At 49.9% G+C, this 61,924-nt stretch overlaps 1 protein-coding gene across 1 annotated transcript; it reads left to right on the plus strand.

Moving 5' to 3' along the window:
• Positions 1-17,093: 17,093 nt before the first annotated feature.
• Positions 17,094-60,726, plus strand: METTL24 (methyltransferase like 24). Its single transcript, XM_073220764.1, is given in 9 exon segments — positions 17,094-17,203; positions 18,381-18,438; positions 39,754-39,836; positions 39,838-39,911; positions 39,914-39,957; positions 56,513-56,592; positions 56,594-56,649; positions 56,652-59,464; positions 59,584-60,726. Coding segments are annotated over 8 exon segments (945 nt in total). The 3' UTR covers positions 57,092-59,464; positions 59,584-60,726.
• Positions 60,727-61,924: the final 1,198 nt, after the last annotated feature.

Here is a 61,924-nt window from a genome sequence, read left to right on the forward strand (position 1 = left end):
CACCCATGACCAGGGCCAGGTCAGCTGCAGGCAGACCGTGCAGCACCCTCGTCGAGGGATTTCGGGGCATGCCCTCTTTCCCTGAGTTTACTGCCCTCAAAGCTCATCTGAAATCCCACGGTTAGGGTTTAATTTCTTTAATTCAAGGCCCTTTTCCCTCCTCCAAATGGTTCCTCTGTGCATCACACCCTGTTGGACCATCTTTTATTACCTATCATGATTTTTAACATCCGTAGAAGCCTTCCTCTGCCCGGCTCACGAGGGATGGGTGCGGAGAGAACAGACGTGAGGGGGGAGAGAAGGCGCACGAAGGAAAAGCGTTCGGGAAGGTGCAGCTCGGTAAGCAGATGCGAGCCACCCACAACTTACCGTGACTGTGCTGCGGGTCTCAGCTGAGGGCTGGTTGTGACTGTGGAACTGGGGTGGGGAGGGGCGTGGAGTCAAAGGTGGAAATGTTTGGGGGATGCACCCGTCTTGGGCCTGTGCTGAGCTGGAAATGCCTGCTGCCGCGGGCGTGCTGTGCAGGGCATGGAGGTGCTGAAATGCGGTTGCCGAGGTGGGCCGCGCTTCCCCAGTTAGGGCTTCAGCGAAAGAACGGAATGTGCCCGCGTGCACGGGTGTGACAGGCTGTGTGAGCGGTGGGCGGTGCCCTCGCTGCTCTTGTGCGTGGAAGGAGCCGCAGCGAGTGGGTTTGAGGACAGGAAAAGGAGAAGCAGTGTTTCTCTCCTGGGCACGCTGGACTTTCTCCCGACTAAGCCGACGAGGGTTTGTCACTCGTAAGCTAAATACTTTTGGGCTTAAGTGGAATGATTTTAAAGAGCTGTTCAGAGACCAGGGATCTGACTGCGTGGTCAGCAGAACCCTGGACTTTAATGGGGAAGGCGGTGAGATGCCATCATGAGCATGATTTTAAAGTTCCAGGGAACAAGTTTGTCCACAAAGCATTTCTCCAGGCTTTCCTAGGAGAATCAGAAACACTTTCACAGCTGTCTAATTTTAATCTTTTCACATCCTCATGAGGTAAGTAAGAAGAAATATTCTTACACTTCTTTTTTTTTTAACAGATCGTAACATTTCATGACAAACAGTTTGCAAAGAGCCCACGTGGGGCTGCAGTGTGAAGCCGGTCAGAGCGGCCTGTCCTCCGTGAGCGGAGCTGGCGCTCTTACTGTGGACGCATCCGGTTTAGGCTGCGCTTTCTTTCTCCTGTTCTCACCTTGTGGCTCTTGGTGGCCGTCAGTGTGCTAACCCAGGGCTTAGCACTGACCTCCGCCGCACTCGGTGTTAACTGGGAAGGCTTCCCACGCCCCGAAGAGTGGACTGTGCATACGATACGTGTTTTGTTGGGCATTCAGAGAAGTTTCAGAGTTGCAGAAAATTTCTCTGGTGCATGAAGCTGTTAAACCTTAGGAACTATCTTTTGTTCAATGACTCAACAAGCTTTTTCTGGAGCACGAACTGCTAATGAAAAGCAGATTTAAAAAAAAAAAGACATGTTAAATCATTCTCTTCTTACCTGCTACTGTCTGAGGAGAGAAATAATTCTATCGATCTGCCCAGCTAGGTTTTACCCGTCAGTAACAAAGACTTAATTTCTAAATGGCAGGTGAATAATAGATGAACAGCCAATGTATCCTGGGATGTCAAAGCCTGAAAGACAATGGAACTTCTCCCCTCTGTTTAACAGGATTTGAAATAGGTTATATCATGTCATTATTGTGGTCAACAAGATAAAGACCTTTGTGTTAAAGAGGGTTTCTGTCTTAAAGAAATGTGATTGTGACATTGTGGATTTAGTTTTGACTTTTATTTCTTACAATGAGACCTCAGGGTAGCTCTTTGTCATATTTAATTTAATTGTTGAAAAAAAGATTTGGTCTGGAGGGCACTTGTGAAAGCAACTCCCTGTTGCTTTCACACCAGAATTAGGCGACACCAAGGCTCTGGTTGGTCGTATGGACCGCCCGGTGCTGGCCCGATTCCCCTGTGCTGAGGCAGAGCTGGGACACATCTCTGTGGCCTGCGGACTGTTTTCATTATTAGAAGGCTCTGATCTGTGTACTGAACATACAGGCTATGCTGATGACACTGTAGTTCAAGGGCTTCAAGAAAGACACTTCAGATGCTCTGTAGCAGCAGCTCGATCGCAGTGCGTTCTGCAGGCAAAGGCGCACCACCCGAAAGTAGATTCTTTCTGAAACATCATCTAATTTTGTGTGAAAAAAATGCATAGTTGGGCAAGCTATTTTGTTAGATCTCTGTGTTCAAGCCATATGACAGTCGATGCATTTCTAGGAGAATGGTCCACCATAAAGAAAGGGACCCATTTCGGCCATGGGTGGTGACGGGAAACAGAGAAAGGCCTGGAAAAGGGCTCTCCTTCTTCACCCAGGACTTGACACTCGGATGTGGAACCAAGCTGCTCTCAATGCCAGTGTACCCGCTGTCTGTGTTCTACCTCCTGGAGCTGTTTCTACTCTCAAGTCTACAAGTTGGGGGTTTGGGAGTGCCGTGATCTGTGTTCTTTGGGTTTACAAAGGTCTTGATAAAGTTCTACCTTGAATCTATGCTTTTGTTCAAAAACCATAATTGGCTCCCCAGTGCCTCCTAAACAAAGGTCAGATGCTAAGCCTGCTCTTTTCCAAACCTGCTCAGGACCGTCCCATCTCCGGGGCAGGGCGATAGTGTTTGTTCCTGGCAGGGGGAGAAGCGTGAGCCCAGGTCCAGAGGCAGGGAGGCGCCGCGGAGTTTGGGGTACAGCCAGTCGGGCTGCCTGGCTGCAAGGTGGGGTTCCTGGAGATTGGGTCTGCCTGTGCCAAGCCCAGGAAGGGTTTTTGAAATCCTTGGTTGCACACGTTTTATTGAGCTCCTGTTTGTGGGAGGCAGAAATGAGCAACTCATCCCCTGCTTCCCTGCCGTGTGCCCACTGTGGGACGCATGTGGGCTGCCCAGCCACCGCCGCAGTGCTGGGCTGCTGAACTGCTGCAGGTCCTGGGCGGCCAGCATTGTGGCCACGATGGGCACTTGTTTCCTCAGTTTTACATACAATCTCCCCACATTAAAGGCTGAATAAAAAAACCACAGAGACCTTAGAATGAGAGCTGCAGCTGTTACAAACCTATTTCCGTGATCTCACTGTGGGCGAAGCAGCTCAGGGGGGCTGCGCATCGGCAATGCCAGCCGACCCCCGTCCGCGGGCCGTCAGCTCAGAGCGGCTCTTCTCCCAGCAGCAGCTCTCTGAGCACCAGCTAAGTCAGTGGGGACTCAGGCGGGGGGTGTGGAGGAGGGGGAGTGGCCCCAGGCCTTCTGCTGCCCCCAAGGAGGGGCTGCCCTCTGGACATTCTCAGCGCAGAATGCCCCCGACCATGTGGAGGTGCCGGGGCTGCGTGCTCTGGTGGGTTTGTGTCTGATGCCGATGGCACAGGCTCAGGGCCGCGTGGCCAGTGTGCCGTACTTGCCTGTGAGAAGGAGCCAGGGGTGAGGGGTCGGCACAGCTCGAAGGGCATACTTTAAGGAGAAGGTGCAGAGGTGGGGGGAGCAAAGTGGTGTAAGTCACATGGTGCACAAACCGTGGGAGGTCAGGGCGAGGGGGGAACTGTCCTTTCTTATCCCCTTCACTGTCCTGTCGGGTGTCATGGCGAAGAAGGGCGCTGCTGAGGGGCCTGAAGTTTTGATATGAGGACCTCTTGTTAATGCCTAAAGCTTGGCCTGTAGTCTCACTTAGAGGGAGGCGCCTGCACCCATGGGTGCCTGGACACCGTGTCATAACTACCTCCTCTCTTCTGCCCCTGACCCTCCACCCTTACCACGGCTGGGAAGCCTGTGCGCAGAGGCCTCCAGAAGTTTGATCACGGACCACCTGGAACATGATTCTGGGGACCCAGCTCTGACTGAATCTCTGTAGGTGGGGCTTCTGAACCTACATTTAAACAGCTCCCCAGGTAATTCTCCTGCACAGTAAGTTTGAGAGCCACTGCAGTAGGGTCTGAAAATAATGTCATTCTCATGCTTTCCCTAGAACTAGAGCAGTCGTGTGATGAGTAAGTAAGATGGCTTTTGACCTCTTAAGTTTGAATGCGTGTCCAAGCTAAGCTGGGCGCATCCGGGAGCCTTGCCCTTGGGTGGGCCGCGCCCACCTTCTCCTGTCAGTGCCCTGGTGATCTTTTCTGACCTTAAAAGGTTTGTCAAGCCCTTGACTTTGGGTAGGTTTCAACCAGGAGTATTTTTTCTATCATGGCAATCTGTAGTTGGGAGATGATTTCTGGCGTGTGTCATGATGACAAGATGAGTGGAGGGTGGGAGGGGAGCTGGTCCGTCAGCGGTCCTGTGAAACAGGTGATGCTTTGATCATTCTTCACCTGAGCTGCTTTACTGTGATAAAATCCAGGAGTGTCTCATTGTGGGAGTTAGTTGTCTGTCAATATGCTGGGGTAACAGTGCCTCGGATGTGCTCAGAATCCAGGACATCGGAGTCCGGCTCGGTCCCCACCAGCCGCCAGCCCCGCGGCCCCCACCCTGTCTGTGGCCGCTCTCCCCGCGTCAGCACCTCGCACAGTGGTTCTCTCTCCCCCGTGGCCTGTGTGAAGCAGTCCCGGATTCTTCCCAGGTTCTTTGAGGTAAACAAGTCCTAGGTTGGAGATGTTACCTGTGAACCACCCGGGTAGACGGCTGAGTATGACTGTCTGTCGGTCAGGATGGGTGACTACAGATCCGACAGGATCCGCTGGAAGGCAGGTGCCATCGCGGGCTGGGCTTCCACAGGGCTGGGTGAGGTCTGCTGCTTGTCATCAGTCCCAGGGACGTGACTGAAGCCCTTTCCGCCAGGCAACACAGGGGGCCCGGAGGCAAGACCCCATCCCTGTGTCTGAGAAGCAGCCTGTGCAGAGGGAGGACAGAGCGAGCCCACGAATCCTAGGGTGCAATGACCCCAAGAGTGGGAGAACGCAGAGACAGGGGACTCAAAAGAGGCAGGAAGGGTCCATGCTCTCTCTGCTGGGGAGGTCAGCACAGAGGCCATTCCCTGGGCATTTCCATAGGACCAGCGCAGAGCCAGCTTTATTAAGGTGTGGACTAGGCAGTAGTGTGATTTTGGCAGGGATCCCAGCCCCCCATGGCAGTTCCAGGGTCTGTCATCTATTATAATTTTGTTCTTCTGGGTCTTGAAAGAGTTGGTTGTGGTCGGTTCCTCTTCCCATGCACACACCTTCATGGATGCTTCTGCTGAGCTAGTACCAGCACTTGGCTCCACCTTTAGGATGTGCAGGTGGAGACCGGCAGCCCAGGGAACACGACCCGTCGAGAATGTGGCTCAGGATGGACATGGAGGGCAATCGAGGGCAGGGGTAGAAGTGGGAGGGACTAAAAGCGAACCGCTGGGTGCATCTGTGTCGGAGGCTGGCCCCAGCTGCTCTGAGGCTCTCCGCTGATGACAAAGGAATATTTGATGGGCTTTCAATGGGATTAATATGGTTCTTTTTTTTGGTGGACTGAAAAATTAGTAGTATCACTTCACATTGAACACCTGCAATTTTGCTTCAACTTAGCAATTCTACCTTCAGACCTCAACGTGATGAAATAATCGTGAATGCACACAGATTCGGTTCATTCTTTACTCTTTAATTCAACAATTATTTATCAAGTCAAGCGCACAGTACATGCCAAGTACAGTTCTAGAAACTGCGATCTTAGAAACAACTGAAGCAGACCAAGTCCCTGACTTCACGGAGCTTACGTTCTAGGCGGAAAAGACAGTTTACAGTCTCTTGGGTGGCTTTTAGTCTGCATTTTATCAGACCTTTCAGTCTCTTGCTCCAGAAATACCTTCTTCACTCGGTTTCTGGGGCACCGCATTCTCCTCCTTTGCAGCCATTATTGTGGTATCCTGTCAGATGCCCCTCACCACCCTGAACCCCAGAGCCAAGCCTTCAGATATTCCCCCCCACAACTCAACATCCATGTGCTGATGCCCCACATGTGTATTTCCAGCCTTCACCGCTGCTCTGCAGGCCAGTTTTTTGAACCCAAAGGCCCACTCAACACCCCCACTTAATGTCAAATAGGTTTACAAATAGAGCAGGACCACAGATCGAACTCTCCGTGTTCTGCCCCGAACTGCCCCTGCTTGCATCTCCTTCCCCTTCTCCTAGTTCCTTTGGAGACTTGGGATCACCCTCGGCTTCGTTCTCTCACGGTCCACCTCTGACCCCCCAGGTTCAGGCACAAAGACGTCCAGCACAGCATTGTCTGTAAAATGAAACGTTGGAAATGGTCTAACAGTGGAACATTGCTCGACAGTGAACACTGGTTAAATTAGGGCAACGCAGCCATTAGAAATGGTGTTGCAAATTAACGGGTTATCGTAGTGACATTTTTATTATGGAAAATTCCAAGCATGCTCTGTAAGAGAAGCTGTGAGCCCATCTTCCAGCTATAATTATAAACCCAGAGGCATTTGTATGAACTCACTCACTTCATCCATAGCCTGTCATCTCCCACCTCCCCCAATGGCTTGTTTTTAAGCAAATCTCACCTTGTATTATTTGATATGTAAATTATATAGTAACATCTTATGCTACAAAAGCAGATTATAAGGAAGTACGTATAATATGATTTCGTTCTAGTTGCTCTGCATATGCATAGGAAAGCCCGATGGCACAGCTGTCTGTGAGTCGGGACGCGTGGCCGCTGCTGCCCTCTTCGCTTGTGCGGATTCTCCACAGTGAACCGTAGCACGTGCAGAAAAGATGTGAGGAAGGTCCAATTCTGGGTATGTTAGAAGGCAGATGAGGGAGGAGTCAGTTTTTTTCTTGTTTAGTTTTTTGTTTTGGGGGGAATGGATGAAAATCAGGAGTTTGGTTTTAAATGTTGAGTTTGAGTAGACATCTAGGGGGAACTGTGAAGCAGGCAGGTGGACATACTTGTCTGGAGTTGGAGATGTGAAGGCTGAAGACAGAGAAGTGGGGGTTGTCAGTGGACCCGCGGCACTGAAGCCCTGAGACTGTAGGAGATCGTCCAGCGAGGGCGGGTGGCTGGCGGAGACCAGATCTCAGTCTGAGCCCTGTGGCTCAGTTTCATCAAAATTAAATTAGAAAAACACAGGAATATTTGCACAGAGTCTGGCATGCTGTAAGCCCTCCATAATGGGGGCTTTAATTTTTGCCGGTGTGTCCTGAGCCTTTAGCCGCAGCCCTTCCCCAGGTGTGATTTGCTATGACCTGTTTCCACTGCCCTGGTTGACGCTGGCCCTTCACCTTCCCCGTGACTCATGCCCTTTTCCTCCTTGCGCATTCAGGTCAAGGACGTAGCTGGGAAACCTTCCCGTACCAAACCTACTTCATGCCGATCTTTCCCCGCGTTGGGGTGACAGCAGAAATGCTTTCTGACTCGTGGGCTGCTTTGTCTACCTGCTGATTCACTGCAGATCGGGGTTCCGGGTCCACACTTCTTAATGGAAAGAATCCCTTTTCCCAAAGTGACCGCAGGTAAATGCTACCTCCTAAGACACCAATATGCAAGAAATACAAGCATCTCACTATTTCAGCCTATTATGTGCAAAGCTAAATATCTCTGGTTTAAAGTACGTAAGATAGAAGTGAGTGAGTTTATTGCTATTTTTAAAATATTCAGTTTTTAGCCTCCTGAGGAGAAATTTTCCTGGATTTCCTCCTGCCCGGCTATTTAGTTATTTATTTACTGACTTTCATCATATACACCCTGGCTTCCCAAATTCCTACTGGGAATCTTGAAACTGTTTCATTTTCCCAGTTTTTCAGAAGAATTAAAATGTTCCTCAGAACTGGGAAGACCAGCCGTCTAATCTGTTCTCCCACGTCCGAGAACAGAGCGTATAACCCTTATCCTCCTGGGACAAATCTTGTTTCTCTTTAGCCCCCTATCAAGCTTATGGGTGATACATAAGCTGAATGCACCTTTAAAGAATTGATATAATTAAAGTTTCATACTAACCCCCTTGAATCTTACTCATTTAAATTTTGTTTGTTAAGGATAATGATAAAGAACGTTATTTAGGTTTTTCCTTACTTCGCCGTGGGCACCTGCCAGACGGGCGAAGGAGAGAAAGTTCCATTCTATTTTGAGGACAGTGTTCTGGGTGGGTGAAAACCTGCATGAAATAATTGGGTCGCCGAGTGTTTCTTGTCAACGTGCTCCTTTGCAGGTGTTAGAGGCACAAAATTCAGCAATTATACTGCCACTTTAATCATAGCTTATGCTTCTCTTAAAAAAAATCTGTTATAAAAAAGAGAAGTGACTGTAGGCCTCATAAAATTCTTCTCCTCTTTCCTCATCGCCTTCTTACACGGAGCCACGGAAGGACTGGCTCTAGATCTAAACCCTCTTTCTCCTCAGGGGTTATAATCCTAAAAGCGCTGTGAAATGAGGGCAAGGGACCAAGAGGCATAAACACCGCCCTTTCTGATCCGGACTCCCTGGAGCCCGCGCATTTTTGTAGCTTACGGAGGCTTTAAGCATTGCTTCAGAGGTCTTAGTCTCCAGGTTCCGCACACTACACGTGCATAAAAATCTCACTGTATTTCTTTTTTCTTTACTTTCCCTTCTCTGTTTTCCCTGTGTTTCTTTCTGGTTTTCCTTCTTAAAATTATTTATGCTGTGATTACAGGGGTAAAGTTCTTTTGGGGGCATTTGCAGAGGACTAAGGTAAGGCGTCTATGACTTATGCTTCTCTCTGCAGGCTTGGGCAAATGTTTATCTTACCGGTTGGCAAACCACCTAAAAGATAGCAGAAAATAAACGGCTCATGTGCACAGGAGAGGCACTCGTTTGGGGGCCAAGCTTCCTGAAGAACTTCTTCTCTCCTGCTGGAGAAGTTTTACTTGACATTTAATATGTTGGATGGAAAAGTGACTTCTGAGTCACAGAGCCGCAGAAGCCAGCAGTGTGTAGGCTTGGCTTGTTAGCTTACAGACCCTCTGGAACAAAGTGTCAAAAAAAACTGTGGTTTCATTTTCTCCTGAAAAGCCCTACAGCAAAATTTGGTCTCTCTTCAGGCTTCTCATCACCCTCTTGGTTTTCTGATTCCACAGCTGTCCTCAGGAAGGAAGAGGACAGCAGCTGGGTGTGCCCCTGGATACACGCGGGGACCCTGGAAGTCCGCGTTCCGTACAAAATGCCTGAAGGAAGATTTGACCGCCTGTAAAATGTGGCCCCACAGTTTGCAGCTGTGTAGGTTTTGCTGTGTACCTAACACTTCCGTCCTTCAGGGAGCAACGTTCAGTGGCCCTCTCAGTGTCCTCGGGAGGCAAAGCATTTTCATTTTAAACTAAGTCGTTGAGGGTAATTGAAGGCGCTCCAGCAATATGTGGGTGTGAAACTGCAGTTGCTTGGTTTCACAAAGAAAAGCAGGGTTTGATTGGAACTGTGATGTTCCCTAGCTGGGGACTAGGCCTCTGTTCCTTCCAAACCCTGCAGCCCCTCTGAGGGTGTCCTGTGGGTAGGGGGGCCTGCTAGCAGAGGCCCTGCTGTTTTCCCGCATGGTGGGTGGGGGGGGCAGGTTTTTGTGTGCACGCTGTCCCGGCCGCCTCTCCGGGGAACAGAAAGCCTCATCAGTTTTGTCGAGTTGGATTCCCCGTCTAGTCTGTGCAAAGAACCAGAGGTGGAGTTAAACTGGACACTGTCAGGGGTGGAAGGCCTTTGTGCTTTTCCATCTGTGCTGTGACCCCTTGGGGTCCTTGTGACCTTCCTTCTGTGATTTCGTAGAACGTAGCAAGAGCCTGCTGCATTCGCCAGGAAACACGCAGCAAGGCAGGACTTTACCAGCGTTGATACCCTGCTTTTGAAAGCAGCCTTTGTGCTGTCTGGGTACCCACTCTGGTCCCCTCCATGGCCCGCGGGGTTTTCTGCTAAGAGTGGGAAAGTTTGCCGTCCAAGAAGCATTTTTGGACAATGTCAAATGATTGAAGCAAAATTGAGTTTTATGAGCCTTACGTCTAGGACCACATGCAACTTAAGCTAATAGCAAACCGGCCTGTTTGCCAATGGCTTAGAAGGTGAATCTGGCCCCAGAAGAGTTTAGTCTGAGCCACACAGTGTCTTAAGTGTTTGAACGTAATATCTTTAGAAGAGGCCAGTGGTGGCCAGGGGACTCCAGGCAGCGCTCCTCCATTACCTGTGTGATCTGAAGGTATTTGAAGTTGCAACCCCCCAGCCAGATGTCAAAATTACCAGCTGGTTTTCCTAAATGGTGACAAGCGAGGTCAGCGCTGCTCAGCCCAGTGGCGCATGGCAGGCCCATGAATGGTGGGCACACAGACGCGGAGGCCCTTCTACGTCATTCCCAGTGCAGGAGGGTGAGCCACCCAAGGCTGGAGCTGGGTGATGGGGAGCACGCTTTGTTTACATGATGTTCTTTTAGTATAAACAAGGAAAACAGACTATGGCTTCACTTAAGCAAAAAAAAATTTCTTAAAGAAATATATTGGGAGAACAGGAACTTCTCCCTGAACTGGAGGAAGGGGTAAATGGCCCCCCGGCAGGAAAGAGAGGGAGTGGGGTTGCTCTGGAGGCCCCAGCTTTCCTTGACCGTGTCCCTAACAAGACTCGCTGCCCTCCGCTCCCTGCGTGGCCTCTCGGCCCCCGGAATCAGCCCGCTGCAGCCACAGCCCCACACCTCGCCGAGAGCCCCACCTTCTCCCGGGAGCCGTGCTTGGACAGCTGGGAACCTCCTCTAAACGGCCCCAAGAGGTCAAGTCCTTGGCATTCCCTGACCAGTCACTGTGATTACTGTACAGTTTGCCCTTAGGTTTTTGCTTTTCTCATATTCTATTCTATTGGTTTAGCTGGTCCAGTTCAGGGGTCTTGGACCTGGGCACCTAGAAACAGAGTGCAGGCTTTTTGTCTTTAATGATCCCAGAGCCGAGCATCTGTGCCTCTGTGTTTGGGGTATTTATTGGTTAACTATTTCTCTGTGTGGATGTATTCTATATTGTGTAACAGCCCATCTTCCAAAAAGCTCCTGGCAGTAAGTTGGCACCCTGTGCATACTTCCGACGTTTTCCTTCAGTTGGGTGTGTATACACACAAGATCTATGTAGATGCACTAGTTTTCCTGAGGGAAAAAGTTATTTGTGAGGACTTTTAGTAGAGAAAGTAACTATAATTAGTATGTAGCCCATGATCCCAGTTCAGATTCTCAAACCAAAGTCATAGTCTCACGTGCTTTGATTTTTTTTTTTGTCAATGCAGAGGTTTTTTTTGCAAAAAAAAAGTCTGAAAAATTCTTCAGATCATCTGAATATTTACAGCCCCTCTAGTTTGGGGTTCTTCACACGTGGTTACTTCTGTAGCAAGACCCCCTGGGTCACTTAGAATGCACTGAAACCAGTAAAAACAAGAGTCCACGGGCAGGGTCCTGGGTGGGGCTGGAGGAAGCGCGCAGGACCCAGGAAGATTCTGGAAACCTGGTTATGGACTATGAGCCCTGGACCTCAGCATCCATATTGCCCATTAACGCAGAGGTAGTGGGTATTTATCATTCTTTTTGGCCACCATAGAAATTCCTTCCTGTGTTTGAAGAATTCTCATCCTTTCTAAGAAAAAAGCCGAAAACGGATCTTCCCACTTTTCCTTGTGCCTAATGCGCATTCATGTAACCAGGCTGCGGAGTGAGATACGCCTGCGCGGCCATTGGGTGTGCGCTGGGCCGGACAGGTGTGTGCTGGGACAGGATGGGTGTGCGCTGGGCCAGATGGGTGTGCACTGGGGCTAGACAGGTGTGTGCTGGGCCTGACAGGTGTGCTGGAGCCTGACGGGTGTGCGCTGGGACAGGACGGGTGTGCTCTGAGGCCTGATGGGTGTGCACTGGGGCTGGACAGGTGTGTGCTGGGGCCTGATGGGTGTGTGCTGGGCGGGATAGGTGTGTGCTGGGCCTGACAGGTGTGCTGGGGCCTGACGGGTGTGTGCTGGGCGGGATAGGTGTGCACTGGGCCTCACACATGTGCACTGGGGCCTGACGGGTGTGTGCTGGGCCAGACAGGTGTGCACTGGGCCTCACACATGTGCGCTGGGGCCGGACGGGTGAGTGCTGGGGCCGGACGGGTGTGCAAAGGCAGGCGGGCCGGCCCCTGTGCGCCCAGCAGGCCGGGCCTGAGGTTCTGGGGGCCGGCAAGCCGGTAATGAGTTCCTTTCTGTGTAGCACCCAGAGGGGTTCCTGTGGTTGCCGCTGGGAGCCCTGACCGATCAGGGAATGAGAACCGGCAGTTTGGAGGTTTACAGCTGCGATTTTCCCTCTTTGGTTCGGCTTGGTCAGTTTAACTCAGAGCTGGAACACGATGATCGGGGTCCAGGTGAACTACAGGGGGAGACCTTTCCTGACAAGGTAATAACATCTCGCTTTAGATGCTGAATCACACAGACCTGCCTATTTACGCCAGAGACACAGAGCGCCTTCTCATGGCTCTGTCCGTCCGGGGTGCAGGGTGGGGAGCGCCGTTCCCGCCAACAACCCAGCCCTCAGATTTGTGGGAGCCAAGGTCCATTTCCGCCCCCCCCCCCGCGTGCCCATTGCCAGTGGTGGGTGCGTGCGGCCCGGCACCCTCACTGCCCTGGGCACTGCCTCCCCCCACTCCCCGTCGGTGGCCGCAGCACCCAGCCCTTCCCTGTGCAGGACGGAGCCCTGCCCTGCAGCCCCTCGGTCGTCCGCATCCAAGTGGACATCGTCTGGGTCGTGGTGGACAGCCCGCTGACACGCCCATCTGACAGTGTGGAATGTCACACGGGAAGCACCTGGATCTAACATGAGGCAGACGTCTGAATTTAGCAGAACAGTGACATAAAACAAGACTCAGTTTACATCTTGTGAACGGTGCTGTGGCCCATCCTGTAGTCTGTTAAATACAGTGATTCCTGTTGGCACGGTTTATGTTAGATTCTTTGCACAGATGTGATGGGACAATGATTTGCAGGCAGATCATTTTTTAGGGGAGGGGAGGCAAATTATTTGATAAAATAAAGCCATGAGTGTCAGTGAGCCGGGGCTTCTGGCGAGATGAATCAAACACCATGAGATCACTTGCTCATTTTCAGTTGGGTTAAAAGTTTAAAAGTTTAAAGTTTTTGGAGCAAGGGGAAAGACTTCCAAATGTATTTTTGGAATCTGGCCACAAACCAGAGGCAATATTTGTGTCATGTAGCATCTGGTGTCATCCACAGTAATGGCAACGAGCGTTTTCAGTTTATTTTTCATTTATTTTGAGTGGCACACAACAAATTACTTACAAATTCTGATTGGCAAAAATGTGCTCATCGAATGCAGAGATTAGATGGGCTGTGGACGGAGACCTCTTCATTCAGCAGTTTTGGGGGCAGTGTGTGGGAGAAGCCTTTGAGGGTGACACAGGAGATCCGCGGAAACCTATTTGTGCGATTTGCAACTGGCATGAAAATACTGCATTATGATGCAGCCTCATCTGTAAGATGGGCTCACATTTTTACACTTAAGGTCGGAAGTTTAAATTCTGCTCCCCTGCTTACTGGGTGGGACAGGGGGCACACCCTGTCTGGACTTTAGTTTCTGTGAAGCAAGAGCCGGCAGGTGGGAGCAGCTGGCCCATGGGGACAGGTGGGTGGATGAAGGTCATCCCTGTTCAGCCGGGTGCTGCCAGCTGGAACGCAGGCCCCTGGGCAGCAAAAGGTATGAGCATGAGTGCCTGTGGGGCGTGAAGCCCAATATTCACTGGAATTTTAATATTTCTTTTCATATTCCAGAAATTTAAAGCCATCAGAGGAGCTGGAATATATATATTTCTAAGTCTTAAATAAAAGCAAGCAGTGACCAGTACATTTTTATTAGCAATTTTATTACAAATATATTCCCCATATAATTCATTTATTATAAAGTTGTTAACACTAATATACATATCAGTTTGTGATTTTTTTCCCCTCAGAACCAATTACAGATATCCTTTACAACAGACTGTTAAATAATTTTGGTCCAGTGTTAAAATATGACTGTATAAAAGTGTTTCTAAGCTTTCAAAATACAGTTTCCACTCAGAAGAATGTTTACAAATCTGCTATTAACTGTGCCTCTTATTATAACTGCTATTTCTTTAGTTCAAAGGAGGCCAATGGAGTAATCATGGGTTAAAGAACTAATGGCTAAATGGTTTTTTGGGTCCTGTCTTCCACATTTTAGTCAATTAAGTGCATACATAGTATTATTCTTGGTACTTTATATGCATTTAGAAGACAAACTCCATTTAACCAACATAATAAAATTGAAGTCCTGTCTTGTCTGTGGAATATGAGGCCTTCAAGAAGCTTATGATTTAAGAGTGGACGGGAGGCGGCCCTGAGCCGGGGACTTGCAAATACTCTTTCACTGAATTCTCACAACCAACCTGTGAGACACGACCTGTCCTCATTTGGCGTGTGAGGGAGCTGAAGCCCATCAAACATTAGGGCCACGCAGGGCTGTGAGGGGGCAGATGGAGGCTTCAGCTCAAAGCCCGACCTTTCAGTTTGCCCACCGAGACACGCACCTGACAGCCACTTCTCACATGAAGGAGGTTGCAGGTGGCCCGTGAGCAACTTGGGTTCAAACTGCACAGGGCCATGTCCACGTGGGTGTTTTTCCATGAATATATTGGAGATTTTCTTTGGAGATCTATAGCAGCTTGAAAAAACGTTTGTTTCTCTAGAGTACTTTATTGTAAGAATACAGTATGTAACACATGTAAGTATAGAATACATGTTAATCAACTGTTTCTATTATCAGTAAGGCGTCTGGTCAACAACACTAGGCTATTAGTAGTTAAGTTTTTGGGGTTTCAAAAGTTATATGTGGATTTTTGACTGTGTGGGGTGGTGGTGCTCCGAAACTCTGGTTGTTTACCTGTATTTACCAGATAAAAATTGAAATCTTCCTGTAAAAAAAGACACCCCAAAGTTACAAAACAAGTCACAGGCAGGTAGGGGATATTTACAATGCATATGACCAATACAGGATTAATATCCACAAGTATAAAACACCAGCAAAAAAGGAAGAAAAAGACAACTGAACAGAAAAATCACAAGGCAATTAATGAGGAGTTGGTTGATGAGGAAACCTGAAAGACTGTGTATATATGTACATACACATATATGTAATATATATCATATATGTCTTTGAATATACATTTTGTATCTCTCCATAGTATATGGGAGAGCGAGGGAGAGACCACAAACAGGAGCCCAAAGAGATGATCAATCCCACTGATACCGCAGAACCCCCTTTTCCCTTCGTATGCATCTTCATTTCCTCCTTTGACTTTTGCGACCCCTGGTGAACTGTGTTTCCTTCTATTTGTCATGCAAATGAGCTCACACAGAGGTGCTGACGTGAACATTAGGTTCAAGAGTGCTGGGAAATGAGCCAGCAATGGCACACTTACACGTACAGCCAAAAGAACTGAAGACGCGTGTGCACACAGCTTGCACACGAAGGCCTACAGCAGTACTATTCGTGACGGCCAGAAGTTGGATGCAACCCAGATGCCCAACAACTGGTGATCGGGTGCAGAAAACGTGGTCTCTCCGTGTGGTGGGGCGTCATCCAACCTTAAGTAGGATGAAGCCCTGACACGCCACCAAGTGGATGGACCTTGGAAACATGCTAAGCGAACGAAGGCAGTCACCGAAGGTGACATACTGCACCACTCCGTTTTAATAAAAGAACCAGAACAGGCGAATTTGTAGAGACAGGAAGATCAACGGTTGCTAGGGGCTGGGAGCAGGTGGATGGGGAGTGACTACTCCTGGGAACAGGGTTTCTTTTTGAGGTGATGAAAATATCTGGAGTTAAGTATTCGTGAAGGTTGCACAACCTGCATATGTATATGAAAACCATTCAATTGTTCACTTTAAGATGATAACTTTTATGGCATGTGAATTGTATCTCAGTTTAAAAAAGTGCTCAGAAGTTCATAGAAGAAACGACAGGTGTGAAATGACATGCTTTTCTCTGTTCAGATCAAGAGGAATTAGCTATGGGAGAGCCCCGGGCCCCCAGCCTGATGGTGCTTGCTGTGGGGATGGGAAAAGTGGAGGCCGCGTGTTCGCTTCCCCGGGAAGCACTGGCTTCGCCTCTCAGGAGCGGCCACCCAGCCCCTGGGGAACTTCCTGGCGCTCACTCTCCGGGCAGCCCCCCCGGCCTGCAGACCCATTGCTGTCAGGCCATACAGACCTGCAGCGGAAGCCCCGGCACTTGCTGTTTGCCAGGCAGGGGAGCACCTCCAGCCGCCAAGACTGGGACCTTGCTGGCCTCCTAGTGCACCGGCCTTTTGCATGAAGCGCTGGCAGGGCCCTGGGGTTTGTGGAGGACACGGCCAAGCACCTGTCCTCCTACTGCGCGCTCCTGTGAGCGACCTCTTCTGCTTAGGACTCTGGCTACCCTGGTTTTTCCCTCCCACCTTACTTCTCGCCCACATGGTCCTTATTGCTTCTTTGTAACAACCTGTGAGCCCGGAGCCCCCGGGCCGTTCTGGAAGGCACTTGTGTGAAAAAGCCAACAGTTTATGCCAGTAATTTGCTTTCATACAAGTCTTCCCAGCTTCTGAAGGCTGCTCTGTCGCCCAGCGGTTCTCATAACAGGCTTCTGAGTTAAGACACGCCTGATTTCTATTCTCCTAAGAGGGACTCTGCTAAATAACCATCTTAAGGTAAATAGGAATTATAACCCGGGTTGACTGAGGTCAGATTTAGTACCTTTTCTACTCTGTACTCCTTCTAGCTCTGTGCTAATATCTAGATCTCAGAAAATATGTTGACTACTATAGGTTTTAGGCTTGATATTAAGGCTTCTTAGGTATTTTCCAAGACAACTAATACATTTGAAAGCTTGATTTTAGCTATTTTGTCAGGTTGGAGTTTCAAGCATGCCTAAGAACAAATTTGAACTGATTATATAATCATGATAAGGAATGTTCTTTTGAATAGTGAATATTCATTTAGTACAGAAATAGTAAAAAATGACTTATTTAACTAATGCGCACATTGAGGACATCAACCCCAATCAGAAGCAGGCAGATACATCACGTTTGAATTCATTTGGATGCAGAGAATCGTTCCGGGAAATCGGAATGCCTGGGCCCTGCTCCTGGACCGGGAATGTTCCGGCTGTGAAGCGCAGCTCCCAGCGCAGGCTGGTGCCTGATGAGCGCCGACAGCCTCGCGTCCTTCCTCGTCACTGGTGTGCGGAGACGAGGGACGGAGGACGAAGCACTGTCCCTACTTAAAAAACGTAGGCAAGCCAGGCCGCTGATAATTAAAATAAAGATACGTGGGTTTGGTCAAGTCATTGACTTAAAAGGAAAAACAGATCAAAAGTGCTTTTTAGGTTGTTAAAAAAAATGTTTTAATAACAAAACCGTAAAATAATGGGAGAAATGGGGTAAGGGAAACGGGAAATCTCATTTTCTGTGTCTTTTATCTGCAGCCTTCTTGGATTATAGTTATTTTGGAACCAGAATTTTTCAATTTAAAAATAGAAGTGAAGAAGTAGGAACAGCTTGGAGTTTGGAGGAAAAAAATCAGAGAAAGAGAGAAATGCAGCAGAGAGGCTGCACATGGTGTGACTGCTCAGCTCACATGCCCCGGGGACTGGAGACACTGGGGCCGTGAAGATGACTGGGTCCGGACAGCGGTTCCCCACGTTCCCCAGCTGGGAGAACTCGGTGGGGACCTGACGGGCACTGGGACAGGCGTTCCAGAACGCCAGGCCTCTGCCGCAGACACACTCGTTTGCAGTTGATCTCAGGGGCTTTGTGGGCCTCTGATACCCTAAATTCATAATCCGAGAGTGGGTCAGACCCAGCGGTGGGAGTTGAGAATACAGACACCACGGCGTCCCGGGAAGGGCCCCTCGGCCCCCAGGCAGGTGCGTGTGCTGGGGTAGGCCGGGCCCCAAGCCTGGGGTGCATGCCTCCGGCTCACACAGCCCGGGGTGACTGTGCTCGCAGTGTGGGCTTCTCTCCTGGGGTCCCGGCACCGCTGGCTCGGCTGAGCCCTCAGGGGCGGAGCCCGGGGCCTGGCAGCAGCCTGTGGAGTCGGGCCAGCCCAGGCCGGCCGGGCGCTGCGATGGGCGGCCCTGCCGCCGGCCTGCCCGCTCCCCTGGGTCTCCTTGAGCTGTGCCTGGAAGAGGGGCCCTGTTCTGCTTCCAGGATTGTTGCCCGTGGCTCCTCCCTGCTCTTGACTTTCATGTCGCTTCATCTGTAAATAAGTGCTTATTCTGTGCTGTGAAAATGTTGAATGCTAAAAGAATTTTCAAAGGGGGCGAAATTTCATAGCTTCTTGAGAAATCAACAGAGGCAGATTTCTGGGTCACCCCGTCACTCTCCTGCCCCCCCCCTCCCCGCTTCCCGCTTCAGGCTCACGCTGCTCTGCGCGCTGGCGTTAGTCTGGCATCCTCCCAAGCTGATCATGTCGGTGCGCCGTCTCTAATTACGCGCTTGTGGAGTCTTCACAACCATTTAATTAGCAAGTTGAGTAGAAGCCTCATAACCAAACTCACCAATTTGCAGTAATTGGTCAGTTATATAGAAGGTAGCTAGAACAGGGATTAGCAAAAAGTGCGCACACAGTGTAGTTCAACTTAAACGCACGCACGTACATCCACTTGCCAGCCTTGTGTTGTGAGTATGGCCGCTGGCTGGGCTTCTGGTCTTTCTTAACGGCCTTATCTTGTCCAATTTGGGGTTTCTCTAAAGTAGAACAAAAGCGTGACCCTTGTGAGGCATCTGCGGGGGAATGTTCTAGACTTCAGTGCTTTGTTACTCCGTTTTACAGTCACTGCCTGCACCCCAACACAGCAGCCCTTAAGAATGGTAACCAGCGCTTACTGACTTGGTTTCTACAGGAAAGAGACGCCATTTCTTTCTGTGCACAGACTTTCTCCGTTTACCTAAATTTTAATTAAATTATGTAATTTCAATAACTCGCACAACTGATGAAAACTGACTTGGCAACAAACCGGCTCGGCTCGGTTTGGGAGCAGCGGGAGGGCGCGGGCAGGGAAGGTGCTGAGCGCCAGGGACCCCCACGCATCGCTTCTGGGGACGCAGGCGCAGAGCACGCCCACCGTGAGGCGTGTGTGCTGTGCCCTGTGTTTCAAAGCGCTGAAGTCACTTTACATCTGAAAGATAAATCCCTGCAAGGAGGGAGGCCTTTATACCTTCCAGAGAATCTGCAGAGCAGGGCATTGTTTAAGGTGCGACGGTTAGAACTAGATCGGAGCAGTTAGGATCAAAGGTCATCCCCCCGAGACAAACAGCATTCACCTTCGCCTGAACAACGCAGCTTTTTGCACTTAAAATTTGTAGTGGCAAATATTTACAGTGTCAAGGTTACAAGTCAGTGGTCTTTGGAATTATAAAAATGAACTTTCTATGTAATAGAAAAGCTCTGTGATCTTCCCAACAAATAGATATGGATAAAGCTTAACTTTAGGGTTTCAAGGGCTAGGATACATACAGATTTAGCTTACATTTAAAAGTTGGTATGTAAATATGTATTAATCTTACCTATCAAAACAAACGTTAATTTTTAGTGAAATGTTTTAAATTCTCAACAGTGCTTTCTCCCAGTTTGTCTCAGGGTTCTTGCTAAACTACTTGTGACCTGTTGCTTTAATAAGAGTAACACTGTATCAAGGACATCAAAGGTTTATAATTGTTTATTTCCACCTACATAAATAAATAGTATTTCTATTTAGCTGGAATAAGGTATTACTCTAAAAGCCCAACTATTGAATTTCCCTACTTACTTCCAAAGTACTAACAAAATCGTCCTCAATCTGAAAAATTATATCATGTTCATTCTTCTGTGGCATTTAAATAAATGTAAAAATGTGCCTTGGAATCCTTCTTAGGGGGGAAAGTTAAAGCAGTGAAACACGCGGTGTCCTCACAAGGCACGTGGTTTGGTCAGAGAAACAGGCCTGGTCCTCTTGAAACACACTGAACGAGACGCCGAAGCTCGCAGGGAGAAGTACAGGCAAGCACCGAGGGGGCGCCTGCTTCGCATGGTCTGTTTTGCACACGGTAGAGGCTTGAGTGACTAGGACATTTGGGGGAAGTCCGTGGGGGCTAAAACCAGACCCTGAAGAGTAAGTGGAATCAGAGCTGACTGGTGAATGAGCGAGAGAACTCCGGGTGGCAGGGAGGAGGCCGGCATGGCACGCTGGGGCCGGGGAAGCAGAGCCGAGAGCAGGCTTTGCTCCTGACCGGATGTCCTTGCGGTCCTTCCGGAGCACTTCCCGCCTCCTCCGCATCTTCTCTGGGCAGCGGCTTGTCTTTGGCTGCATCCTTTCTTCCCCTTTCTGAGAATCACCATAAGACTGATGGTCTCCTTGCCTCCCATTCAGTCTCTGGTGGTGCGGCACTGGGAAGGCTCTATGGGGTGCATTCGTGATAATGATAGCCTGCTTTTACCCAGTGCCCCTTAGGTACCTGTATCATACCTGTATCAGTCAGGACAGGCTAGGTTATGCGGCAGTAACAAACATCCTCCATATTTCAGTGGACTAAAATACAAACTTTTATCTCTCACTCATGCCACATGTCCAGTATGGGCTGGGAGGTTGGCGAGAGGCAAGATCTCAGCTTCTTGGGGTCATTCATCAGAAAGGTCTGCCCGAATCCTTTCCCTGGTACATGCTAGCTCTCCTCCTTAACTCACTGAGATTCATCACCATGACATTTCAGAGCCACTGGTGGCCTTTTTAGCGTGCCCCACATCTGTGGATGAAGAGCTCTGTAAATGTGTTGCTCACTGCACACATGCGTGTGTCTCTGCAAGGCAGCCGTTATGGTTTTAAATTTGGAATCCCTTTTTGAAGCTGCTATTGGGCATGTAATATCTGTATTAACAGAAAAACTTGCTACAGGGAACATCAAACTCAGACCCTGGATGCAGGCAGCACGGCGTAGCAGAGCAAGTGTGGGGCTGGCGGTGTTGAGGTCTGGGTCCAAGTCACAGCCCTGCCTCCTCCTGGGGGACCTCGGGATGTCATCTCACCTCTCTGAGCTTGGTTTCCTTCACTTACAATATAAAGGAGTTGGTGTAAATCATCCTTAAGGTCTCTTTGAATACAGTGTAAGTAAATAAGTAAAATTTAAAGCTAGAAATAGTTTCTGTCTTCTGGATTCTATGACCTGTTTTTTAAGCTCTTCTCTGGGGGAGGAACTTTGTTTTTCTTTCTCATATTATTAAAAAATATGGTCAAAATTGTCATCAGCGTAGGTCTGCTATATTTATTTGCACAGTTTGTCCCCTTAGTCTTGCTATTTCCAGAATGAAGTGGGGAAAAGGGACTGGGCCAAGGTCAGCTGCCCCAGGGCTGCCTCAACACCAAACCTGGAGAGTCTCACCCTCGCTCACCAAAGAACGCAGTCCGGAGAGTCACAGGGCTGCAGGCCCGATAACTGGCCTCTGAGAGGGCTGCTTCCTTCGGCAGCTCTTCGTGTCCCTGAGCGGGGCCGCTTACTCATGAAGACCGTAGATCTTTCCTTCCATTTAGGTTTGAGGCTTAAGTGCTTTTGGTTCCAGAGTTGCCCCGCCAGCTCTCTGCCCTGTTTTATGCCGCTGGAAGCTTCCCACCTACGAGAAAGGAATATTTATTGGGCTGCTTCTACTTATCAGGCACTGTAACTTACAGTGCATTCAGACAGAAAAGTACTCTAGAAATACAGAGTCATGCAAGAAATGTCCCAGAGCCAGAGCCTTATCTGTAGTCGCCAGCACTCACGCAGGCTGCCAAACACTGCATCACAATCTAAAGGGCCAGAGAGGCCAAGTGGACACAGTGAAACATGGACAGCATGCAGGTGACAAGAGTTAGTCCCTGAGGGATGAACGTACGCCTGAAACTGAGACGGGCACAGCTCCAAACACATGCTGCACGGCTGTGTGACCACAGGCAAATCTGCAGAGGGCTGGCGGGAGTCCATGATGCCCTGGGTCAGCGGCAGGTGGTGTGCACGGCTTTGCTCCCCACCCAGGCGTCCTGCTCACGACCCAGCCCCTCACGTTGGGCTACGCCCTTTCTCAAAGGGGCCATCATGCACCACCCCGCATCTGGATTTCTGGGGACACTGCCTCCCACCCAGGTGCCAGGCCCCGTGCCAGCCTGCAGGGTGGTTGCCGCTGTGTTTCAGATGCTCACGGAGGCCTCCGGGAGGCATTCTTTCTGCCATAATCCTGCTCCCCTGCCCTCGGTGGCTCCGAGTGGTGCATTTTATTATTTTTGGTGATAGAAGTCATGTCTTGTTTAGAATCTAGACCTCAAACACTAGAACAGTGCTCCGCAGCCCTGAGCCTTACCATCGGCAGGCTTTCTGTCTGGCACTGTGCCAGAGCCTCACCAGAGGCTAGTGGGGCACCCTCGGGGTCACAGTGCGGGAACTGGGGGGGGGATTGGCACAAGGCTAGGGGACTGATGTGGGCTGAGAGCCCTCAAAGAGGCCCTGGGTACCCCTTATGGAGAACCCGGGTCCCAGGTGAACTTGTGGGGTGTGGAGATGGCTATGCAGGCACCTGGGGGGCAAACCCTCTTTGCTCTCATGCCCCTCCCCCCAACCTGTTCCCTTCTCGGCGCCTCTCCCTCTGCCCTGTGGCTCTTCTGTCCTCCCCACCCCCTGATGACTGCACTTCTCCATCAGCTGTGGCAGCTACTTAGGACCCAAGGACCCTTGTGGTTGGTCATAGGGCTTTGCAGGCCCCCGTCCTGAGAGGCTGATGTCTCAGGAACTGACCAGCATTGAGCGAAGGTGGCAGCTGCCTGGAGTTTTCTGACTGAAGTGAGTCCCTGAACTCCTAGCAGACTGACATTGACACAGATGATGATAAGCTTCTAGGATTGTGAGTCCCAGGAAGTCTGGGTGCCTGATGTGTGTGTGTGTGTGTGAGAAAGAGACAGAATCCTTAAAAATCTGGCCAGTGCTGTTGCTAAATCCCTCTTTGTTTCTTTGGGCAAGCCCTGTCTATGCTCAGACCAAGGCAAGCGAGTCTCGCCTTCCCTGGCTGGTGAGTCACAGGACCGACATTTAAGTGCCTACTATGCACGGCGACGCCGTGTGGTCTCTACACCGTGGAAACCTCAGCGTCTCCCCGGGCCCCCTTGGAGTCTGGCCGCTCTTCCTGCCGCCTGTGACAAGAGCGGACAGTGTATGATGCGTTATTCTCTTAGCCACCCCTTTCTGCCTTTCAGTCTCGCCCAGACTTGAACTATTTTGACACACAGAAAACACGGTAAACCTAAAGATGTCATTTGAAAAACAGCCCAGAGTTGTTTGGCATTTCCGTCCAACTCCCCAGGATGACAGGGAGGGTGAATCTGCAGCTGAGAGTTGATTCTGCCTCGTGCTTTTTTCTTTTTCCTTCCTTCCTAGAAGTTGCCAGGGCCTGGCTGAATCATGGGGCACTTCTTGTCAGAGCTGGTTGGATTTCTGGTCCCCTTGGCCACCCAGCCCGCCCCCTGTGTGGTGACACGGAGGCACAGACTGGCGGGGACCCAAACGCTGGATTTAGGTTTGAGTGTCGCAGACGTTCAGCAGATGGACGTGGAGAGACGGGCCTGGGCCTCGCCGGGAGGGGACCTCAGGCCCAGGGTCCCTGTGCAGAGGGCTGGCCAGGCCTGTCCCCCAAGCCATTCTGACCCAGGCCCGCTCCTGAGTCCATCACAAGGCTGATGGGGTCAGCTTGCTGCTGTGTTTGTCTTGGTTCCAGCAATTTGGTGGTAGCACGTACAGGTGAGCAGCTCTGGGGTCTTTCCCGCTGGGGTTTGCTGAGCTTCTTGAGTCTTTAGTTCATGTCTGTTGTCAAATCTGGGAATCTTTCAGCCATCATATCTTTAAATATTGTTTTCTGCACCCCATTCTTTCTCCTCCTCCCCTGGGGTTCCAGTGACCGAGCGTCAGGCTCGTGGTGCCGCCCCGCGGGCCCCTGAGGCCCGTCCTTCTCCCCATCACTCCCCTCTCTGCCCCTCAGATTGCATGCCCTCTGTGCATCTGTCTTCGAGCTCCCGGGCTCTGCCTGGTGTCCTGCCCACTGTGAGCCCATCCGCTGGGATTTCGTTTTGGTCATTGCATTTTTCAGTTCTAAAATTTCCGTTTGACTCTTTGTAGATTCGATTCTGCTGTTCACACTTTCTTTCACTGGTTTCGAGAGCGGATGCTCTTACTTCTCAGAGTATTTCTGCAACAGTTGCTTTTACGTTTTTGTCAAATGACTCCAACATCTGCATCGTGCCAGCACTGGCATCTCTTGTCTCCTCCCCGCACAGCTGGAATTTTCCTGATTCCTCACATGCTGAATGGTTTTGAGCACCTGCTGGCCATTTACACACCGTGAGACTCCGAGTTGTGTTCCGGTGTTACAGATGACATTATGCATTTGTTCTCACAGGCAGTTGGGGTGGGTTCGGGCCCCAAGTGCCACCAGCCTCCCATGGATCGTGGCGTTCACCCTCGGTTCTGTTTTCCGAGCCCTTGTAGCATTTTCCAGATCTGTCCCACCTGCAAGCCGCCCAGGGGCCAGTCTGGGACCCAGTGGAGGGCTGTCTGTGGGCACGGCTCTCAAAGTCTTTGATGCCATGAGCAGGGTCAGCTGTGAGCACATGCGGTGTGAGCCCGGGACTTCATGACCACTTTGTGGGGTGGCTTCCTTCCCCCCGAGGTCCCCAGCGGTACCCAGTTCCCTGCGGTTTCTGCGCCTCGGGCCAGGAAGTTTGCACCTTTGTTTCCCCTGCTCTGCTTATGCTTTGCCGTGTCCTTCCTGGGCTGTGTCCAATACCAGGCAGAAGGAGCTCACAGGGGTTCACCCACACTTGGGGGCCACAGCCTCCATCACACGGGAAGCTTCCTTTTCCTCAGTTTTAGGTGCCATAACCCACCGTGGTTTCCATCACTGCAGTGGGATCGCCTGGGATTGGGGTGCTGGGATGGAGAATGGGAGGAAAGGACAGGGCGTGGGGGATTTGCCCCAGTCTCTGGGCAGGAGGAGCCCCTCAGCACCTGCCCCAGCATTCTGTCCTGGTGTTTATGCCCAGGGTCCCCTGCCCCAGCGTTCTGCCCTGGTGTTTATGCCCAGGGTCCCCTGCCCCAGCGTTCTGTCCTGGTGTTTATGCCCAGGGTCCCCTGCCCCAGCGTTCTGTCCTGGTGTTTATGCCCAGGGTCCCCTGCCCCAGCGTTCTGTCCTGGTGTTTATCCCCAGGGCCCCCTGCCCCAGTGTTCTGTCCTGGTGTTTATGCCCAGGGTCCCCTGCCCCAGCGTTCTGTCCTGGTGTTTATGCCCAGGGTCCCCTGCCCCAGCGTTCTGTCCTGGTGTTTATGCCCAGGGTCCCCTGCCCCAGCGTTCTGTCCTGGTGCTGTGGCCGCACTCAGTGCAGAACACAGAGGGATGTGTTTACCCTCCTAGCCAGAACTGAAATTGAGATTCTTTTTCCTTAATGACATTTCTGCATGGGGTACCTCAATTTTTAGTGTCACTACAAAACGTGTAACTGACCCTGCTCTTTGAGAAGAGGGCAGGCTGGGAGCAAGGCCCAGCACGTGTGTGTGCAGAGGGCAGGCACACGAGCTGCCACCCAGGCTCTCCAGAGTCCGGCCGCTACTCAGCTGACGTCTTAAAAACCACTGCGATCTAAGGGCGATGCCGAGGGGTGGGGGGGAGGCTCCGCACTCCCAGCCACACCGGGTTCAGGCTCTGCCCAGCCACCCTTCTGTCCTCTCCTTCCCACAACAACTCCCACACTCCCCCTTCTCCTTCTGGAAAGGAATAAACAATTCCTTCAATCGTCGATTCCTGCCCACTAACAGATGCTCTTAATTAGCACAAAATTGCAGGAAAATTGCTAAATAGATGCATTTTGCTTGTTTTGGGTCTATTTCTCCCAGAGAGCTTCGGCTTCCCCAACATCAACACATGCTCAGTGTTTAGTTTAGTTGGCGTGAAAGACTCACAACCTTGTTCTTTTCCGTGGACACAACTGCGATGCAGAGAATCGACAGTTAGCCATCTCTCCCAGTGGAAAAGGGCTGGTCTAAAACCTTTCAGAACCTCAGTAGCTGTGGGAATGTGCCACAGTAAAGAAACTGATTATTTAAATTGCGCATCATACAGTTTCATCCCTAGAGAGCGGCAGCACGGAAGGGGTGGATCACTGGGAGTCTTCTTTCGGCTTACTTTATATTTTTTTATACAGAAAAAGTAAAAAGAAAACACTTGCACAAAACTTATTTGTATAACGAGTGGTGACGTGTTCTTTGTTTGACAACTTCTGGGGAGGCTACGTGAGGTCATTCATGCTGTGTGAGGTCATTCGCGGTGTGGGGGAAACTGCCTGTGCGGAAGGGAGCTGTTGTCCCAAACTCCGAGACCAGGGAAGCTTTTGCACAGCCAGAATCGCTGGCCCTCTTTTCTAGGTCATGGGAGGGTCTGCTTTTTCTATAATGTTTTTAATGCAGCCGGTTTTGCTTGGGGCTTATGGGCTTGAATTAACCTATTTCTATTATGGGCATAAGTGTACACTGGCAGGCAAGAGACTTTTTAAAAAGATTTCATTTTTTTTGCATTATCTTTTAATAGTAAATATTGGAATTCAGTTTCCTTGGCTCAAAAGAATAATTTTCATCCTTTCAAGAAACACATTTAATGCTGAAATCAAAAGTATATAAATATCCAAAAGCCTCATGGCTATGCTTGCAAGCGTTTTGAGCCAGAATCCACTACGTCTGTGCAGCAGCCAGGACTGACCCGAGATCACGTTTTACCCCATGGGGACAGAGCCTCAGACGTCTGCAGAGCAGCCCCGGCATAGCGAGTTGGTCGTGACAGTCTTCTGCTGTTCTTAATCTTAAGTTCTGGAAATGTTTCCTACTTAATCACAATGTTTGCCTGTCCTTAGAGGAAGCCAGCTCCCTCTCCGAAGCCCTTCCCGGAGGAAGTCCACACAAGCCTTTGCAAACAAGAGGGGCTACTCCCTTCCTCAGAAATCTGGGCTCCACCTCCCCTGGGATGCGTGTCCGTGTGAGGGCTCCTTGTGGGCGAGGCCTGGTGGTCAGAGGGCAGGACCATGGATTGGACTGGACAGTTGTGGGGGGACACCAGTCCCTGCGGTGGCTCGGGAGCACAGCCACTTCTCTGTGACAACCCGCACGTGTGCTCCCTTTGATATTTCAGCTCAAGCCTGCTGGGGACAGACAGACCAGCCCCGCACTGAGGTCCCTCCGCCACCTGCTCACGCGGCTCCTTTATCCACCCGAGGAGGAAGCGGGGAGGCCAACAGGACCGGAAATCCACCTCCTGCCTCCCGGAGGTGACAGGGTAGTGTCGCTCTGGCCACTTGGATAATAGGATAGATACCTGGCATTTGGGGAACTGTTTGGGGTAAAATCATAGTAATGATAATTTCTTTTAAAGAAAAATATTTTTTTTGTCTTGTTCTATTAAACACCAGCCATTAGTGTTTTAAAGTGCTTAGAGAATTCTATTTGTAGGATTTTCTAAGGACAAATATTGATGTGTGCACTAGAGAATTAAGACAAATGATAATTGAAAGGGATGATAAAAGCTAGTGGTTTCCTTGGGGAAATCATCACCAACTGCTGTCACACTGCCAGTAAGAGCATTAGTTTATGTGAAATGTTTTTTAAACAGCTCAACCAAAGCGTTCAGCCAGAGCGCCTGTGAGGGCATCTCTCTGCTGCATGTTTCTACCACATCTCCACCCGGGACCCTCGCTTACATTTCTCACTTTCAGCCTCTGGTTCAGGTCAACACTCAGTTGGGAATGAGAAATATCAGACTGCAAGAAGGATACTGCTTGTGAAGCCTTGCAAGTAATAATTTTATAGTTTTACCACATTGAGTGCTTCTGTGTTTAAGGTGTCTCTCTAATGGAGCTCTGGGCTTCCTGCAGAGGGGAGCTTCCCTTCTGCTCCTGGGCTGCCATAACAAAGTACCACAGGCCGGAGGGCTGGTGGACAGAAATCAATGTCCCGGTTCTGGAGGCTGCAAGCCCAAGATCAGGGCGCCAGCACGGCTGGGCTCTGCACGAGGCCCTCTGGCCCGGGCCCTTCTCGCCCCGTCCTCACATGGCGGGTGGAAGGGGCTGGGGGCTCTGGGTCTCCTGTAAGGGTGCTCCACCCTCCCAACCTCAGCAGCCCCACCTCCTAAAACCATCCCCTTGGTCATTAGGGTTTTTCAGTATGAATATCGGGGAGGGGGCACACCCATTTAGACCATAGCAGTACTGACTGAAGAGCACGTATACACATGAATGGTCCCTTTGTCGTGTCCCCAGAACCTTCCTCACCATAAAAGGGGGCTTAAGGCAGGTCCTCAGTACTCTGTAGGAGCCCCTGTGCCGAGACACCCACACCTTTCCTGATCCTGGACATTGCCCTGCCAGCTGCTGGGGCTTCTCTCTTGCCATCCCCACTTCCCTTGAGCCCCTGCACCCCTTGGAATCACAGTGAGCTTCTTGGGGGGCTTCCAGGTGGTGGCAACCCAGGTGGGGAGCTCCAAGCTCTAGCAAGGACTTCATGACTGGTGCTTGCTTTGGACTGGGGGGGGTCCCCACTTTTCTTCCAAATCACTGCCATTCCCAACCCCTCATCCACCCCACCACCCTTGCTAAAGGGTCATCTCTGACCACTGGCCTGTGGGGGCTCCTCAAGTCCACGGAAAGGTGGGAGCCAGCCCTGGGGGTGACAGCTCCACTGGGGTCCCCAACACCCTGGGACATGGGGTGGCGCTGCCCCTCTCCATCTTCTGGAACTTCAGGCATGTGCTGCCGTAACAGCAAGGCCGGCCCTTAGGGAGGCACGGATGTCCGAAGTGCTGAGCTGCAGGAACCCTGTGGATGGGGCGTTTTTCTCCAAGTGGGGGGTGGCCCCGTGTAACAGAAAGCTGGGAGGGGGAGCCCCACGGGGTCTGGCAGAGTTTGCCTTTGATGGGAAGAGTCAGACACCCCTGGGCCGTTGCAATCTCCTGCCAACCTGGGGCCTCACTTGTCTCCGGGTGGCTGACGTGGCCTCGTGCAGCAGCTCCAAGCCGGCTCCTGCCCCATGTGCAGACGTGCTTGCTTTGTAGGCCGACGCGGCCGCACCACCAGAGGATGTGCCTGCGTCCTTCCCGCCTCCGCGCCCAGCGCCCCATCCCCGCACACCCACCCATGTTTCCGCCTTCCACAGGGTCCCCTTGCGATGAGGCTTCCAGCAGGGGGTGGCCCTGCTCAGTCCCTGGATGAAGCCTTGAGATTCCTGAGATGTGTCAGCACCACCCAGGGGACGTTTTAGGGGCAAGGGGGTTTGGAGCCCTGCAAGGGCCCAGTCGCCCCTCTCAGGGGAGGACTTGTCTGTAAGGGGGTGGGGACTCTGAGGACTCCTGGGAGGGACCTGATGGGGACGCGGTTCCCAAGGCCCTGCTGCTCGGGTCCCTGCACCCACCTGGAGGCAGAGACACTGCATCGCCTCCTCTCCAGACGTGCCATCATCCTGCAATGTAATGAGTCATCAATGTGTTTTAAAGATCCTCTTTAGAAAATTGCTCTGCAAAACCATTTGAAACAACAGATTCTTGACTGTGAGTAGGCGGTCGAGTGTGTCACAGGCAGCCACCATCTGGAGGCGCAGTTCCCACTTCACGTCTGGAGGGACCCGCCTCCCCCCTCTCCTGTCACAGACGCCTGGCAGATGGCCGAGGGGGGCCAGAAAGCGGATGGACAGCGGGCGGCCAGGGCAGGACCTGAAGTCACCCCCCGCTCCCCCACGGCAGCTCCTGCCCGGGTCCGCAGGCCCAGTCCCTGCCCCCAGCAGGCAGAGACAGTCCACGAGGCAGAGCATGTGGCCCATGGGCCAGGAGGTTCCGTTCTCAAGTAGCCTGATGCTGGGGAGAGAGAGACAGCCAGGCAATCAAGGCCTGGGGAAAATACGGCCTGAACGAGGGGCTAGTAAATCGGGAGCTCGGAGGGCCTGCAGGTGCCCGGGTCACCAGGGAGTGGCTCTCGCCGGGGAGCCCCCTGGCCTTCGCCCCCCACTTCTCTGAAACCTCGCTGGCAGCACCGCCCATCTTTCATCCGGGAGACGGAATGTGTTCGCAGACCTCTGGGAGGCTCGGTCCTGGTGAAAGAATGTCCCTTTCCTCATAAGAGGCGGACAACAGGGATTTTAGTATCTGTCACCTGGACATGGGAGTGAAAGCTTGTGGGGTTACTCATGAGCAGTAGGGTGATAAGTCGATGGTGCATTTTACGTAATTTCATGTTATTTTGCTGTTGCAAATGCATTCGGTGGACTTACACAGACTTAATTAAAATGCTGTGATTTTAATTGAATAGTTTGGTTTTCTGTGAGGGGTAAGAAGCTGGACTCTTCACTGTGACTTTAAGAAGCCCTTAAATGCCAAGAAAAAATATGAGAGGTGTTAAATTTAGGAATTTACTGGAGAACTACGGGTTCCACCCCCCAAAAGAAACTGACCAAGAGAAAGCCTCCAAATTCCCTCTCCTGAGGGTTTCAGCCTGACACCCCTAACTTCCAGAGGCCCACTTACTCAGAAGAAGCCTTGAGCCATGGAAGGGTCACTGAGCGTCTCTTGGATTTTTCCCACGAGTTATGAGCTGAGAGAAGAAAATTTCTTTTAAAAAGAGCACCCTCTGATGTCATCTGATGTGACCCTGGGTGATTAATTCTGCTTCCCTGGTTCTCACTGTTCTGATCTTGAACAGGAAGAGATCGATTAAGTTGCTTCTGAGGTCCCTCCCTGTTTTGTGAGGTTGCACTGTGTAGGATTGTTATTAAGTATTTTTGAGTACCTACTATGTGCCAGGAACTGTGCTAGGCCCTGGGATACAGTCTCTGCCCTTGAGCAGCTAACAAACGAGTTGAAAAGATGAGTAAAGGGACATGGAAATATTTGTCCCACTTAGTGAGTGTGATGATAGAGATTCAGTTGTTGACCCTCACTAGGATTTTTGTCCTCTGGAAAAACCAAGATAAGGCAGGTGCAGACCTCACAGTGCATTTGTAGTCAGGGGTCATTATGCCCAGGTAAGGTCCTGTGTTTTTCCCTACTTCTGGGTCCCTGGAAGCCAGCAGGTGGAGGCGCCTCAGAGATAACACTAATTGTTTCTTAGCCAGAATCTTTTCTAACCATTGCTCCCTCTCTCTGTAATGCAGAGCTTCTTGGCTGCTTTGGGGGGCATACGCTTCATTTAGAACCTGTCTTGACAACGGAAGCCTACAAAACTGGGAGAATATTAGAGTCACAATTATTCACCGTTAACAGCAGTGAGGCATAATGGACAAGGAAAAAAACTCTCTGAAGGTATGAAAGCAAATTCAACCCACACCCTCTTATGCTGCTTTTTAAGGTAAAAAAGAAGTCATTTCTGTCAAATCTGTATTCAAGCTTCTACGGCAAGGCCCAGCAACTGATACATTCACCACTGATTTATTCATTCCTTAACTCAGCACACACTGGCTGAGTACCTGCTCTGTGGCTGGCATGACCTGGATCTCAAACCTGCCTTGAACACCTGCACACACTGGCAAGCAGCCAGGGTGCAGGAGAACTGTGCGCTCCAGCGGCAGGCAGATGCAGAGAGGTGCCGGGGCTTCTACAGGCCAGGCTGGCACGGGAAAAAAAGCCTAGAGCTCGGGACAGTACAGCTCTAGCCTGCACTGGGGCCACACCCCTGGACTTGTGCCCAGTAGGCAGCCAGACAGCTTGACTGGGACCCCGCATTTTCTGATGAAACACCGACGGGTACAGTGTTCGGGCGGATTGTGCAGAACATGAGCTCAGTTTAATTAGGCGTTGTTTCTAATGTGGAAGACCACGGTTACATCTCTGAGTTCTGGACTCGAGGACACACTGTCTGCTGCTAACAAGAAATGGTTAAGTCATAAACACAGTGTTCTGTTCTAAGGGAAGGCTCCAGACCCAGCTTTTTATGGCAACCCCCAAACCATATGCCTCCGGGAAGCATGCCTTGCCCCACAAAATCTAAGCAACAGTTGCTGTTTTAAAAGGAAGAAATACATTGTAAAACATTATCTATCCACCCATCTACCTATCTAATCTACCCATCTATCTATCTATTTGTATGAATAACATAAAACCCTAGGTTCTGGAGATGCAGACGTCACAATTTTATAAGAAGATTTTCTATTATATTTACTGCTACACACACACACACACAAATGTGCACACACACACACATGCTTTGGGATAAGCAACAAAAACACTCTTTGAGGTTTTACCTTTCAAAACAATAGCATTACATAAACAAGCAGTTGATCATTGAAGTGATTTTTGCCCAAAGTCCCCAGTTTTAAGGCCCCTTTTGTCAGATTCTACCTATGGGTTGGCGGAAATGCTATTCAAGCTTTTGGGATTCAAAGTGAAGTGAAAATGAATTAGATTCTTTTAAGATAAATAACTAAAAAGCATTTCAGAAAACACTGTTTTTCTGGAGTCTGTTTTCCTTTGTTCAGGGCTCAGTCACTTTATAGGGCTGAAATTACAAGGGAAATCGGAGAAAGAAAGAAAGGCAACAGGATTTCCAGAGTTCAGGCTCAGGCAGGAGTTACCTTATCTTGCTTGCAAGAGTTTATTGAAGGCCTGGCTGTAAATCTTTACGAGAAATCTTGGAAAATCAATATTTAATTAATTTTTAGGAGCTGAATTTTACCAAGTATTTGTTGTTTCAAAAGGTAATGTCTTTTAATGAGATGGCTAATGAACGGTAAAAATGGAAAGACCCCTGTGTTTATTTTTGAGGTAGAAGAGGAAAGGGGGGCAGTAGCAGACAGACTGAGTGGAAAGATGTCTGTCTGGTAGAAACAGATCTGTACAGGATGCAATCTGCGGAGGAAGAAACGCTGAAGGTGTACCTTTGATACAATAAAACGCTGCTCCGCAGGCCGGCAGTGGGGGAGCAGCCGCAGCGAACCTCGGAGGCCTGGGGAGGCCCGGGGCTGCCTGCAGTCTCGCAGGGCCCAGCTTATTGCAGCCCCGCGTCCCTGGCTGTCTGTTGGAGGGGGATGGGGGTGGAGGCCGTTGCTACTTTAAAGGGTGCAGCCTCTTCCCTTGCTTTGCTGAGGCTGGAGTGAGGCGGCTGGACCGGCCCCGGGAGTGGGGGTGGGCGCTTTAGAAAGGTTTGCGGGAGGAGTCGCCTGGGTCGCTTATGAAACTGCGTGTCCCCAGGCAGCAGCCCCAAAGATTCCGATTTTGCAGACAGGGAGTGGCCCCCAAAACCTGCATTTCAAGTATGTCCAGGGTCCCTGTGGTGCTGGTGGGCCAGCAGTGAGAGCGGGAGAGGCGGGGGTCAGGCCTCAGCAGTGGGAGGAGGGAACCGGGGCAAGAAGCCCCGACAGCAGACCGGTGGTCACGCTGGGGAAGCAGGGACGGGACGAGGAGGTGCCCACTGCCAGCCCCCAGGTAGACTCGTCGCAGGGATGAAGGACAGCGTAGGGAACACAGGGGTGGCCCGAGTCCCCGGAACCAGGCTTCCTGTGGGGGCGCCTGCTACGGGCACCGTCACTCAGCGAACGCAGAGCCTGGGACCGTCCAGACCCCGGTCACCGTGGAGGGTCTCGGGGCGAGGGGCGGTGGGCCACGAGCTCCGGGCTGAGCCCGCCGCAGGGGGAGCAGCCGGGTGACAGCGCCGCCCGCCGCACCGGCTCCTGGGCGCGGGGGCTCCTCGGCGGGGGACCCGCAGGGAGTGAATCCTCCGCGGCGTGTGGACGCGCCCGCTGAATAGGCGTTCAGGGCGAGATGATCGGGAGAAGACCCAGCTCCGTTTTCTGTTATTGTCATTGTTTTTCCCTCTGCAGTGCTGTGGGCAGGGAAGGAGGAAGTACCGGGCTGAGGGTGACGCGTGAACCCGGAGGGTGTCACTTGCTGGCCTCCCTGTGAAACTCGCCACCCCGGCCCGAAGGCGCCTGTCGCTGGGCGGGCGGTTCGCCCCGACGGCCCAGGCCTAAGGGAGGCCCCACCTGACATGTTCTTTTCAGATCAAAGATTTGGAAAATCAGGTAAATGGAACGGTCGGGCAAGCCCAGAATATCTTCCTGAGAAGTGACTTGTTTGCTGCCATGTTTCCCAGTGACTTAAAGCAAGGAAACACCGTGCGCGGGTGCGGAGGTGGGTGGGCGGAGCCGGGGAGCCCGGGGAGGGTGCCCGGGAGGGTGCGGGGGGTCAGGGCGGCGGTTGCGTGGCCAGGTAAATACCCGGGCCGGGGGCTTGCGGCCTTGGGTGCCACCAGTCGGGCGCGCGCTCCGTGCCCCAGTTCCTCTCGGGGCGTATTTGCTGAATGCGCGTTTGGAGTGAGGGACTCGCTTCTGCGTGATGCGCAGCCCCGCGGGGTTTCTTCTCCCAGTTTGATGGGTGAGTCAGAAGTGCTCTGTCAGCTCGGGGGCGGCTTCTCCCCGTGGGCTCCCCGCGCTCAGAGCAGTAACCTCCCTCCCAGGGCCCGTCCCTCGGCGGGACTGTGACTTGATTTCCTTGACCCCGGGCAGCTGTCCGCCGTGGCCAGTACCTGCTGCCTGTGCGGACAGGGCGGCCCCACCGCGTCTGCCTGAGATGAAGGGCAGGCAGTCTTGGGTTCTTCGGGGACCCGTGCCCGCCGTCGGGTTTCACTCCTCCTGCAGGAACACTGCCGAGTCGGACCTCTGTGCTTTGGCCCTTCTGGGCCTCGGCCTTCCGCCGGCCTCTGTCCACCTCCCAGACTAGCGCCCTCTGGCCTCCCTGAGCCTCCGCCCTCCACCTTCCCCCCCCGACGTGCTGTGCCTCCTCCTTCTCTCTTCCTGTGGCTGGGCAGCTCCCAATCTCCTTCCAACCTGCCTACAGCCTCCACGAGGTCACTTGGCATCTGGCCCTTGGGATTCCTCCGACATTCCCTGCAGGCCTGGGTTTCCCTGGGGAGGGGAGTAGTTGGCAGTGAAGGACGTTGCTGTCCTGTGACGGTTCCCAGGGACCAGGGAAGCACTAAGCCCCTACCTGCCGTTCACCATCCCATGCTTTCAATGATTCACGTTGATGTGATGTGAATTCCTTTCGGACTGCGTGCGGTCGCATGGGCACAGACAGCCCGGCTACCCAAGTCATCAACTCGGCGACAAGCCGCGCAGTCTCTGCTCCTTGGGGTGGGAACGTTACAGCAGAAGGAAACGAAAACACACTTAGGCGGCCGGGGCGCCTTCAGCAGCACAGAGCTGGGAATGGCGCGGCCTGTAGCAGGTGCCCCTGTTCTGGACTCATCTGCCTGTTACCTGCCTGTGGCCCTTGCGATGGCCTCAAGTGGCTATATCTGCCCCATGTGGCTGTTAGTAAGTTGGTAACTTCAGTTTTCAGCGTGGGGATGATCTTGGTGAAGCCGATGATTCCCAGCTGGAATTAGAGCATCCTGACTGTAAGGAGAGAGAGGAATATTAAAATGCACCTAGAAAAAAACCAGGGAGCGTCTTAGCCATTTTATTCACAGTCACGCTGAGTGACCCGAGACAAGTGACCCTTGTTGGATCTTTATGTTTTTGCCACGTTTTTCTGTGTATTCTTTAAAAGAAAGGAAAGGGAATTCTTAAAAGCATGTGATTTTGGACAAAACTGTGGGAAACATTGGCATTCGGTTATTCAGGCTGAAAATGACCTAAATGTGCAAACGGATTTAGACAGCGTTTTGTAAAAGGGTGAATGTAAAGTAATGAGACCATCTCAAATACACCGATGCTCACATAAACAGCCCTGAACTTGCAAAATGATAATATGTCTCCAAAAAAAGGCAGGAGAGAGTTATTTTGGTTCAGAACACCTTGTTCCATAGACTTTTGTAGAAGCTGCATGGCTGGGGTCCCAGGCAAGACCCCCTGAAGCTCTCTGCAGAAGGACTGGGGACCCTAACAAGTGCCATATGTTTGTTGTTAACCAATAGGTCTCAGCACCTCTGTAATTTATATTCAGGGGCATAAGAGACAACTGCCAGCCGGAATCCTAAATGGTAAGGGCTAGGGCAGTATGTGGGTGACGTGGAGGCCCACCCAAGGGTGCTGGTGCCTACAGGGTCACCACTGCTGTCAGACTTTCCCAAACAAGAATTCTCAGTTGTGGTCCTGGTGGATTTTTTTGTAAAAACAGAAGGTTCAAATCAGAGTTTCTGCACAATGGCAACATTCCTCGTGGGTCAAGGGAAAAGCAGTGGTGTACACCCGTGGAGCTTGGTACACAGTAGGCACTCAGTATACATTTGCTGCATAGGCAATCGCTTGACGTAAAGAGTCGAGGCAGAGAAGCTGGTTATGCTGTGATTTAAACCAGGAGGCTGAGGATTAGGAAATCGGCTGCTCAGCCGGTCGGTGAGAACAGAGCTCTTTTTCCGGGAGCCCACCAGCTTTGCTTCAAGACTGGAGGAAGATGGGAAGTTGTGGCACTACCGTTTATTTTACATCATACTAAAAAATGTATGAAAGTAGGTCGTAAAAATAATTGCATAGCACCACATGCAAATTAGAGACCTCAGCATGGTGCTATTTTCTTGCTCCGAGTGCCTTTATATTTTACCTAGTATTTCACACCCTGGAATAGTTTCATTTAAAGCATATAACTGCATAAAATGAAACTAGGAAAGCTGTGCTGGGGGAAATTTTTTAAGTTCCTTTTTGCTTTCCTTTTACTTCAGAGCCATTAGATAAGAGTCCCGTAAGACTGCAGATTATTACATGTAGAAAGGCAGTTTCTTATTTTCATTTAAATGTTCAATGTTCACTATTCAAAGCCAACTTTGTAAAGAGCAGATGCGAACAGTTAAATTCCAAGGGGAACAGAAATGAATAGATTCTAAGGGCCAATGCAGGATTCAAATGCTGAAAATACCTAATTGAAAACTGGAAACTAAAGAAAAAATCTCTTATGGCTAAAAAAATGGATGCTTTGGGTGATGGTGTAATGTTGACTGCACTGTTACTCAGGATTGAGGATGGGAGCAAGAACCCCCCTTCCTACGTGAGCTGCTTGCCTGGGGGCAGGTAAACAGCTGGCTGACAACATCTCAGCTGCTGCCCAGGGAAGAGACTGACCGGAAATGGGGGCCCTGAGGTGAGGCGCAGGGCAGGGAATGTGGGCCCTGGGTGCCCAGCACTTAGGGGTGCTGGGAGGTTGTGAGGCAGGGGGGCAGGCAGGTGGCAGGTGGGTTGTGGGGCCTCTACATCCAGGCGGCCTGTGGACTGACCAGGGCCGCAGCAGAAGCCCTGCACCCCTGCTGAGCCCCAGCATTCCGGGCAAGCTGAGGGGGTTGGGGGGCCTTCCTGGAGGGAGAGGGAGGGAGGGCCATTGTTTTCCTGGTCACCTCCTCCATGTAATGTTAGTGCCATGAATACACTGCATGTTTGTTTCTGTAATGTGTGTATCTGTGCTTTGTGTGGAAAAAGATGAAGTTTCTTTGCCCTCAAGAATCGATTTTTGCCCTCTCAGGGGCAATATCTGTTGAAAATAATGTTTTAGATGAAATCTTGGCATTTTGTGCAATGGTATTTAATAAAAATCAATAGTTATAAAATATTTTCCATCCATTCTTCAGTGTTATTTGTGTTCTGGAGAACCTATTTCTCCCCCTCTGGTAGCTGGCAGTTTACAGATCTAACCAAGTCATTTCAGTTAGGTAACAGATAATCCCATTACCCAGTAGGCATCATCCCAGGTAATCATTTGACCTGATTCTCTGGTCCTGCAGGGCTGAGGAATGGGCCTACGGGAGCTCCTGGGGAAAATACAGCTGTCTTCTTCCAACTCTTCCGTGGCAGTGGTGAAGACTAAAAACTTCCCCTGCATCTGGGTTGACTTGATTTCATTCTGTTCATTTTTGTAATAACTTTGTTGAGCTGTAATTCACAGACCACAATTCAATGGCTTTCGGTCACTACAGTCCATTTTCTAGAGCATTTCCATCACCCCTACCAAGAAGCTCTGTGCCCAGTAGCAGTCACTCCCAATCTCCCTCCAACGCTCTTACCCCCTTTCACTCCCCAGTTCTAGGCAACCACTAATCTACTGTCTGTCTCTATAGATTCACCTATTCTGGACATTTCATATAAACAGAAACATGCAATCTGTGACCTTCATGACTGGCTGTTCTCATTTAGCAGTGTTTTCAAGGTTCATCTGTGCTGTAGCGTGTATCAGTATCTCACTCCTTTTTACTGCTGAATAATATTCCTCTGTATGGATATACCACTGTTGTTTATCCACTCATCAGTTATGGGCATTTGGGTTGTTTCTACTTCTTGGCTTCCATGAATAATATTGCTGTGAACATCGTGTACAATATTTTGTGTGGACACATGTTTTCATTTCTCTGGGGCGTGCACCATGTTCTACTCCCACCAGCAGAGAGTGAGGTTTTCCCATTCTCCACATCGTTGCTGACATCACTGTTATTCATCTTTTGGATCATAGCTGCCCTACTGGGTTTGAAGTGGTACCTATGGTTTTGATTTGTTTCACTCCACCAGCTAATGACTGTGAGCATCTTTTCTTATGTTTATGCTCTGAGTTTTCGATTCCTGGGGGACATACAGAACCATCACCTTAATACTCAGGAACACTTTTAAAAGAATAACCAGGGACCTGAAACAGCACCACATTCATCCTGTCGACTCTGCAGCAGTGTTAAAGGGCATGCGATTTCCAGCATTGTGTCTAGTCCCAAGGTCACATTTCTTACACAGCTTGAGAAAAGGCACCCCCTCCCTCAAGAACCTTTACTGCCACCTGCTAGAGAGTCCTCCTTGTGGTGACCGTGGTGTGAGCAGTGCCCCCTGGAGCCGTTCGGGGCACAGAGCACGCAGCCACACTAGCGGCCCTGCGCTGAGACGTCAGGAGAGGAGGCCAAGACGGTGCCTCTGTAGCCTTTGGAGAGTTAGCCCTCCAACCCCCCTTCCCATTTCTTCAACACACCTGTCAGATTTGACGGCCCTTCTGTGCTGAAGTTTGCTACGATCTGAAACCCCTGCATCAGTGTATGCAAAATAATAAAAAGGCACCTCTCTCAGTTAGTGTCATGTTTTTCATTCAAATTTAATCATTCAGCTTTAATCAAAGTGATGACTCTTACACCAGTAAACAAGACATATTTCTGAGTAAACTAAAAATGTATAAGTATGGGAACATTCAACGTGATGTGCTCCCTATGGAAGTACAATTAATTCATAATCTCTTCTTCCTGTTGATGTGAACTGAGTAGAACCACACACATTCGTCTTTTTTCTTTACATGGACTGTTTTGATGTACATTCCATTTCTCAGAAAACAGCTATCATCTCTGAGTCAAACCACATGCACAGCTTTGTAGCCATTAGAACAAATTACCTTCTCAGTAAATGCTCCTTTCCTTAAAGGAATTGACCCCCGGCTTATAGTTTTCATATTTTCTGACACAGGAGAACTGCCTAAGAGTCTGGGGTAGTCTTGTTTCATTGTTACATCTTTAAAAAAATTAATCTGATAGGCTTCCTCATGTTCAAACATGTGACTTGTCAGCAGGTAACTTCTCTACATTTATCCAGAAGTTGTTAGCTATATGCTTTCTGGGGAAAGGAGGTTTATTGAATGCATACAGTTAGCCATGTGTTGAAACAGGAGAAGGCTTGATACGAATAAGAAAATTGGCCTTGGAACTGTCATTTGGTCAACCCACCATTTTTTACCTCATTATATGTTTTGTCCATTTCTGTCCCTTTCTTTACAGGCCAGATGTGATGATACCCAACTTGAGGTCAGCATGGCCCACCATGGACATGGAGTACGTCGTTTTGATCCCAGTGGTAAATCGCTCACGCTCTGGGGAGCACCTTTCCTATCGCCTCATATCCATGGACTAGAGGGACCTCCATCCAGCTACTGCTGCCCCAGAAAACTGGGAACCATTTTGAATGAACTTGGGCATCACAAGGTCAGATTTTTAAATCTGATTTCATGATGATTTCAAACTTATAAACTGGTTTTTAAAACTGCCAAGAGCTGGATAGTTGAGGGCCCAGCTCTCACCTCCCTGGTCCCACATCACAATTCATAGTTGGCTCTGCAGACAGAGTTTCGGCAAGGATGGAGCTACTTAAATTAACTGAAGGTTTTAGCTGCTGTTGGGAAGTGCGAAGGTTTTGGCCACGGCGGGCAAGGCGTACAGGCATGGGCTCAAGAGCACCATTTCCATCTGGCGATTGATTCAAAATGTCCAGACAAGGCAAACTGCTTATGTCAGCCCCAAATACAAAAGGTAACCGGGGCAGGCTTATGTTTGGAAAGAGATTGCTTGTGTATCGTGTTTCTTGCTGTTGGAACAACTATTTTGAGTTCCAGGCTCTTAAAGGTCAGAATATACCTGTGGCTTTGATTAAATGGACTTTGTAAAACTGAATGAACATTATGTGTGTTACCACTGATATAATTGTGTCAGAGGATGTCAAATCTCTACAAACATTTTCTTTTGAATGGACAGCAAAACAAGGAAATTCAATCTTTGTACTGTGTTCCTTGAAAGCGATTTTTAGTGTCAACCTAAGCCAATTGCATGTTGTAGGTTAAACTAGAGAAATTCACCCAAGTGTACTTGCATTTGATCACCAGTCTTTCTTGTCTTGGCCTATCGAGGCCTATCACTCTCAGCCAGAGATGGCATGTAACTTAGAACATGCCAGAAATGGGTGTTTCTGAGAAACAGTGCACATGGACCTCAATTTTAAATTTGAATCGGCTGTTTGGCCCTTAATTAAAGGGGTTCTCCTCTGCATTGTCCTTCTGTTCCTTCCCCTTTCTCCTGCTCTCCCTTCTCCTCTTCCTTCTTCTTTTTAAATAAAACCTCTGTTTAATTATACAGCAAGAGCTCCTACAAGAACAACTTCAAAAAATTTGCTGCTCTTTACCATGTGATTAACTATTGACTTGTATTTTGCTTTGCCATTGAGAGTAACTAGCATTTAATAGTTAGGAGCCTGTAGGGAAAATGGAAGTGCCTATGGCCAGGATCCTCACCTGACCCTGAACTATTTGGTGATGTCACTGGCCTGCTGCTGGGCTACTGCTCCCACACCTGCAGGCAAGGGGCTACTACTGACTGAGTCACTATATAAAGAGCCCTGCCCAGTGCTCTGGGCGGAGGCAGAGGTGGGGGTGGATTATGGACCTGCAGGTGCTGGATGCAGATGGGATCCTAATGCTCAACCTTACTGCCTGGAGAACAAAGCCAGGTATGAACCCTTTTACCCCAAGAATGTTCTGTTTTCATTCCTTAGTGTCTTGTCAGTGGGTTTCAGCCCTGGACGAGTTCACTATGGATTCAGTGTGACCAAGAAATGACAGTAGAATGTTCTTGGGGTGAAAGGCTTAGACCCAACACTATTTCCAAGGTGGCAGGTCAGTCACTAGAATCCCGTCTGCTCAGAGCAAGTCTGCACGCAGCAAGCCCATCTCTGCCTCTGGGCTCCTCTGCCCGCACAGCCGTCTCAGTCTCTGTCCTCGGCGCTGCCACCACTCCAGCCCCATCTCTGCTCTCCGGCAGCCTTGCAGCTGGGCCACCATGTTGCCCAGAGCACTGGGTGGAGCTCTTTATAGAGTCAGTAACAACGTATTGCCCAGACGTGTGCAGTGAGCCAGCCGACCAGGGCCGGGGGAGGGTCCTGGCCACAAGCACCTTCGCTTTACCCACACTCAGTCTCACTGACTCCGCAGTGAACCTGCCCAGGGCTGAAGCCCTCAGGTAAGACAAAGCCTCAGTGAAATATACATGGGAATTTTTGGTAAAATCTCTGAACAGAACCTGAAGAAGCGGGGGCATTTTCAGTCCTTTATTTTGTTTTTAGCACTATCATCTTCATGAACCAGTGTTTTACAGTTGAAAATTATAGGCTTGAGTCTCCAGTGTGTCAACTCAAGGTCATTCAAAGATTCAGCCGCTGATTCTTTGTGCTCATTTCGGAGTCTTGATGCCCCTCCTTCATTCTCTGCCTGCCCTGGTCCTGACCACCCTCATTCTTCAAGAAAAGGAGTGAAACTAGGAGCCTTTTGGCTTTTTTGGATGATATTTTAGCAAAAGATTTGGTCAATGTGAGGATAAAGTAAGACTTTGAAAAATGATCTGTGGAGATGATTTATCTAAGCCACACCTCCTCTGAGAAAGGTTCTCAGATAACCAGATACACACCTGAACTGTGTTTAGCTCCATGGCGGCTGCGTTGGGCAAACCTTTGTGCTGAGGGTGAAGCATGGGGCCTTCAACGTGCTCCTGGGACAGCAGAAATACTTGCAGGAACGCCGAACAAGAAGAAATGTTTTGAAGGATTTTTTTATATTCCTGAGGCTGCCTATTTTTATTAAAAATATTAATAATGGCATTTATAAATGATTAAGATGGTAAATTGTACGTTATGTGCATTTTACCACAATAAACAACATTGGAAAAAAACCCATTCATAATGACTGATCTGGCTTGGAGTTGCCTGGTATGGATTTGCCCCTTGAAAAAATCCTTGAAGAATTTAAAAGATACCCATATTCTTTCACAGGGGTTTTTGGTGAAAGCTTTAGAACAAAAACAATAAACACTAAACCCATTGCTGAGTGATCGTCTCCATTAGGAACAGGCCTCTAGGAGCTATGTGGTGCCAGAGAAAAGGAAATCTCATTTCTGGCCTGCAGCAAGAACGGTCTGTTTTCATTTTTCTGCATGTGTACAGACACTGGTAAATAGGATGCGGCTCTGGCGGGGAAGCAAATAGAAAGAAGGCGCTCTAAAAATGTCCGCTCTGCCTTGCCTTCCACTCACTCTTTCTGCAGTTGGCTGTAGAAACCAAAGGGATTTTAGCTGTTTTAACGTCATGACTTTAAAATATCATAGAGTTTGGTGATTTTTCCATGTTAAGCTGGTATTTTTATCCATGCCTAGGTCCCAGCCCCTCAGGCAAACATGACAGGCAGCCTTCTGAGATGGTGACAGGGGGATGCATAGGGCTTCCTGCTTTTAAAACTTTTTGGTCATTTTAATTTGAAACTATAAATCAAAAGTGCTTCTGAAGCCCAGCTGCATCAGCAAAGCCTGCCAGCCAGGAGCCAGCCCATCGGGGGTAACGTCACCTGGATCCCGCGTTTTAATGATCCTGCATTTAAGTCTTGGCTGGGTGCACTGGGTGCATTGCTGTAACTATGAGTAAGGATTTTTCCACAATGTGTCCAGAAATAGTGAGTCTAACATTGCTGCTCATATTAATCGTAATGTGAGCTTTTTTCTAAAGTCTTTAGTACAGATCCTAGATGATCCTCCTGGTTAATGAGAAATCATTATTTTCAGTCTCGGTCACATGGATGATGAATACCAGGACTGCGTCCGGGCCCCCTCTGCGGGCTATGAGTCCGGGTCTGAAGCAGGCGGGCTCTGGTTCGTGGCGTTCGGCAAGTCGTCGGACCTCGGGGCTCAGGCTGATTGCTAGTAAGACAGGGACAACGATGCTTCCAAAATGGATTGTTTTTGAAAGTTAGATCAGAGGACCCCCCCCACCCGGAAGTCTCCAGCAGAGGGCCTGGCATGAATTAGTCATTCAATTGTAAATACAGGGAATTTTTATTGACAATTTCATTAAGTTTTTACTAAATTTTAAAGAAAATTTTTCTTCCATTCTTTGTTCAGGGAAAATATAGCAGAGATTTCACTGGAAATTGGTGCCTGCTGTTAATTCCAGGAAAGAGCTTTTACAGAAAACTTCGTGTGACACCGAGGGGCATTGGGACCCTCGGCCGGGTTGTGGGAGGAGCTGTGGGGGCCTGAGCAGCCGGCGGGCGGCGGAGGAGGACGGGCTGTGCGCGGGATTCAGCGCGCGGCCCAGAGTCACCACGGGGCGGGGGCAGCCAGACCTTCCTGCTCGGCCCGCGGCCCGCTCACTGCGTCGCTGCCTGAGGCTGGTGACGGGGAGGCCCCTTCCCGCGGGGGGCTTTCTGCTTCCCGGGCGCAGAGCTCACCCTCCATCGCCAGACACCAGTTCTGCTGTGTGGGTGCTGCTGTGTGGGGGAGAATATGGGCTTCGAAACTAAACTACAGAAAGATTCCTTTTTCTTTCTGCTTACGGAATCGGCAAATGTAGATGTTGATACGGCCCCCATTGGAAGGCTAGTTGGGAACGATGCTCATGCTTAGGGGACATACTAGACTGGCCAGGGACAATAATAGACTCAGAAAATTCCACCCTGTGTGTGTGATCCTTTTTATTTCTTCTTTGCCTTATATTCCACTTTGTCTGCTGTTCTGCCCGACCAGCTTTGTTTGGATGAGTATCTATGTGACGTTCGGACTCCCCCGCCCCCCTCTCTGGCGTGGCTCTGTTTTGTACCCTTTCTGTCCCCTCTGTCTCCTCGGCTTGTCTTTGGCAGGGGGTGTGCGTCTTGCCTCCGTACTTTCCTCTAAGTCCATGTTAAACTGATTCACCTTTCTTATCAGAATTACCTGGAGAAACAATATCCTTGGACTCCCAAGTCACCTGTTCTAGTTATGCTTTCAAATATGTGTTAAAATACCTAACAGGTGAAAGATTGGGAAATACTTATGTATATTGACCCAAGTGGCATTCTGGGCCCCCGCCGCCCGTGGTCAGTGTGTGGGGGTCACCTGGGGGTGGATGTCAAGTGCGGTGTTGGCTCGAAGTCCTGGGTGGGGCCTGGGAGTCTGCATTTTGAACAAGCCCCCCCAGTGCTGCTGAGGGCACCGCGTGGAGCAGCAGGGTCTGTGCGTGGGCGGGGAGGCAGGAGCGGAGGGCACTGGCAGGCCTGGGGCCCTCTGGTGCCACTTGGCATGCTGCTTGGGCACCTGCCCAACGCTGGGCCCACCGGGGCCGCCCTGAGGCTCCAAATTGCTTTTCCATTCTTGTGATGCTGGTAGCGCCAATTCCCCTATGGCCCTGCTGGGCAGGCACTTTCCCAGCAGGGAAGCCCCTTTAGAGTGTCTCCTGGTGGTCTGCTGCAGCAATTCAGGCCCAGGTATGCCTAGTCTCAGACAGCCAGGGTCTGGCTGGCCCTGCTTCGTGATATGTGTGTCCGACTGAGCCCCATGTGGCTCGATGGCAGAGACCCTTTACTGGGAGTAAGATGGTAGGGCTTGGCAGTAAGATGTTCTCTGACCCGGCCTCCCCCAGGACCTCCTAAACGAATGTGCAGGGCATCACGGTTCAGACGCTTTATCCTCTGCACGACTGCCGAGAATTAACAGCAGCAGCCCGGGCACCAGGGACCTCAGGCGCAGTGTCTCAGGAGAGGTGAGGGTGGGGCTCAGGGAAACAGGTGCTTGGAGACCCGCAGGGCCTCTGCGTTCTTCAGAGCCTGGCACATCTCTGGCCTGGACTTGTCTGCATTCCTCTTTCAGGGACAGGTGTGTATCTCTCTGCGTGTTTGAAGGTAACTTCATCTTGCGGAATTGCTATTTAATCATGATGATGCTTTGTTTCTGAGAAATATCCCAGTTGCAGTTGAGGAGTCATGAGTCATTCACGGTCCTGAATTGCAATTTGAGACGCAGAGACTCCTTGCCATCCCGGTCAGTCTGCAGTGGCCCCTAAGGACAGGCCATCTCGAGAATGTGGGTGGAGAACTTCCACACTCAGCGGTTAGGGAATGAATTTAGTTTTTTACCCTCTTCCCTCAATTGTAATGATGAGATTTGCTATGAAGCAAAGGGTCTGGGCTCTTCCTGAGGTTTCCGAGCAAGTATTTGGCCAGCGTGTAGATACAACGGATCACAAAGCCCGTTTGCAGAATGAACCAGGCCCATCTGACAGCGGTGGTTTGCGTCGGCTTTGATACGCTCTGCCCAGGTTTTCCTTGGCCAGAAGCCTTGACTGGCAACGCTGGGTGTGGACGGGGCTCTGGGGTCTGGAGACCCACTCCCACCCGTCCGACCGAGTGGTTCTTAGACTTCAGGGTCAGGATTCAGAACACCAGAAAACAAACAAAAATAACAGCAGCATGCCTCAGGCAAAGAAACCAGCCCCCTAGGGAGCTGGATTAGACTGTCCAGCTCAGGACCAGCCTCAGAGGTTCTGATCTTGCTGGTCTGGCGTGGAGCCCAGGAACCTGACTCTGCAGGTGGTGAGAAAGTCTCCTTTGGAGAACTCCCGTGCGGGGAGGACGCCAGTGGCTCGGCCTTCCGTTTGCAAACCCCTTATCCCCTGCTGGGCCCAAAAGTCATTAAATAGGAGGGTGCCCAGAGCCTGGCTGGTGGCCTCTGTGGCCTCCCTCCCCACCTCCTCGCAAGTCACCGTGTCCCCTGGGCCTCAGGTTTCCCTGCTGTTAGGTGTGCAATGCGAACCTGCTGCTTTAGACAGGTGTGCCCGCAAGTAAGCTCACATTTGGTAAGAAAAATGAACAAGGATTTGGCATGAGATGAGGACTGTGATTTTATCTAAAACAAAGCATTTTGACTGTTGCATCCTTGAGATTTTCTAAAGGTCGCAGTATTATTACAAAAGAGGACAATTTCACGTATGGAGGAAATTAGCCTTCAGGGCGCTGGCATTTATTTTTCTTTGTGGCTGTGTACCATGGGTGGGAGCATTTGTCTGAGAAGCTTGCCATTCTGACAAAGTTTGGGGAACAAGAGCCCAGGGAATGAATCCTGAGGGAGCCAGGGGTGGGTGGGTGCTTCATACACCGCAGATGCCGCAAGGTGTGTGACTTCCTTCCCTGAAGGAGACTGTGTGTGCAGGTCACGCGGCTCTGCACAACTTCCGTTATATGTATTAAAAAAAACTGAATGCCTTTTGACAGTAAAAGCCCCCAGAACTCGCTGCCATGCTAGTGACTCTTTTGAGAGAGTGTGTTTGGGTGGCAACCCTGTGAGGCCTCGGGCTTCAGCCCCGTGGTTCTCTGAGTGCCCGTTGCTCAAACAGGCTCTCGACGCTTGGGAAAAGGTGGGCGTAGTCTCACTTGTCGGTAAAACCTGATTTACTTTCCATCCAGTGGAAATATCAGGAAAGGAAGGTTTCATTTTTGCCACTTTTTAGTTAAAAACCTAAGGACCTTTTAAAAAATGCACATTTCCTAGCATGGAGTGGCATTCAACACTTTTGCAATTAAAATGATAATGAAGCATTTCTGTAAGAACATCTCTTTAAAATCAGTGCGATGGGTTCACAGCGCATCATTAGAAGGAATTATGTAAAGCGGCCTCTCTGTTCCAAGTTTTATTTTAAGATTTAATTTATTCCAGATTCTGCAGGAAAAAACCATCCATGTGACAAGCCTGCTAACAGATGTCAATTTGGTTTTATAGCACATGCCTGCACTTCAGAGTCAGAAAATGGAGATGATTCTTTTTGCCTGCTGTTTAGTACATGACACAGCTTCATAACGCTGTGCCCCAGAGGGCAGCTGATTAATAACCTGCGGGCAAGCGACTTATCGCCTGCATTCGTCTTCCGCAGTGTGGAGTGTAGGCTTCATTGCACGTTACCCTTTCAGATTAGGAGAGGTGCTAGAAAGAGCACAGATGACAGAAAATGGATTTTTCTGCGTTTTAATATCATCTAGGTCAGAAGACAGATTATAGTGTAGTGAAGAGAAATAAGAGAAAAAATTGAAATTATTCACCTAGATAGAACTAAATCTATGTTATATTTTTTTGGTGTAATGTTGGTGGGTAAAACAAAGTAGTTCTATGAGATAAATATTACGGCGAAACTGACAGTCTGGACATAATGTTCCTCTGTGTGACATGGCGTGGTTATCAGTGGTTGGCGTGGTGCTCTTTGTTCGCGTGCCCATCTGTCTGTCCAGTCCATCCACCCCTCACCCCTCCATCCAGCGATCCACCCAGTGAGTACTCACGAAGTGCCTTCTATAGGCAAGGGCCTGTGCCTAAGGGATGAAGATATAGGGGTACACAAGTCTCCTTTTAACTTAAACATTTTAATTGTGGTAAAATGCACATAAAATTGACCATCTTAACCATTTTTAACTGTATAGTTCAGTACTGCCCAGTGCAGGTTTTCTTCAACTGAAGATGGGGTCACATCCTGATAAAGCCATCATAATTTCAAAATACTCTAAGTCAAAAATGCATCTGGTACACCGAGCATCGCAGCTTAGCCTAACCTACGTTAAACATGCTGAGAACGCTTATTAGCCCGCAGCTGGGCCAAATCATCGGGCATGAAGCCTGCTCCGTAATAAGGGGGTCCAATAGCTCTTGTGACTTGTTGAATCCTGTACCGAAGGCGCAAACCAGCATGGCTGTGAGCCCCTCTGTCGGTGACCGTCGTGCCGCAGGTCTGACTGGCGCTGCTGCTCACCCAGCATCAGGACAGGGGGTCCTGTGGCGCATCGCTGTCCAGGAAAAGCTGTGTGTCCGCAGGGCCTCCAGCCGACTGATGCCTGCGTGGCTCTGAGCAGCAGCAGACAGTGTGTGTGAGGACGGAGCCGACCTACAGCTGACTGTCCTTTCTGGCAGCCACGGGCAAAGAGGGCTATCAAGGACTTGAAACGTGGCAGAGGAACTGCAAATGGAATTTATTTGATTCTAATTCATCAATTTAAATTCAAATGGCCACACGTGGCGAGCGGCTGTCATATAAGGCGGCACAGCTCGGCAACGCTGCCTTCCTGAACATTCCTGCGTCTCCACCTCCGAACGGTTCCCTGCATCAGACACAATGCAAAGCAAACCCCGAATGCGGCGCATACGTGACGATGCTCCCATACGAGCGGTGTCCTCACCCAGCGCTGGTAGCGGTCGGCTAGAGCGCGTTGGAGATGGAGTTGCCGTTCAAAGCCAGGGAAACACTCCACAAGAGAAAAACGGTTTGTGTATTTTTCCGAGTCCTGTCAGAACTCACGGCGAGTAGTTCCTTCTTAGGTAATTGTTCTGTGTTAGCTCCTGAGGGTGAGAAGTTCTGGGTAACTCAACAAGCCAAGTTTGTGAAAGAAAAAGCAACTCGGTGGGTGCTTGAAGCACAGCCGCGTGTGGTGGCCCCGTGTCGGCAGACGGGAGGCGGGGGGCAGAGGAAGGTTTCAGGTGTTCCACCTGGAGGAGGCAGCATGAAGGAAGGAAGGAGGGCAGGTAGTTTCATGGCATTTTGGGGAACCGCAAAGAATTACATTTGGCTGAAGTGGAGGGTTCAAAAGGCACTGACAACCAGGACAGAGGAGCACGGCCGGCCGGGAGGGATGGTGGGCGGAGCTGCCCCCCCCTGTCCTGACTTCCAGCGTCTGCCTCCTCGTCTCTTCCAGTCACTGGGGCTTAAGAAAGATGGTCATGGTGGTGAAGTCATGTGAAGGGACAGAAAAGAGAGGCCAGACGCAAGCCATCACAGCGGCGGATGGACAGGACTTGCTGTCCGGTAGTATTACACCCACTGCCTGCCTGGAGCCCTTAGAAACGGCCCCAATGAGGGGTTAGTCCTGCCCTGACGAAGCTTGCAGCCCAGGTAAGGGAAGGGAGTCGGGCACGTCAGCAGGTGAGCGCAGAGCAGGCCACGTACCTGCCCTTGCAGAGGGGTTGCCCCCAGGCACCCTGGTGTTCGTCCGGCTCACAGACAGTGCTCGGAGACTGGCCTCTCTGCCTCTGGTCCCTGGCTTCTGACACGCGACTTCACTCGCTGCTGACCCTTTGTGATTTTCACACCCAGAACAGTGCTTTTTCTCACTCATGTTTCAGTATATTATAAAAATAAATAAGCCTGTGAGTTTATTTTGCGTCCCTCTAAATTGGTCCATGTTTCATGGAGCCTAGGCTACACTGCCAGCCCCCAGCACGCTCCCGCGTCGGCTCGGTCCCACGTCCAAGGGTAAAGATCCTCCTGTTGAGTCTCCAGATCATGTCTGGCTGCAGAACATTTTATTTGGTATTTATTTATTTGTTTATACATCTATTCATTCAGGAATAGTTTATACATATTTATGTTTTATGTCCCATCTCACTCTCTGGAAATACTTGAGAATCTTGTGTAAATACAGTTAGGGCAAAGAATAAACTTACCAGGTGAGGGAGCTTTAGGGCACAGGGTTTTGATTTAAGGTGGGACACGCGGCGCTCTCAGCTGCCCAGGGAAGCGTAGTAGACGTAAGTGGGTTACAGGGCGGCTGGTGCTGTCCCTGGTCCTGCCTCGGTTTGCACTGCTGCGTCCTGGCTGCTGCCTCTCACCGCAGCCCTTCGACTTCCTGACAGGTGGCCAGCTCGCCACGTCGACCCCGACCTGGGTTTCTGGGGCCTCATCTCACTCGGCCCGGAGATTCCTGCCCGGCAGCCTCAGGTTGGATTCTGTGGAATTGGCTGGAGATCAGCCCAAAAAAACCTTTGTAACTGTTGCCCTTATTTCCTTCAAAATTCATTTGCCGAGCATTGGTCCCTGCAGAAGTAACTTCCGTGAGTGGATAACTGCATAAAAAGCACTTTCTTTTGTTACTAGTTCGGAACTGGTCCTGCATTGGCTCAGAGTGGCCCATCCTACTTCTTACAAGCTGCGGATCAGCTTTATCTCCCTTGCCCAGTGGTAGCAGAAATCTTGTAAAGTTAGATTTATGCCAGACAACAGTGATGACTGAGTGGATTCGGTGTGTTCGAAGTCTAAGGCTCTTAAGGAGACTATTAATCCTCTGGTTCATCCAAGATTGATTCATTTCTATTCTTCTACAAAAACAGGATCCTCTTTCTAAGGTGTTCAGCTTTTAATTTTGAGCAGATTTATCTTGCTTTAAGTGGACCTGATATATAAAAACCTAGATACATTTTGCTTTTTAAGTATTAAACAACAACTTTTCATAATTAAGCCAAAAAGCAGGAAGAAGTTGTATTTGTACAAGTATTTTAAAGTTATGATCGAATATTGACCCAAAGTACAGTGAATATGGAGAATGTATGTAATGGATAGTAATTTAATTTTTAAAAATATTCATAAATAGATGAGTGGTCAAATTAATGATTTAAAAAATACGAGCCCAATTACAAAACTCAGTTTCCACACTCCTTTTCAGAAATCCATCATTTACGAGACATGAGCTGCGTCTCTAATTGGTGTGTGATTCTGGATCCCAAACCACAGGCCACAGGGAAGCAGGCAGCTGTATCTGCAGGTCAAGAGCGGCCTGAACAGGAAGTCTCTCTTGTTCTGTGTTAGTTGATTGATAAGCTGGATGGTTAATATTGATACTTTATTGGTGTTTCTTATGTAGCTTTGGCTCTTAGCCAGGGATTTTGATTGATATAATGATTAATTGGCTTTATAATTGATGGTAATAGTTTTAAGCTTTAATATGCATTTCCTGGGTGGAAAAAGAACCTATATCCTTTAAAAGATTTAATATAGAACAACAGATAAAGCAATTTTTAATGAAGTATTTTAAATAAAAAGTCATACAGACAATTTAGCATGTACTTGATTAAGATTGATTTGTTTTCTCTTTAAATGGCGTGCAGGATTTTGTGCAACCCAGCACATGGTTGCAGGCCTGGCACCTGTGCTTAGGGAAGCTCCAGGGAGCCTGTGGCTTCGGGGGGAGAGGTACGTGGAGCAGCTTCTGTGCTGCATTGCACAGAGCCCCCACCTCGGCCCAAGCTGGTGCGACCTCCGCCTCTCGGGAGCAGGGACGGAGCAGGGCCACAGGTCAGTGAAACCGTCAGAAGGTGCAAGCTGTGCCTATCCGCTGAGCCTCTGCCTCTTCTGGAGTGTTCTTATCCTGAGAAAATAGCAGACCACAAATATTTCCAAGTTAGTTGGTGTCATTGGTTTGTGATAATCATGCAATTGTAAAGAACCTAAAGCTCCATCAGAAGGGGAATTGGTTAATGAATTAAATCAATATAAAAATCATTAAAAACAAGTTAGGGTGGAGGCTTTTGAACTTTTTTTCTTAAGCAAGAAAGCTCTTTTTCATGTTAAAACTTTTCCGAGGATTCCAAATACATAAAAGAGAGAAAGGGGGGTCTGCTCCCCTGGAACTGAAGTAGAGGACGTGGCCTCTCCCACACCGCCTGCTCCTGCGGGGCCTCGGTGCCCTGGCCGCGGGCTTCCAGAGCTCCGGGGACAGCGGGAGAGCCGTTCAGATGAAGATGTTCTGGCCTGGAAGCATATTTATGGTCTGTTACGCTGGAGAGAAGATTTGAAAACAGTATAATTTTAATTTTGTGAACTGCAGCGTGTGCTGTGGTCTACGTGTTGTGTAGAGTTAGCCGCTGACCGCCGAGGAGGGATGGCTGGCTTGTCAGCGGCCAGGCTGCCATGACAGTAACAGGAATGCATTTTAAAATTCTTCGTGGAGAGATACCAGTTGCCTAGAAATAGGGTACAGCGAAAACACCTGCTGTAGAAGCACGTTTGCACAGATCGAGGTGTGTCTCACGGGCTGAAGCCCGAATCCCCAGTGTGACTGTGTTTGGTGAAAGTGAATCCAATGAAGTCACAAGAGTGGAGCCACCGCCGGGTACGCCTGGTGTCCTATAGGAGGAAGGGATGCGGGACTGCGCACACGGGGAAGGCCATGGCAGGCCCAGTGAGGGGGCCACATCCACGAGCCGAGGAGAGGGGCCTCAGCAGAGCCCCGGCTGCTACACACCTGGGCCTCGGCCGCCCAGCCTCTGGACCTGTGAGAAAATCCACTCCAGTCAGTGGTGCTTTGTTACCGCAGCCTAGCAGACTGATACAACACAACATACACATATTTACTTATTTTTCCTTCTTAGTTTTTCTTGATTAGTCAGCATTAATCCATTGGATATCCCAGGCTCTCCGTCAGCTTCTGAGGACAGCCAGAGCTAATAGCAAGCGTCATGCTTACGCAACATCCTCTTTTATTCTGGCGGCTTGAGGCCTTACTGCTCGTTTTTCCTGGAGCATTGCTGTGTCCCGCACGGGTTCAGGTCCACTGTGATGCTGTGGCTCGTTCACGGGTTTGTATGGACAGCAGTGCTGCTTTTAATCACTGGGTCTGCTTCTGCAAACCTGGCCACGAGCAGGTCGGCTGGTCCTTCCCGTGTGCGCCACTCCTCCTCCCAAGGGCCTGAATCCCTCCCGCCCCTCTGGGAATGGGGCAGGCCTGCGGTTTGCTTTGACCAGTAGGATGCAGTGCACGTGAGGCTGGGGCATCCAGACGAGGTCTTTAAAGGTGCGCCCTAAGCCGGCTGACAGGTGCACAGATGTGCTTGTCCTGCCCCAAGCCACTGGGGGTGTAGGCAGGAGGTGCTGTGCCCGATGGGAGGGTTCCGGACAGAATCCTCCTGGCCCTGACGAGCCCAGACTGCAGGCACCCCACCTGCAGAACCCAGACAGTACATTTCTGCTGTTGCAGCCACACTGTTTGTGGCCCAGGGTTGCAGCCGCCCCAGCAAGCTAGTAAGACCCTGGTGACCCTTCCTGGCTTCCCTCTCGTGTCTGCAGTTCTGGGTGGATGAACATGGGGTAAACTTGTGCCCACAACGAGGAAGCTGCCAAATGGCCTCACATCCTAATCCTGTAAAAATGAAAATTCTTATTTCCTCAAACCGCTCTGTGCAAGGCTGTGTTGTTGGATATTTCAGGCACAAGGACAAGGAGATAATTTTTGACAGGAGGACCCCTTGAACATGGCGCAATTATACCACATACAGTGTTTCATCTACCTTCTTTGAGACCCTTTTACCCAGGGCTGTCTTAAATTCCAGCATTTACAGAGATAATACTCAGTTGTTGTCAAGAAACCCAGTTTAACGTAACTGTATTAGGACTGGCACTTGATAATTCCGATATCATCGTTTGCATGATTTTTAGTACCGTAACTGTTGGAAGCTGATGTTAGAATCTTAAAAGCAGCATATCTTATGCAGAGATGTTTAGAGCCTTACAGTAACAGTAATATTGGATGCATTATGCAGTAACAATGGAAATTACATGTGCAAATTAGCAGCGGTGGTCATGGGACATCCTGAGGTGCAAGAAATGTAAAAGGCACCCTGGGAGAGAAGAACCACGTCGGATTCCCAGCATTTTGGCCTCTGTGTTCTTACGCCAGAAGGCAGGAAGCGCCCCGTGCACCTGCTTCAGCGCAGCGCCTCCCCTGGGCCGCGTGATTTGCATCAACCTGCATGATTCTGACTGGAGTGGAGAATTTTCAGTCACTGGAATCAAAACGGGTGTTGTGCTCAAAAATGCTTTTTGCTCTTTAGATAGGATAGCATTTTGTAAGTGAAAATTGGATTTCCAAAGAAACATATATTTGCTATGATTTATCTTAATCATTTGGTTCTTCTGACTAATTGCTTATTTTAAAAACATGTTTGGAAAAAACATATAAAGTGTTTTCCTCTATACTTCAACAATATTGTTTTAGGTCAATTTCAGGCTGATTAACTTTGACCTAGCCCTTTAATATTTTGTTGGTCATATCCAACATAGGCAAAAATCACAGAAAAATATGGCAAAAAATAAATCTATAAGGAACCCAAGAAATTCTTTACTATGGGGGTTGACATAATAAGTGTTGATTTTGAGTTTTGTATCTTTTCTGTACCAATTAGAAAATTTTGGGAAGTTTTGATTAAATATTTCTTTTGGCAACTTAATTACCCTAATTCGGGAATATTCTGCTTAGAATGTCAAAGATTAAACAGTCAAGAAAGTGCCAGGGTAACGGAGATGAAAAAGGAGTGAATTAAGACTATTGTTTCCAATTCACAAGAATTATTTTAGTATATTTCACAAGAGTTATGTTTACATGGAAACTGCCTTTGCTCAGCCCCTTTCAGAAAAGAGTGTTTTTCTTTTGTCTTGCTTTTTGTTTTATGTTTTCTCTTTGATTTACAACTGTTAAACCTGCAAGGTGGCTTGTAGATTTCTAGCCTTTTTTAGAGCCTCTCGTACCCATGGGGTGGTCGCCATCACCCACTCCCAGGAGGTGTCACCCAGAGCAGCTCCTGCAGGATCTCGGGATGCTGGGCAAGGGCTGTTTTCTTGGGGCAATCAGGTGTAAGTCTACGCATCTCCTCCTCCACCGACTCTGCCATCACATGAAGCGTGTTACCTCTGTGCTCGGCCCCGTGAGAAATTTACCAGACGTGCGTGGAGGGAGGCAAGGCTGGCCCGAGGCTGGTCCTGGGGCTTCTGCGCCCCACTAACTTCCCGTTCATGGGCAGGAGATTGGCGCCTTCGGTGGCAGCTTCCCAAGGAGCCGGGTAGGGCTGTGCCTTCACCTCCTGGGGCTACAGGCTCTGCCGTGTGGTGGGGATGTCCTCCGTCCGAACGACCCCAGTTTGTGTCTGAACGCCGTCTGCCTTCCTCTCGGCACCGCATCACCCCCTTTAACTCCCTGCTCCATCCTTGGAGGCAGAAAGTCATTTTCCCAAATCCTTGTCAGCTCTACGGCTGTTTACATGGGATTATCCACGTAGGAAGTCATTATTTACGCTGAAAAGTGGTCTGCAAATGTGAAAGGGGATGTTGATAACACTTCTGCTCACTGATCAACGGCACCATGTCTTCCAAACCAAAAGCCTTCTAGGGATTCTGAGTCACTGTTTCTGTCTTGTGCTTTGTGAGGAGTCCACACCGTGCAGCGGTGGAGAACCTGGGCCGTGCAGACAGACAGCTTGGATTTCCCACGGCCTCTCCAGCTGTGTGACAGGGTAGCACCTCTCTCAGTCTGGTTTCCTAAACGGTACATGGGGATACCGGCAGAACCACGCTTGGGGGCTGCTGACGGGCCAAGATGCACGCGGCAAGGCTACGCTCTTAGCGTGGCGTCAGGCACGTGAAAGTCTCGGGAAGTAACTGGGCTTCACGCTTTCTGCAGCTATTTGGGGTTCTGGATTCTGATGGATTTTGTGTGCAAAACACCAAGCCAGCAAAAAGGAGCTGTTCTCATGATCTAATTAGTTGCAAAACCTCTCCCATTCTATTCTTCTCCCTATATTCCGTTTCACCTGGGATGGAACTTGGATTCATTTAAATAAACAGAGAATGGTGTTGCCTTTTTTTTTTTTTTTAAAGAATGCTATGCTAGTATATCTTTTTCATGAAATAATGGGATAATAGTAATAACAATAAACAATAATTTTTTACAAGTCCCACATTCAGATACCTGAGAACTCTTCCCCTGGCCTCCAGCCCTGAGGAAGTTGGCAGGGCAGCTCGTGAGGCGGTGCCTGCAGGCGATGGCCTCCGGCGGTGCCCCCACAGGCCAGCACTCTGTCAGGACGTGGCTGGGCTCCCCTGAGCAGCGGATGGGGCCCTGGGGGGCGGCTGTGGGCACCGAGTGCTGTGATACGCGTGCCCACCATCTCCTCGGCACCCACTCCCGCTGGGCAGGAAGCAGGAAGTCCCCTTATGTGGCTGGCCCTTCGTTACCTGATGTTCGTGTCTGGTGTGGAGGGAGGTTAGAGATTCATGGCGGAAGTGAGGGCCTTTTGAAAAAGAGCTCTGACTCTAAAATTCTCTCTTGGGAGGTAATCAAGGGATGCCTGTAACAGCGTTTATTGGATCTGCGCACCTCACTTCATCATTTTGCTACAGATTGGTGTTCTCGGAGCAGATCCGGAGAGTGCAGAATGGAAAGCTTTGGGAGATCCCACTGGGGAAGATGTCCCTGAACAAGCTCGTTTTTGAGAGCCGTCTCCCCTGGCCCGGGCTCGAGGTCCGTGGCAGTGGCTGCAGTGGCTCCTCCGAGAATCAGGGCCAAAGGATCTCAGGTTTTCTCATAGTTACAAAGACTCATCTAAACCTCAGCTGTTCCTGAAGAGAGACATTTTCAACACAAGCAGCTGTTAAACTCCGAGTTGGATGAAAAACACAGGATGGAAGGAGGGTGCAGGATGGCCCCCAGAACTCATGGAAATACTTGCAGAATGTAGTACGTCCCTGATTCTAGTTACTGGTTTGCTGTCCAGTTTCCCACTGGCCTGTCAACTGCTTGAGGGGGACTTACGCTGCTTTTGTGGCGCGTGCACCGGGCGCCTGCCGTGCGGTGGGGCACAGTCAGCACTTGTTGAAGGGACAACACAGAGGTGCACTGGCAGCCAGCCGCCCCTGCCCAGATCCAGGCTCTTTGCCTCTTTCCCCTGGCAGGGTGGGGGTACTCGCCCTTCTTTTTAATTTGGAAGATAATCTCCCCCTTATCTCAGCATTCTCTAAAATTCATTTTATATCTATCATCAATGAATTCACCAACATGGTAAAGAAATGATACGCATTTTCCGCATTTACTGGGTCAGTGAGATTCTTGGGTTTGTAGCCTGATGTTTAAAACAGGGCCGCCATTTGCATCTAACTCACCTCTGTCAACGTTTCTCCTGTTTGCCGTGTCAGCAACACCCTCCACAGCCGTGGGGATGTCAGTGGGCTTTGCTGATGCCAGGCTGTGGTCTTGTAAGAGCCACTGATCCTGGCTTCTGGGAACTCTGACACCACATCAGGCCGCTGCATTTAAAAGCCTACATCACCAAGAGCTTCAGCCGGGACTGTTCGTACTCGGCCCTAAACCCCCTTCTGTTCCTCTGAAACTGAGCACAAAGCGGAATTTCGGTGTCTGGATCGTTGCCTCTTCTGACTTCCAACGTGATTTCTCCAACAAAGACTTGCCTAGGCTGTCAATCTTTTTTATTTTCATACATTAGCTCAAAGATGGAGTTTTTCCTTACTGCCGGTTGGCATGTGTTACATGCATGCGGTCTGAGGGCCGGGGTCGCTCACCCCGAGGGATGGTCGCACAATACTCAGTAGTAACAATCCTTTTACATAAAAAAAAAAATTAAACAGAAAATACAGGTTCTCAATAGCTCAAATGATCTCTATCATTTCTATCTTCAGAATTAGAATTTACTCCTACAAATGATTTTCAAAAATCCTATTTAAGATAAATAGTATAAAAATAAACAAATCTGTTATTTTATTATAAATGAAGTATATTTTATGACACTTTTTACATCCTAAGGAGCAGGAAAACTACACATGCACTGTCCACGATTGAAGCTTCATGGCAGCGTGGAAAGCCCTTCGTACAGGGCGAGGCGCCGCTCACTCCTGGTGGGTGGTGCAGAGCGCGGACCTCATCGCGCTATACGTATCTGCAGCAAGAATGGGTGTACTGTTAAGAAAAAAAGACAAACTCAGAATAAATCACAAACACACCCACCCACACCCACCTACTGGCAGCCTGTTCAGTAGTTATTTGTACTTTGCTTATTTCTAAGACTGCCCTGCACCCCCTTGACAGACAGTTGGGGTTCCGTGATGTGGCTTCTCTGCCTCTGGGACGGGTCATGCTACCATGTCAGCACTGTGGCCCCTGCAGGCTGGACAGCTCTTTGTGGGGGGCTGGAGGTCTGCTCTGCGCGTGTGGGATGTTTAGCCCCTGCCCTGGCCCCTCCGCCCCCAACCAGGTGCCGGGAGCACCTCTCCACCGCCTCCTCTGCCTCCGCCAGACAGGTCTCCACACAGCGCCCAGCATCCCCTCGCCCCCTGGAGAACTACTGGCCTGGGCTATGAGACGGGGTCTAGGTGTTCCCAGTGCTGCTGCTTGGGGAGACCCTGCTTGTAAGGGCAGGCAGAACAACCATGCCCATAACCACCCCATAACCACCATCCCATAACAGCCACAAGAGCAACACAAGCAAAATGCAAACAACCGGCCACCGCCCGAGCTCCCTGTGCGCCCAGCGCCGGGTGCAAACAATTCCTCCTCCTCCCGCCAGCCTGCCAGCGCAGCCCCCCAGTTGTGCAAGTGAGCTCTGACTTGCTCAGATCGTCCAGTAGGTGGGGGGCAGTCAGTCAGCTCCCGGAGCCCATGCCCGGCCAGTGGTGGGGCCGCCCCAGGGGCCTCTGAGAAATGAGGTGCTCCTTTCGGGGGACACATTCTGGCCTCCCTGGCAGCAGTCAGGGGAAAAACTACAATGTACTAAACCCAGACCTGCAAATCTGTTAGGCTTAGTTTGAACAAGGCACTTAACTAAAATATGTTGGCCAAGTGAAAGCTTCCCGGAAAAATACGGGGATTCAACTTCTCTGTTAGCGTCTCCAGGTTGCCAGGAAGACTCCTGGAAGTGATCTTGGCCCTGGTCATCCCCGTGACAGCGCTTTGCCTTGGGTCTAGAAGGGCACGGTCTGGAGGGCAGGTGGGTTCCCCTTGGCACAGACGGAACACAGGAACTCAGGGAGTATCTGATTCACCCTCTTAATTACTCTCACCACAGCCCTGTTCATAGCTGGGTCTGAAAATACAAACTTAGTAATGCTCTTACCAAATGATTAAAAAAACCTGTTTTCCTTTAGGTGAAAGATGAAGATGTAAGAGATTCAGAGGTCACCTTTTAGGACGAACTGTGCAACAATTTGCGATTAAAGTTCTTCGTTTTTAGAGGTGTTTCTATTTGATGCAGTTATAATAAGTTATCATGTAATACTTGTAACTATTTGATGGTTCAAGTGAAGCGAGCTGGGGAGGACATTCACATCCAGAGGGAAACAAAGGTAAATTCATGAATTTGCAGTGTTTATTCCTTATCAGTTATTTATGTAAGCATTTCTGCCTTGACTATAAGGTTTTAATATATAGTGAACACAGTACAAGATCTGCATTTACTTTCTAGGTTTTGGGTGTTTGGCTTTTGCAAAGCTTGGATGACCAGCAGGTGCCAGCCTCGTTGTGTTTCCACCAGATTAAAAACGAAGGCCTCATTTCCACAGATTATTATACTTGACGGAACAACATACCTCCAGATAGAACTGCAATGTTGAGGTGAGAAAGTCATTTCTACAACTAAGTGACTATGATCATGGAAAGCGTACATGCAGACATATAAAATGTATACACACATTCACAAACATATGTAATGTACACACACGAACACACATTTTGGGTTAGCTCAGCTTCTGAGTTCATGTCTGAAGCAGCACAGCTCCTTCAGCACCCGGGTGACTGCGCACGTCGCTGGTCTGAGGGCCTGGACAGAAGTGCTGATTGTGACCCAGTGGATGAATATGTATTTCCTAATGTGTCATCTTCTGTTAGTTCATTTTATTTACCCATTGATCAAATACACACTTGGTAACATGAATTTTGAGCCGAGTGCTGTGACAGAACCTTCCTTCCACTGGATCGTCGCCTTCTTAGGCTCCTTAGTACCACTTTCGTATACTGGATTTCATCACTTATTTTATGATCCAGCGACAGTGTTGCCGACTGAGCTACGACACACCGCTAAGACAAGCCCTATTTCAGAGATGTCAGGTGGTGGAAAACGCATTTTTGGTGAAATACACCATCAATGTTCCTACATCTCACTGAGACCCAAGTTTAGTACCTCAGATGGATGATCCCGACCCAGGTAGCTCTTTCTGCTTCCCTCCCCCATTCCTGACCTCGTACGGCTCCCCAGCTAGCTTCTGTGTTCTTCTGTTCTGCCCCCGTCGGTGACGCCATCTCCAGGTGACCCTGTGCGGAGGTTCTGTGCACACTGCGGGAAACAGCAAGAGGGGGCCCGTGTCTACTGCTGGTGCTGCAGCCTGAAGGCCGGCACCCCTTTTCCAGTCACTGCCTTTTCCAGGGCATTGATCAGCATGCCGGGATCCTGCCAGCACCACAGTGCGTCATCGGAGCCTCGCTGCACCACAGCACCCGCTGGTGCCACCCCTGCTCCCTGCCTTGAAACTGTCTCCTTACTTAGCAGCAAACATTCTCAGTGTGTGTTTCAATATCTAAACATTCTTTCCATTAAACCTTCACTGAAGCATCTGTTTCAGGAATTGGCTGTGGGTGTGACAAGATGGCCACAGTGAGGGAAGGAGCCCCGGTGGCCACCTGATTCTGGTGCGTGACCTCGAGCCTCTCCCACGGGATGGGAGCCCTGCCCCTTGGTGGGCTCTGGAAGGGTGCACTCGTGAGTCGGTGCTGCCAGGTGAGCGCGCACGGAGCCGTCACCCTGCCCTGTGTGTGCTGGGGGCGTGCCCTGTGTTGCTATTAGGTTGATAAAACCATTAACATGCCATTTTAATATTCTGTGCCCGCCTCAAAACATCATTTCATCAAAATGACCCATTTAAAATCTGCAAATGGTCAAATTTGGTGTCTCAACCAGAGTTAAGACTTAAAAGGAGACTAAGAATGAAAACCTTGATGACACTTTCTACGAAAAAATGCTTTATTTAAAAATACGATCTTTTTAAAAAAGAGACAACTTTTATATACAGTTACTTAGTTTAGAAACAGTCAAAAACACAATAAAATAAACCCAGATTTAGAAATTATGGTCTGTAACGTACACTGCACTGGTGCTGAACAAGACAGTCTAAATGCATGATCGATCCTTTTCATCCCATCATGCCTCAGTGGTTCACATTCGTCAGAGCCAGTGGTTGGGACTAAAGAACAGAACTATCTCCCCCCTTCGGGCCACAGCGGCGGCTAAGCGGTGTATTCTACTTCTTCGAGTGCCGTGTGTCCAAAAATACATTTCTACCACTTTCATTCCTTTCTCCCATTTTCTCTTTGAAATGCACTTATGACTTGGTGGTAGCGTCTGGTCATCTATACCAGGCCTTTTCAAATTTTGATTTAAAATAAAAGAAGTTTAAGTGCAAGGAGCACAGGACTCCAAGCTCAGGCCCTTGGGGCGCCAGCACTCAACACGATTTTGGTCTCCAAGTCAGCAGGCTGAGCACCCGTGAGCCCACCTTTTTGGAGTGGTACCGAAACATTTCAAACATCTGATACAGATTTGTAATAAAAGAGGGGAAACGGCTCATCAAACTAAAGTGCTATTAGCTACTTATTCAAAAGGTTATCTTGATTTCACAATCTGAAGTTTTTAAACTTTATGAATCACCCAGTCACTGCTTCTCAGACTGGGGAATCCTGGCCGTTTTTCTCGAGTGTCAACTTCACTCAAAGACATGGAAAGAAGCTGAACTTTTCCAAATCTTAAAAGGTTC

The sequence above is a fragment of the Manis javanica genome, chromosome 13, assembly GCF_040802235.1.
Source record: "Manis javanica isolate MJ-LG chromosome 13, MJ_LKY, whole genome shotgun sequence".
NCBI lineage: Eukaryota > Metazoa > Chordata > Mammalia > Pholidota > Manidae > Manis > Manis javanica.